The sequence below is a fragment of the Helianthus annuus genome, chromosome 11 (assembly GCF_002127325.2).
Source record: "Helianthus annuus cultivar XRQ/B chromosome 11, HanXRQr2.0-SUNRISE, whole genome shotgun sequence".
Lineage (NCBI taxonomy): Eukaryota > Viridiplantae > Streptophyta > Magnoliopsida > Asterales > Asteraceae > Helianthus > Helianthus annuus.
In genome coordinates, this window is record NC_035443.2 from 97,751,752 (window position 1) to 97,823,840 (window position 72,089).

At 37.8% G+C, this 72,089-nt stretch overlaps 1 protein-coding gene and 1 long non-coding RNA gene across 2 annotated transcripts; both read right to left on the reverse strand.

The window, feature by feature from the left end:
• Positions 1–22,164: 22,164 nt before the first annotated feature.
• On the reverse strand, positions 22,165–32,364 carry LOC110890366 (sister chromatid cohesion protein SCC4). Its single transcript, XM_022137965.2, has 13 exons — positions 32,007–32,364; positions 31,386–31,537; positions 31,159–31,300; positions 30,193–30,309; positions 27,643–28,144; positions 26,756–26,794; positions 26,495–26,616; positions 26,199–26,345; positions 26,040–26,129; positions 25,846–25,970; positions 24,329–24,534; positions 22,972–23,096; positions 22,165–22,577 (listed from the first exon to the last, which is right to left on the reverse strand). Exons 1-13 carry the CDS (start codon positions 32,217–32,219, stop codon positions 22,392–22,394), a joined length of 2,166 nt encoding a protein of 721 aa, XP_021993657.1. The 5' UTR covers positions 32,220–32,364; the 3' UTR covers positions 22,165–22,391.
• Positions 32,365–47,712: 15,348 nt separating this feature from the next.
• On the reverse strand, positions 47,713–48,497 carry LOC118483821. The gene is made up of 3 exons (XR_004871773.1): positions 48,386–48,497; positions 48,088–48,214; positions 47,713–47,811 (listed from the first exon to the last, which is right to left on the reverse strand). It is a non-coding gene; the product is annotated as an uncharacterized LOC118483821 (long non-coding RNA).
• Between the last annotated feature and the right edge of the window lie 23,592 nt (positions 48,498–72,089).

The following is a 72,089-nucleotide window of genomic DNA, read 5'->3' on the forward strand; positions in this document are numbered from 1 at the left end:
ATTTTGAAAACTCGAAAGGCACAAAGCCAAAGATGAATCAGACTGGAAGGGTTCAAAACCTTATAATAGAAGGTTCAAAACCTAGTAATCAATCATCTAAGGATAGATGATTAATTTTCGAAGCGGATTCGTTATTGTGTTCTTGTTGTGGTTATCACCTAAGGATAGGTGACGGTATTGTTTTAAAATTTCTAAACACAAGTAAACTTGTGTTAGGGTCCTAAAGTTATAGTCTAGGTCAAAGCAATGCTAATAACCTAATTCCCTATAACCATTGGCTCTGATACCAACTCTTCTGTCACACCCCGACCACGTTAAAACAACAAACCGTGGCGGAAACGTCGGGGAGTGTTGCAACAGAATTATTGTTTCACAACCATGGTAACCAAATGTTTTGTTTTATTGAATTATTATGTAATGTACATTGTCTTTAAATCAAAACAAACAAACTACATATTGTTATGACTGTTTTTAAGTCACTAAGGCCTCGTCCAGGTCCTATGTGACACAAACTTCCTAGCAAGCATCATCAAGCAATATCACCTGAAACATATGTAAAAAGTAAAGTCAGCAAAGAAATTGCTGGCGAGTACATAGGTTTTGTGGGAGTATTGGATTCATGGCTCGTTTATATGTTGCAGTACCTCGTTAGACTACAAAAGTCAAAAATACAAACCTCGTTTTGAAAAGTGTATTGCAACATAATTAACCAACTCAAATCAAATTGGTTATAGTTTATAAAATCTCGTAGCCATGAGTCTTAACCCAAAAACATTTGTTTTAGTAAAATAATTTGGAAACACCTCGTAAAAGCTCGTTAATAAAACTCGTATGGTTTATATCGTTTCGAAAACCTCGTTGTGTGATATCGTTTCAAATCGTTTTCCCAAGTGCACTAAATAATGACACGCAATGTAATATGATAGAATCACTTATATATAAGAAGTACCAGCGGCGTATCTACCATGATTCTATCATACTACACCCATCCCATTATTTAATCACTACCCAAAGCCAATCGTTTAATTCGTTTATCTCGTTTCAAATCGTGTATCTCGTTTCAAATCGTTTAACTCGACCCAAAATCGTATTCGTTTTAATAGTGAAAAATACTTTTGGTCGTCTCGTTAACAACATTCAAACCTTCGTGACTCGTTTAACTCGTTTCTCGTTTCGTATTAACAAACCACCAAAGGGTAAGTTAACAATCATCAGGTTCGGTCGTTACCTACATAACCCCCACACATAACCATGGGTGTAGTCTGATAACGGGATTTGTCAGATCCTATGGTACCATAACCTAATACTGGTCGGCTTGATCAGAGCTAATGAATGTCATTCGTTATGTAATTACAACCAACAAGTCTTGTTCACCTTATTGAAATCGTTCTTAGTTTTGTATAACCCATCTTAATCGTTTTTGAAATCATCGTTTAAACCTTGAAAATCGTTTTGTACATATGATTCACCCCAAAATAATTGAAAACAGTAAAATAGGGGGACTATGTACTCACTTGAGATTGTAGGGTATCCTTGATTTTGTGAACTATCGATGCACGGGCAATCAAGGAATCAAGTGGTACCTAGTATCGGATTGCTAGATAAATAAATCGACACCTAAATCGGGAGATAGGGTGGAATGAGGTTCTATAAATCAAATGAGTAATTAAACTCTTGTGGTATGATTTAATAGTCCCATCATTCTGATTTGGAAGTCTACCTAAGTGCTTTTGACCCGTTTCGACACATTATGGTAACATAACCTACCATAAGGCGTCGTTAGCGTATAACTATGTTCGGATGGTAATCTATGTGCTATGCCAAGTCTTACATGCCCATTTATCCCTAAACATGTTACTAAATCAGATTACAAGTCAAAAATATGTTCACATAGTCAATTTACGGATTTTAGCTTCAAAAGGGCATTTTGGTCATTTCCTATGGGCATACAAGCTAACTAGCAAATGACTAACCGATCCTACGTGATCATAAGGTATAACCTCAGTGGTTATTCCCTATGCAATTATCATCACTAACTAAGCTTGGTCGGATCCAAAGATCGACCAGACGGGTCGGGTTCGGAAGTATAAGCGGTTGTTTAGACCGCTTATCTTACGACCCTAAACAAGCACAAACTAATAGTGTCGAGTTAGACATGTCAAAACATGTCTAACCTACTGATTTGGTATCAAAACAAAGTGTTTTGATACCCTAAAGTAGTTCCGTTGCAAAATGCGTGCTAAAACGCATTTTGACCGAAACTTTGACTCGACACTACAACTAGATAACGTGGTAATCAGCGGTTATAATCACGAAGGATTATAACTATCGTGATTACAATCACGTGTCAAAGTTCAATTGAACTTTGACTTGACCAATTGATGGTCAAAACCGAAAGTCAAACACTGTTTGACTTTCTGCACTACATAAGGAAAAAGCAACTAAAAGAATGAAAGAAGGCTCACCCAAGTCCTTGCTATCTTTTCTACAAAGAAGACAAGTCCCAAATGCTTGAGAGAGAGCTCCAAAGCAGATGTGAAGAGAGGAATGAGAGAATGAGCAAAGAAATGAGAAGTTTGGATGGCTATTTATACTTGTGGTGAGTTAATAGGATCATCACAAGTGTTTTGCTTGGTCATTAAGCATTAATCCTAGCCATACATGTGTTACAAGCTGATTAGAAGCCTTGGTGAACACATAAACTTGCCCACCACAGAAAGAAATTGCACAAACAGCCCCTGAATTTGCAAACTGTTGCTGAAAATGAACATTCTGTCCAGATGAGGCACTCGCGTAGCGCGACGGCATAGGCCATAGGGCTCGCGCTACGCTAGCATGTATCAGGTTCAGCAGAGTTTTAAAATTGACAGAAATGGTCCCTGCACGTGTTTAAAGCCTTTTTCGATGCGTTTAAACCCCGTTAACCTCATTTCAAGGCTCTAAAATGAAGTTAAAGCATAGGGGACTCAAAACATGTTCAAAAATATCTCGGATGTCGGTTCGTTTGATCGTACAATCGCGTTGTTCGGTTAATTACGACGGAAGTCGTAACGAACGCAAAATCGATCCAAATTAAGCGACGAATGGAATTTTTGCATGGCGATCACTAAAATAAAAATATTTTAGTGTGTACAAAAATTTTGGATGTCCAGATGTGTCCAGAACGTAAGATACGCGCGAAAATGCAAACTTACGCCGTTTTTGACACTTTTAGTCCCTGAAAGATCATATAAGCATGTTTTCGCACACCGAACCTATCAAAGCTTATTTCTAAGCCATTTTTAGGTTATATATGGTATGTTTAACTTATGATCAAGTTCTGGACTGTTCGACACCATACGAATCGGTATAGTTTCGCAGTTTGACACAAATAGTCCCTGCGATCGAATAAACTTGTTTTCGACACACCAAACCATCCAAAACTTATTTCTAAGTTATTTGAAGGTTATTTAAGGTATGTTAAGCCTATTTCACTATTCCGGAGTGTTTGTCGCATTAAACTGACTGCGTTTACACACCAGTTTGCGTATAACTTTCCAGAAAGCGATTTAGAGCTTGAAATCGAACAAGAATTTGATATGTGCAAACGATACACATATTTTCACAAATCCCAACTATGAAACACAAAAATTTCATTCATATTTTCACAAATCCCAACTATGAAACACAAAAATTTCATTGGTTTGGTATTTGTTCGATGGTCTTGGAGGCACAGATGTCACATCATGAACAACATCTTCGTCTTACGTTGGAACTCTTAAAGAAAGAGCAGCTTTTCGCCAAATTCTCCAAGTGTGAATTCTGGCTTAAAGAGGTTCAATTCTTGGGACACATTGTCAACGAACAAGGTATTCATGTAGATCCCTCCAAGATCAGTGCGATTAAGGATTGGGATACACCTAGTACTCCTACTGAAGTTCGTTCTTTTCTTGGTCTGGCGGGTTATTACCGCCGCTTCATAGAGAATTTCTCAAAGATTGCAGTTCCACTAACTGCTCTAACTCAGAAGAACAAACCCTTTGATTGGGGAGTCAAACAAGAGGAAGCGTTTCTGACTTTGAAACAAAAACTATGCGACGCGCCTGTCCTAACATTGCCTGAGGGCAATGATGATTTCGTCGTTTATTGCGACGCATCTAAATTGGGTCTTGGCTGCGTCCTGATGCAAAGAAACAAAGTCATAGCATACGCATCAAGACAGTTGAAGATACATGAGAAGAACTACACCACTCATGATCTTGAGTTGGGTGCAGTTGTCTTCGCTCTTAAGATCTGGAGACACTATTTGTACGGAACAAAATGTGTGGTTTTCACGGACCACAAAAGTCTTCAACATATCTTTAATCAAAAGGAACTCAACATGAGGCAAAGACATTGGGTTGAACTTCTAAACGACTACGACTGCGAAATTCGCTACCATCCTGGTAAGGCGAATGTCGTAGCCGATGCATTGAGTCGCAAGGAACGTACTAAGCTTCATTGTGTTCGTGTCCAATCTGTTATTCAAACCGATATCCAAGCCCGTATTTCTCAGGCTCAACAATCTTGTGTTTCACAAGGTTTGATGGATAAGGAATTTCCTTATCACATAACTCCTGCTCTAGAACTGAAGGACAATGGATCGTATTACTTCATGGACCGTTTTTGGGTCCCGAGCCAAGATAATCTTCGTACCTTGCTTATGGATGAAACCCATAAGTCTCGTTATTCTATTCATCCTGGCTCAGATAAGATGTATAAGGATCTTCGTATTCAGTATTGGTGGCTTGGTATGAAGAAAGACATTGCCTTATACGTATCAAAATGCCTTACTTGTCTTAAGGTTAAGGCTGAACATTAGCGTCCTTCAGGTTTATTGGAGCAACCAGAGATCCCAGTTTGGAAATGGGAAAACATTACTATGGATCTCATTACTAAACTCCCGCGCACAAAGAAAGGTCACGATGCCATCTGGGTAGTCGTTGATCGTCTTACAAAGTCAGCGCATTTCTTGCCAATCCGTGAGGATTTTTCGGCTGACAAACTTGCTCAAATCTACGTGGATGAAATTGTAGCACGACATGGTGTTCCTTTGAACATCATTTCTGACAGAGATGCTCGTTTCACTTCTCATTTTTGGAGAACCATGCAATCTGCTATGGGATCTCAACTTAATCTGAGCACAGCTTATCATCCGCAAACGAATGGTCAATCTGAAAGAACAATCCAGACACTGGAGGATATGCTTAGAGCGTGTGTGATCGATTTTGGTGGTAGTTGGGATTCACATCTTCCATTGATTGAATTCTCCTACAACAACAGTTATCACTCCAGCATCAACATGGCTCCTTTCGAGGCTCTCTATGGTCGAAAATGTCGTTCACCAGTCTGCTGGAATGAGATTGGCGAGGCTCAACTTACTGGACCTGCCCTCATTTTAGAGACAACAGATAAGGTAAAGAAAGTTCGTGATAACCTTCAGACAGCTAGAAGCCGTCAAAAGAGTTACGCGGACCTAAAACGCAAGCCCTTGGATTTTCAAGTTGGTGATCGTGTATTACTTAAGGTCTCACCTTGGAAAGGTGTGATCAGATTTGGAAAGAAAGGAAAACTTGCACCTAGATACGTTGGACCATTCAAGATCGTCGAAAGAATCGGTAAGGTAGCCTACAGACTTGAGTTACCTCCTGAACTTGGAAATGTTCATCCAACTTTTCACGTGTCCAATCTCAAGAGGTGTTTAGCTGATGAGAACCTCCACATACCGCTTGACGAAATTCGTGTTGATAAAACACTAAAATTTGTTGAGAAACCGGTGGAAATCATGGAGCGTGAAGTCAAGCGGCTTAAGCGCAAGCGCATTCCTTTGGTCAAGGTTCGATGGGAATCTAAACGTGTACCTGAGTTTACTTGGGAGCGCGAAGATCAAATGAAGGCAAAATATCCGCATCTTTTTCCACGAGTTTCCTCTAATTAAATTTCGGGACGAAATTTCCACAAGTAGGGGAGACTGTAACATTTGTGCTTGTAATCATTATCAATAAAACAATGTTATTTTATCCCAATGTTTGCTTGGTTGTGTTTTACATTTTTCATATTTTGACTTTTGCTCAATTTCAAACTCTACATCGCTTTCTGGAGAGTTATACGCAAACTGGTGCGTAAACGTACTCAGTTTAATGCGACAAATACTCCGGAACATCAACATATACTCAACATACCTTAAATAACCTTTACATAACTTAGAAATAAGTTTTGAAGGCTTTGGTATGGCAAAAACAAGTTAATTCGCTTACAGGGACTAAAGTTGACAAACTGCGAAAGTATGCCAATTTGAACTGTAACAAACATTCCGGAACATGTCCATAAGTTAAACATACCATAAATATCCTTTACATAGCTTAGAAATAGGCTTTGAGGGGTTTTGGTATGCTAAAACAAACTTTTGGATCATTCAGGGGCTAAAAGTGTCAAAAAGTGCACAAGTTTGCACTTTTGCGCATAACTTACGTTCCGAATACATCCGGACATCCAAAAATTTATGTAAGCATCCTTATATTATGCCCAAGTGTATGGCATGAGAAAAATCCGTTCGTCGCGCAATTTGGATCGTCTTTCGCGCTTATGCGCATTCCGTCGTAATTAACCGAACATCACGACCGTACGGCCAAACGAACCGACATCCGACATATTTTTGAGCACATTTTAAGTTCCCTATACTTTAACTTCATTTTAGAGCTTCGAAATGGGGTTAACGGGGCTTAAACGTGCCAAAAACGCATCAAATACCAAGTTTTGGTGCTACAGGGACCAAAATGGTAAATCTGCCAAACTAGGGGCTTACGGACCGTAAGCCAAAGCCCATACGGTCCGTAAGGGGTCCCCAGTACAGCAGAACCCACATTTAATGCTGATTGGCTCTTCAAATGGCGAAAGGTCCAATTGCCTTTTCACCCAATCAAAGGCCAAGGGCCATATTCAGTGAACCTAACAATTTGACACATGTACGCACAAGATCGTGGCACGTTATTCGAGAAACAATCCTAACGGTTTCACTTTTCCTATAAATACCCCCCCCCATTTTGCTCAAAACCCACACAATCTGATCTTAAGGCTCTAAGTTGGAACCATTGTTTCATACCTGAGCTATTTTGATCTAGATTAGCATTCGGGGACCCTCCGTAAGTGTTCTTTCGTTCTTTTATTCGCTTTTCGAGTCCGAAAGTCGACGTTATGTTGACTTTCTGCATTGACCAGCTTATGGTCGATGCGAAGCTCATGGAACTTCATAACGTGAGCGTGATCACGATGGTTATAGTCCGTAGTGACTATACCTACTGATCACCATGTTATCTAGGCTCAGTGACGAGTCGTAGTTTCGGCCAAAATGTGCATTCTTGCATATTTTGTAACCAAACTACTCGTGGGCATCAAAGCCGTTTGTTTTGATGTCAAACCTGTTTTCAAACTTAGTTAAGCATGTTCTAACATGTTTAGCTCGTCACTTTTAGTTTAGTGCTTATATAGGGTCGTAAGGTAAGCGATCTAAACCATCGCTTATACTTTCGAACCCGACCCATTTGGTCGATCATTAGGATCCGACCAAACACATTAGGTGACCATAGCTATAACCTTCCAAGGTTATACCTTGTGGTCACGATGTTAGGCGTTCCAGACGCGTTCTACGCGAACGACGCGTAAGGTAGCATAAGCTACCTAAACGGGTCGTGATGGGTCGCAAGCACCTAGGTTAGGTTTCATTTTAGTATGTAGGCTTTGTTAAACCATATTACACGAGTCTCTATACTCATTTGGTTTACGAACCCGCATACTATCCGATCCTTCCGATTTGGTCCGGTATATTGACATAGCTACCTATTAGGTGCCGTTTGATATTCCGTGATCTCTAGCATTATTTGGTTATTATACAAGAACTACAAAGCAATCTCAGGTGAGTACATAGAACCCCATCTTTTACTGTTTTCCAAACTGTTTTGGGGTGAAACACATGTGCCTATCTGTTACTTTCATGCTTTCCATGTTTTCACGTCATATGCCTGCTATGTTGTTAGTACATTATAGTACACGATTTCATTACATTTCATGCTATGTATGCCCATTGTGTGCGTACTTAGTACATTGATTTACATTACATTTCTGTTGCATATGTTTACTCAGCATATGGACACATTGATTTACATTACATTTCTGTTGCATATGTTTACTCAGCATATGGACACATTGATTTACATGAACATTTCTGTTGCATATGTTTACTCAGCATATGGACACATTGATTTACATGAACATTTCTGTTGCATATGTTTACTCAGCATATGGACACATTGATTTACATGAACATTTCTGCTGCATATGTTTACTCAGCATATGGGCACATTGATTTACATGAACATTTCTGCTTCGTATGTTTACTTAGCATACTTAGTACAATTGTTTACATCACATGCCTTCATTTTGTTATGACATTTGGTTTGTTTAACATGGGACAATACATTCATTAACATTAGCTACGCCGTTCGTTAGTAGGTAGTGGTACCATAGGAATTGACAACTCCCGTTTCTGAAATCCTGGGTTTGATAGGATTGGAAGGAATGACCGAATTCGATATACATAACTTAGATAAGCCTTTAATTTGTTTAAGGGTTTATCGCCACAGTCTCAAGGCTTGGATGTATGCATAGTTTACAATACCGCATAAATGTTAATATCAATAGAGCATGCACTTTTCCACAGAACATAACGTTGATTTAAACCACGTTTTACTTCAACGACTTGTTTTGTGCATTTTACATATGGTTTAAGTTGATACATTTCGCTTACCATACATGATACATCTGGGATGCACATTACATGATTTACTTTGAACATAAACACGTTGACATTGACATACACATTTGGTGTTTTACATTGAACATAAACATTTGACATGGTTTACACAATAACGCTTGACATTTGGTTTATACATGAACAATTTACATGGTGGATTGGTTTGGGTAAATGGTTTGAGTAACGAGGAGTATGTAATATGATGCAAACATGGTGGATACGTCGCTGGTACTTCCTATATATAAATGTTTGTATAATATTACATATCTTAGCGTTATCTAAATCATTTTAGTTTAGACATATAACATTTTATACAAATAACACACTTTTCATAAAACATTGTCTTACAAAACAACTTATTATATTCAACTCATTTTACTTGGTTACTCGTTTAACCTTGCACTTATCTATACATATTATCTGATGTTATCGTTTTTCAAATGGTTTACAAAGCAAGACAAATTACAAGGTTCATGACTGACTGTTAATAAACATTCTTTAAACTCAAGTCATGAATCCCATTTTCACAAAACCTATGTATCTCACAGGCATTTTTATGCTGACGTACCTACTTTCACATGTGTTTTCAGGAGCTGTTCCATAGGATGTTGATCACGATACTAGGGCGGACCTGTGCCTTAGAGACTAAAACTGAAGATAGACTTAGTTAACTATGTTATAAACTCTTTGTTTTCCTGTTTAAGACAATGTACTACCCTTGTTTAATAAATAAAATGTAACTTTAATTTCCATGGTTGTATAACAATTAATTCTGTCCACAACACTCCCCGACGTTTTCCGCCGCGGTTGCATGTTATACGCGGTCGGGGTGTGACAATTCGAACCTTTGATGTTGAATTCATGTTCATTGGTCAAAGTAGTAGGACATCATCTAAGACCTAAACCTTGTTATGATTCTTATGAGTGTTCAACTCATGAAAACATTATTATAACCCTCGTGGTTACCAAGTGTCATAGAAGTATAATGTGTTGAAGATGATTAAGTTGATATAATACTTTCATGTTGTTTTATTCCGAATCTCGACTCTAAGCATACTTGAACTTTAACCCTTATACATTCGGACTCTAAATCTCTACTCGTCAACAATTGGATAATCGGGAAGCATATGCAAATTTTGTGAGTATACTCGCAACCCCTTTTTATATTTACCACTTTTTGGGGTGTAACATGTTACCATATTTAAAACACACTTAAACTTATTCTTTATGCAATGCACAAAACAATCCTTATACATGAATACTATGTTGTGATACTTGATGCTTACGTGGACCATACTTATGTGATTTGTTTTAGTCATTAGCTTTCACGAGCCTCCATTTGACATGTATAGCGCTATAGGAGTAACGCACCGCCCCCCTTAAACTTGGGTCATGTTGAATTAATTAAACTTTCTTGCGTAAACAGAGGTTGGCTAGAAATATTGCATGCCATGTTAGGTTGATCTCGTATAGACTAAGTTGTCATGTGGATTCGTTTTAAACTTTTATACTTATACTTATACTTATGCCTAAACTTATATACTCGCCTTTGCTTTTGCATTGAACTTTTTCAGGTTGAGGATGATGATGCTATGAAATGAAGTAGCGTTGATGCCTAGATACACATATAGACGTTTAGGTTTAATCGTTGTCTCAATTTTGATTATGTTGTATTGTATTTCCTTTGAACTTGACGTTATTTGATTTCTTTGTAATGTTAACATATGAAATATGAAATGAAATCGGTTTATTAAATATTGTCACAAATAGCGTTATGATGTCTCTAGCAATCTTCACACTTCGTCTCATCCCGATGTTTCCGCCATTGGTTGGGGTGTGACATCTCACCTTGCTCCTTCTCCAACCAAAAAACACCGACGGCTCCACTACCCCACATACCGACTATCCCGCCTGGTACCGCCAAGATCGACTCCTATTCAGTGCCATTGTCAGCAGCCTCTCTGCCGAGATTGTCCCCCTCATCACCAATGCCAAAACCTCTCTTGATGCCTGTAAGATTTTGGCATCCACCTATGCCTCCCCTTCTCGAGGACACATCAAACAACTTCAGCATCGTCTAAAAAAATCTACAAAATCTCCCGACCAATCCATCACCAATTTTATGCAATCTATAAAAATACTAGTCGATGAATTAGCCATTCTTGGGAAACCCATGGACCCTGAGGATGTCACTGATATTATCCTTCAAGGATTAGATCCTAAAACCTATAAACTTGTGATTGAATCTGTCCATGCTCGTGACAATCCAATCTCTTTCCATGAACTTCAGGAAAAACTCATTAATCATGAGCTTTCTATCTCCCAAAACCCACCTGATTCCACCTCCATTCACCAGCCAGCCACCGCCTTTGCAGCCCATAGCCGTCAGTCCCCCAAACCATGGTCCTCACGACCACCCAACAACAACCCCAGCCTGCTTCCCATTCCCAATTCCTCCCCAAATCAACGTCCCTTTCTCGGTAAATGCCAATGGTGTTTTACCAAAGGCCACTCCTTAACCTCCTGCCCACTTTTTAAGAAAACCCACCCCTCAATCACACCTCCTACCTACAACCGAACCAATACCCAACCAAAACCACAAGCACACATGATGGCAACACACCCTACTATGGACTCCGAACTATCGTGGCTGAAGGATAGTGGTGTTTCTCATCACATTACAAATGATCTTAGTGCACTTTCTATGCATAGCCCATATGATGGTACCGAGGATCTTATCATCGGTGATGGTTCGTCTCTTAAAATTACTCACGTTGGCACTATAACTCTTTATTTTTCTAATGTTCCTATCATTCTAAAAAATGTTCTTTGCGTCCCTTCTATCTCTCGAAACATTATATCTATCTCTCGTTTATGTCTTGACAACAATATACTAATCTTATTTTTCTCTTCTTATTTTGTCATTAAGGACTTTCACACTCGCCGAACCATTCTTCAAGGAATCACTAGTCATGGTCTTTATGAGCTATCCTCAACCAAGTCCCCACAAGCGTTCTACTTGCAAACAAACAAGGCGTCTTCATGGCATCACCGCCTAGGACATCCACATTTGCGAGTTTTACACCATTTAGCTTCTTTCGTTCCGTTTATTTCTAGCAAGCATGAATCTTGTAATTCTTGTTGTATTAATAAAAGTCATAAACTTCCTTTTCATTCATCCTCTATGCATTCTAACACACCTCTAGAATTACTATTTTCCGATGTTTGGTCATCTCCAATCACATCCTTTGATGGTTACAAATATTACATAATTTTTGTAGATCATTTCACAAAATACATTTGGATTTGGCCATTAAAACGTAAATCAGACTCTCTTGATACATTCATTCGATTTCAAAACCTCGTTGAGAACTTTTTCAAAACAAAAATTAAGCAATTATTTTCGGACAATGGTGGAGAATATATCAAACTATCCTCTCACCTACTTTCTTGTGGCATTTCTCATCTCACCTCTCCTCCTCACACACCTGAACATAATGGCTACGCTGAACGGCGCCATCGTCACATTGTCGAAACCGGTCTATCCCTACTTTCTCATGCCAAGATGCCCCTAAAATTTTGGCCATTTGCCTTCACTACCGTTACTTATCTCATAAATAGACTACCTACTGCCACCTAAACAATGATTCTCCTTACTTTCGTCTCTTTCGCATCCATCCAAACTATGAAAAACTTCATGGTTTTGGTTGCCTATCTTATCCTTGGTTACGCCCATACTCGAAACATAAACTCGAGTCTCGGTCAAAACCGTGTATCTTCATCGGCTACTCCTCCTCTCAAAGTGCTTTCCATCTTCTTGACCCTCTCACTAATAAAATCTACACATCTCGTCATGTTCATTTTCTTGATCACATTTTTCCTTATGAATCTCTTTCTCAAACCTCTACCCCCTCCACACCCTCACCTGACACATGGTTACCTCTCACTACCCTATCTATTCCTCTTTTAACATCCCATTCCCCTACTTCTCAATCGTCATCCCCCTGCCCCAACTATCGACGCCACTACACCATCCCCTTCTAACCCACCTATTCTTACCTATCAACGATGTCTACCACCTACACAAACCCCTACCAATGGCCCTCCACCTCCACCTCCACCAACCAACCCACCACCTCCACCCTCCAATACTGCCAACCCTACACCTTCATTGCCCTCCCCTACAAATATCTCATCTAACTCCTCCACCTCTTCTACTTCATTACCCACTGACCATATTTCTTCCCAACAACCCGAACCCACTACCACCGCCTCTTATCAAACTAGACCTTCTCGCAAACCAAACCTAAAATACCACAACTCCGACTACGTCTTATATCACTCTACACCTCACTCTCTCCCCGAGCCCACTAGTATTACCCAAGCCCTCAAACAACCGTTATGGCGAGAGGCCATGCAATCCGAGTTTGACGCCCTCAAACGAAACTAAACTTGGACACTTGTTCCTCCCGATAACGCTCCTAACCTTGTGGGTCTACCAAACTAAATTCAAACCCGATGGCTCGGTTGACCGCCTTAAAGCGAGACTTGTCGCTAAAGGTTTTCACCAACGTCCCGGCTTAGACTATGTTGAAACCTTTAGTCCCGTGGTTAAACCCGCTACCTTACGCCTCATTCTTGCCATTGCCACTTCCTTCCATTGGCCTCTACGCCAACTCGACATCAACAATGCCTTCCTACAAGGCACTTTAACCGAATCGGTTTACATGTCTCAACCACACGGGTTTGTGGACTCTTCCTATCCCACCCATGTTTGCAAGCTCAACAAGGCCATCTATGGTATTCGTCAAGCCTCTCGTGCTTGGTATGATGAACCCAAACACTATCTACTATTGGTTCATTTTAAACCCTCCATATCAGATGCTTCTCTATTCATCAACAAAATCACCTCTTCCCCTATCTTCATCTTAGTCTACGTTGATGATATCATCATCACCGGTGCTAATTCATCTCTTATAAACTCATTCATCCAATCTCTTGCCACTAGATTCTCACTAAAAGATCTTGGCGATCTTTCCTACTTTCTTGGTATTGAGGTTATTCCTCATAACCATGGACTATTCTTATCCCAATCCAAATATATCCTTGGCATTCTCACAAAAGCCAACATGAGTAATTGCAAGCCGTCACCCACACCTATGTCGAGTTCCTCTTCCATTACCATATTGGATGGTGACCCTTTACCCTCACCAACCAAATACCATGCATTTGTAGGAGCTTTACAATATTTATCTTTAACACATCCGGATATTGCATTTACCGTTAACAAACTTTCACAGTTTATGCATAAACCAACTACTACACATTGGGAAGCCTTAAAGAGATTGTTTCAATATTTGCATGGCACTCTACATCATGGGATTTTTTTAGGCTCAAATCACCTCTACAACTTCATGCTTTTACTAATGCGGATTGGGCCGGTGATCGCCCTTCTTATCGAAGCACGACAGGCTACATTGTTTACCTCGGTCAAAATCCGATCTCATGGAGCTCTAAACAACAACCGACACTGGCTCGATCATCCACTAAAGCTGAGTTTCGGGTTGTAGCTACCACGACAACCGAAGTGCAATGGCTAATATCCTTAATGGTTGAACTTGGATACAAATCAATGGTTACCCCTGCCATTTACTTTGACAATCTAAGTGCAACTCACTATTCAGCAAATCCGGTTTTTTACTCGCGTATGAAGCACCTTGCCTTAGACTTTCACTTCGTCCGTGAAAAGGTTCAAGACGGTACCATCCGCGTAACTCATATTTCAGGAGATGATCAACTTGCGGATGCTTTAACTAAGCCCTTACTATGACAACGGTTCCAGCTTCTCACTACCAAGATTGGTCTCCTCTCACGATCGTCCATCTTGCGAGGGCATATTAGAACCACCTCGGTCAAAACAGAATTTCCCACCAAAGAAAATTGAATTTCAAAATTAATTACTTGTTGTAACTTACTATGTAATTAGTCCCTAGTTTTTAGCACTCTTTAATTCCTAGTCTTTAGCACCCTTTAATTCCTAGTCTTTAGCACTCTTTAGTTCCTAGTCTTTAGCACTCTTTTTTGTATAAATGTAAATCTTGTATCAATGAGAATTCATCAGTTTTGATACTCTTATATTTGCAAGTCCGTAATGCCTTATGTCTGTTGAACATGTTGTGTATTTGATTTAGATCCACCTGTGGATTTAATATTACAAGTTCGTATGTAATTATCATTTCAGTATCTTTTGACTATTGGGTTTTTATAATAATATTTTATATTCCAAGACTTCCACTGTGCTATTCTGTGTATGTTTGACTATGACGATATCAATCTTACGTCACGATACTCCCCACCGGGCTGAGATGTAAATATCGGGGTGTGATAGAACATGTGCTTAAAAGCTACTCAGTAATATAATTGTGACAATTTGTATGCATGTTATTTGCTAGATACATGTAGGATTTGCGTGAATTACATAAACGACCCCCCTAATATTCTTGGTAACCATAATAGGACGTGGTTGACCATTCTAGCTCACATAACTTAATCTGTTGAGCTAATCTAAGGTGAGTTCACACATTTACTAAAGCATGCAAACGGGTATTGGGAACCACACTATCCCTGGATTGGGGCCGCCTAGGATTCCTGGATTGGAATACTACTAAACAAATACTGCAATTTTTATTTCATATCTGTAGCAGACTAAATAAACTCTATCTGAAAGTCCCCACACATTCTACCGATTAGTCGTCGGGTTTGGTGAACGGGGTATTAGTTGATAGCACTATTAGGTTTGACAAACCTCACACCGTGCTGGGAGTCGGGCGTGAACTTTTGACCTTGACACCTGATCAATGATGATAGACATTGATATGGGGCACAAACAACTACAACAGTCATGTTAGGAAACTTTTTATGTAAGTATTGAAGAAAAACTTATTCATCCTGATCTAAAGAAGAAGATAATGTCCTAAAGATCAAACAACAAGAAGAAACTAGATAGGACGCTTGAAAAGAACAACACATCTTCTTCAAAGAATCAGAAGCTGATCAAGAACAAGAGAAGATTATCAGAAAAGACCATTCTGATGGATCTGGTGATATTTTTGATGAAATATCATCAGTTTCTGGCAAATCTGATCATCGGACTTTCTGATGATTTGTTGATCAGAATTTCTGATGAAGTGGTTATTATAAATTCTGATAAACCCCACTTGTCTGAACAAGTTCTACCCTGCCACAATAACTGAAGCAACTTGACATTATTGGATCTCATGATGACCAAAGCAACTTGATAATTGGATACAATGAATATGTTAAGAAGCTACTTTTTACAGGACATATGCATGAACAAACAAATGTTTATTCATGCCACTGGGCTTTCTATAAACAGAAAGCTCTTCAAGCAAAGGACGATAAGTTAAGCCAAGCATTCAATACATACAACAAAAACTCCATTATCCTTTCACCTCAGAATTACACAAGTATTCATTTGTAATAGATAATAGCCTCATAATCACCTTGTAAACCATTTTGTTTCAAAGTGATATAAACTTGAAAAATTCTTTAGGTCTTGTTTCTTGAAAGTCTGATTTCTATTTCCGCACACTATTTTCATATTTTTGTTGAAATCACTTTCCATATTACGTGAAAAGAAAGTTTTTAAGTCCAATTGGGACCAACAAGTCAAGTTTCGGTACCACACAGTTTAGTAGGTTAACGATGGGTTTGCTACCCATGACATGTTTTTATAAACTAAGTATTTAAACAAACATGTTTTGTAACAACACTGAAAACTGTGAACTCGCCAACTTTATGTTGACACATTTGTGCATGTTTTGCAGGTTGTTAGGTACAACTCAGGAGCTTGCACTGTGGGAGTGTCGTGATTGCGATGAACTATTTGTTTGGAATTTATTATACATTTATGGTTTTAACTATTGTCTGGATTTTTAAACCTTTTACTTCCGCTGTTGACTTAGACTTTAATTTGAACGTTTAGAAACTTAATCACTAATCGTGTTGATGGTGATGGACTTTATTATATTATTTAATTGTTCAACATGATTAGTGGCTTGATCCTGGTCAGTCACACACCTCGCGGTAAAACTCTGCATGTGGATTTTGAGGTGTGACAGACTTGGATTAGCTTATATATTACATTGTGAGCATAATTGGATTAAGCTAACAAGTGAGTTTTCACTAACCCATTTTCAGACGGTTTTAGTGTTTTACAAGGGGTGAATGGCATGTTACATACGTACATACTTGCATATAAAAATGTGATCTGATGTGAATTATCCGAGTTGCACCAACACACGAAAAGTCCCCACAAACACAAGTGATCAATTATAGGTCGGTGGATGTGTGAATAGTACTATTGCTCTGACAAACCCAATTGAACTGGCACGGATGCCATGGGTTCTACTGCAATTGCACATGTCCATGCATATACTGTGAACACGCTATGTAGTGTTAGACATAGCTACTTGGAGTGGGAAAATGCTGAGGTGGCGGATGTGGGCCACGACACTAGTGCGCAGTCAAGGTTTCACTTGTGGGCTTGGTATACTTACATCATATGTGCAAAACAATTTTGTTAAAACTTATTTTTGGAACAAGCAATAACCGTGAAATTCACCAACTATTTGTAGTTGACCTTTCAAAACTTTATCATGCTTTTCAGGAAAGGCAAAGGAAGAATAAAATGTGCGTGTGCTATATGAATTCAGTTTTGTTGTTCAGATACTACTGAAGATAGACGCAATCCTAGTAAAGACAAGATGCTTTTGGAAGTTATGCATGTACATTATACTTTAGTGTGTGATCGAATGATGTAACCGATTCTCAGAGTGTGTAATACAATATCTTTATGAATAATATGTTTGTACCATGTGTCTGTTGCACCCCGCGTGCGCTTTCGCTACGAGTCAGGGTGTGACAACAACATCCTTTATCGGTCAATAGGTGTGGGTTTCCAAGCCTTCGTTGATTAAAAAAAGAGGTCCTGGGATTTTATAAAAAGGCTTTTGAGGAAAAGGTTAACACAAGACCTAATTTAAGGTGTCATAATATCATAAAACTCTCGGATGTTGACACAAGTTCCCTCACAGTTCCTTTTTCTAACGAGGAAATTAAGTTGCCGGTTTTTATTGTGGCGCGGAGAGGGTGCCGGTCCCAGACGGTTTAAATTTTTAGATTCATAATTCATAAAGAGGTTTTGGTATTTATTTGAGCATGATTTTAACAATCTTTTGTCTTTATATTACAGCAATGGAGTTCTCTCCAACGAGTGTAGTTCTTGCTTCATCACCCTTATTCCGAAGAACAAGGATCCCCTAGGGCTCAAAGATTATAGACCTATCAATCTTAGTGGGGTGATTAGTAAAACGATTACCAGAATTCTTGTTAATCGCCTTAAGAAGGTGATCAGTTTGGTGATTACGAAGAATTAAACAACATTCCTTAAAGGCAGGTATATTCTTGATAGTCCTCTTATGCTTAATGAAGTGCTATCGTGTTTAAAGAAAAGTAAAAAAAAAAAGGCTTTCCTTTTAAAAACCAATTTTGAAAGGCATATGACAACCTTAGTTGGGTTTTCTAATTGACATCATGGTTCAAATGTGTTTCCCTGCTTTATGGTGTAAATGGATTAGAGGGTTCTAGCTTCGGCTAGGTCATCGGTTTTGGTAAACGGGACGCCCACATTCGAATTCTAGTGCACTAAAGGTATATGTCAAGGGGATCCTCTTTCGCCTTTTCTCTTCCTAATTGTAATGGAGGTGTTTCATGCATCTTTTTTAAAGCGAGGAAAGCGGTTGTTTTTTAGGGCATTAACACCCCCAATGAAGGTCCGATCTTATCCCCACCTTCTATATGTGGATGATGCCTTAATCCTTGGAAAATGGTCTAGAGATATTATGGTAAGTGTCTCTAGATTTCGCAGAGTCTTCTATGTGTGTTCGGGTCTAAAATTATTTTAAAAAATTCAAATATTTACGGCATTTGGGTGGATTAGGGGGAGGTTATCTCGGTGAAGGAGGTTTTAGGGTGTAATAAGGAGGAAATTCCTTTAACTTATTTGGGGAGAACGGTCTACACTAATATGAACAGGCATAATAACTAGAAACATGTTATCCAAGTTTTTGAAAAAAGACTATCTTTGTGGAAAAGTAAAACGCTTTCGATTGGGGAAAGGCTTATTTTAATAAGGGCGGTCTTAGAAAGTTTGCCTATTTATTTTTTTTCTTTATATAAAGCTCCCAAAGGTATTACAGATATTTTAGAATCGAAAATTAGAAAGTTTCTTTGGGTCGGGTCTAGTGAGGTTAAAAAATTCATTGGGTGGCTTGGCAACGGGTCGCGATGCCTAAAAAGAAAGGGGGTTTGGGTATTAATGACCTTAAAGATGTCAATGAAGCCCTCTTGTCTAAATGGGTTGGAGGCATAGGGTGGAGGATTAAAGTCTTTGGAGGAAAATTATGGAAGCTTGTCATTAAAAAAAAAGGTAAAGTTCTTGTACAAATAATCTTAACATACTAAACATACAAATTGAAGGAAAACTCAAAAAGACAAGGTGACATTTTTGTAATTATCAATAACTATCAAAGTTACTCTACAAATATACCTAAAAAAACCTAACCACTCCCCCCACCCCCAAAAAAAAACCTAACCCCCACCCCCCCCCACCCCCAAAAACCTAAAAAAACCTACCCCCACCCCCACCCCCCAAAAACCTAAAAAAAAACCTAACCCCCCTCCCCCCCACCCCCAAAAACCTAAAAAAACCTAACCCCCCCCCCCTGCAACCCCCCACCCCCAAAAACCTAAAAAAAACCTAAACCCCCCCCCCCCCCACCCAAGCTAAAATGCTAAAAACTAAACCCCCAAAAAACCTAAAAAAATAAAAAAAAAAAACACACACACAAATTATTTTATTTTATTTTTTTAACATTTTTTATTAAAAAATTGCTACTTTTAGTAGCAGCAAAAAAAAAATATATTTTTTTTTGCTAACGAAATGTAACGATTTTTTAATAAAAAATGTTAAAAAAAAATTGTGTTTTTTTAAGTATTTTTGGTTGTAACTTTGATAGTTGGTGGTAATTACAAAAATGTCACCTTGTCTTTTTGGGTTTTCCTTCAATTTGTATGTTTAGTATGTTAAGATTATTTGTATTTGATCTTTTGCCTAAAAAAAAAGGTTGGGGTTTTCTACCTTCAAATAACACCATAACTGATAACTGGTTGCTGGAATAATATAGCAAAAATGAAAAATAATTTGAAAATAAAGGGAAAATATATTCCCAATTTTATCAAAGGTGAGGTGGGGAATGGAGGCTACCTTCGCTTCTGGATAGATATTTGGGTGGGAAACCATTCGCTTAAAGATAAATGACCACATCTCTTAGGTTAGAGGTTGAAAAAAACATGTAAAACGGTTGATAGGTTGGGTTTGGGTCAAAGTGGAGAAGGGGGTTTATGGTAGTGGTCTAGGTAGTCGGAAACGACTGAAGAAGTGGTCGAGTGGCAAGAACGTGAGGAAATTATGGAGTTGGGAGTTCTAAATGAAAATAAGGATTCGTGAAATGGTTAGGTAATGAGACGGGTTGTTTTTCGGTTAAATTTGTTAAAAATTTGCCGGAAGAGAAGGGGGGATGGTACTGCTCCGACTTTCAAATTGTGTAAGTGGGTTCCTCTGAAGTGCAATATAATGGTGTGGAGGGCAAACTTGGAGAAACTAGCTACCCGAATGAATGTGGGGAAAAGAAACGTTAACATCCCGTCGGTTTCTTGCCCTTTCTACGAGGAGCAGGAAGAATCGGTTGAACGCTTATTCACGGCATGTTTGTTCACGAATAGAGTTTGGATGAGTTTTAGTGAGTGGTGTAATATTCTTCCGCTTTATGTTTCAGCCTTCAAAGATTTAATGGAAGCTCACAAATATCTTCAAATGGGGGAGAAAGCGTATTCATGGCCTCATTTTAGTCAAATGTTGGTGCATATGGAGAGGGAGGAATGAGATGGTATTTTGAAATAAAAATATAGTTTGTAAGACATTATAAGGGAAGTTAAGTCTAGAGCTTTTGTTTGGTTGAAAAATAGGTCTTCTTATAAATCCATCTGTTAGGTGGATTGGTGTAAATTCTCTTTGTATATGTGTAATTGTGGCCTATTGCCCGTTTGGGTCGGAGGCGTGTATTTGTTGGCCTTTAGCCCGTTTGGGTCGGGGATGTGTTTTAATAAAGTTTGCTTTTCAAAGAAAAAAAAAATGTGTATGAGACTAGGAGTAAGCTACACAATCTAAAAAATGATGAAAGAATCTAAGGTGTTGTTTGTTTTTAAGAGGTAAAATGACTGCAGTTTGCGGACCACATCTGCAAACATCTATAGAAGAAAAGGTGGACCAAACCTTTGCAGTCTACAAGAAGAAGGTTGTTTGTTTTTTAACGTACGCAGACTTCTATAATAAACTGGTGTTGATGTAGAGACGGTGGTGGTGGGTGGTGGTGATGGACGGTAGTGGGTGGTGGCCAGTGGTGGTGATGGACGGTGGTGGGTGGTGGACGGTGGTGGTAGTGGTGGTGGACGATGGTGGTGAACTGTGGTGGTGGTGGTGGTGATGGGTGGTGGTGGTGTTTAACCCTCTGCAGACCTTAGAAGATCTTAGAAGTGGTTGGGCCAAGTCTGCACCAAGAAGAGCTCGCGCAGACGTTTTTTAATGAAACGTCTTCGGAAAAACAAACAGTCTGCGCGTGACAATGTCTATGCGTGGTTTGTGCGGCGCATACAGAAGAGCCTGCGCAGAGCTTTTCAGAGAAAACAAACAGCACCCAAGAGTTCATAGCCCTTGCTCTTGAGATCTCAAATATCTAGGAAAAGATTTGTTTTTTCTACTTTCTCAACAGGCTACTACTATGGGTGAGATCGAGGAGCTAAGAAGGGAGTTGCAAAGCCTTGTCATTGTGAAAGAGGAAAAGATGGCTCTCATCGATCTTGGTTGTGAAAACCCAAGAACGAGGTGAGAAAGGTGGAGGAGAGAAACAAGGTATATCTAAATTGTTATGAATTATCGTTAGGACCCCTCCCAACCAGTCACATGGAGGAAAAATACTAAGATCAAGTGTTCCACCCGAGGACAAGTGTGGCTCCGATGCTGAACTAAGACTTCAAAGACCTTGGAAGATCGACAAGATCATAGAGTTTGAGGAAGTCTCTTAGCACTTAAGACTTAATCTTCTTAACCAATCAAAGAACAATAGCCGCATGACTGACAAAATACTTGTACAGGAGGATACAAGTATAATGCTTCAATATAACATAGTATAAGATGCTTTTTGAGAGAGCTTGAGTAGATAATATATGATATTGTACGTCCCTTTTTCCACACAAATCATTATCGGAATTTGAATTTTACATCTGACATAACAGTACATGGTCCCTAAAATCATATACAAATTAGCATATGCTCTAAACCTTAATTAATTAGTAGAGACAAATCTACAAGATTAGCATACGCTTCTTCTACAACATAACAGATGATACGTGAACAAGACAGGAACTACCCTCTCCGGGTCACCCGTCTGCCAATATCTACATCCATGAGCCTTGATGAAGGTCTGGGTGCAGATGATGATAATCCAACTGATTCTGGAATGTCGAGATCGACTTTCATTGATGGCCCGGCTATTGCTCGCTTGATATCAGTTTCATTTAGTCTTCTGACTTGAAATTTTGTTTTTTCAATCTGTTCATGAGATTACAAGGTGTTAACAACTTTTTGTTTTAGTGTGGCCCGGGTTGATCTGCAAACACTTTTTTCATATTTTGAAAAAATAATATTAAAAGTAAGTAGTGATTATTATTATTTTAAATAATTCTTTACCTGTTTCCCTTTTAGCTAAAATTTTTAGTTTACTGATTTACCCAGTTAAAGAGGTGAAACATAACCAAAGTCAAACCATCCGCATATTTAGATGCCATTAGATGGATAATTGCTTCTTTGGTTGCTGACGGGTATTTTCCACATTTAACAAACGTTCAACTTATTAATTTATATGCAGAATCAAACACTGCAATTTTTATGTAACAGGGTAAACAAAAAATAATAAGAAATTACTGAAACAAATAAATAAACTTACTAGTTCAAGATGATGAGCGGATGCACGTGCTTTTGAAAGTCGTCTTTGCAATTCATCCGCCTTTTTCTTCTCATATTCCCGATTTGTCGTTTCATTATCCTTTTCATCTACTTGCTCATACAATGCTGCAAAGAACAATAATATATATAAACCTCTTAATTGCAAAACTGTAGGTTTTATTAAACATTTCCATTTTTGCAATAATTTGTAAATTAATCCAAACACGCTAAAGGTGGCAATTTTTCCCAGTTGGGTTGTAATTTTATCTAGATTGCAAATGAGCCAGATAAAATAATTTAGCTAAAAGAGAAACGGGTCAACTGGATCTCATATTTCAATACATGCAACCTCCTAAAACGTTGTAATTTAAAGATGAGTAAATTACTATTTTGGCCCCTCAGTTTAATCCTTTCAGCCCAAAAAGGAATCTTTTGACATATCAGACCCTAAGGTTGCATTTTGTAATGGTTTTGGGCTCTAACACCAACTAGAAGAAAAAAATAATAGAGTTAGCGTAGGGGCCAAAACCATTATAAAATGCAACCATAGGGTCTGATATGTTAAAAGCATAGTTATCAAAAGCGGTCGATTTTGGCGCCTAGCCGATTTTTCTGGGTGAAGCGCATTGAATACGCTTCTGCGTCCCAGGTATTTAGAGCGTAGCATACTGATAAATGCTAATTAATCTCTCTTTTTTTTTAAATTCGTTAATTCCTCATTATCTGCAGTATTTATAGAGCTATTGGCAACTGGTTATATCACTAAATATCAGCCTTCCAAAAAAAATATATATATCACTAAAATATCAAGATCTCAGTTCGTATTATGAGGTTTGAATTCTGCAGTATTCATGGTTTTTTGTTCTCTGATTTAATTCTGCAGTATTTATTTATTTCTTTATGACCATTTTGGTTTTAGAGTATTTTGGTATTTGAGACGAGTATTATTTCTTCATAAACATTTGGTTTTAGAGTATTTTGGTATTTGAGGCGATTTTGTTACTTTATGTTGAAGATTATATATTTTGGTATTTGAAGAAAGCGCTATTTTCCATTACAAAATATAATTCATTTTTATTTTTTAATAATGCGCTTTAATTTTCTGAGGCCCACGCTTTTTTGCGCCTTTCGCCTAGGCCCTAGGCGGAGCCTTAGCGCCTTGAGTGCACTTCACGCCTTTGATAACTATGGTTAAGAGAATCCTTTTTAGGCTAAAAGGGTTAAACTGACTAAAAAAGGATGAATGAATTAGTTATAAGAACTTGTTAAAATGAACAAAAAGTATGCCCACACGTTTCGAGGCGAACTAGAACTCATGCCCCCATAAAACAAGCACATTACTCAAATGCAAGACGTACCGGTGAGGTTTGATAGGACCCAAATCTGAGTTGGAATATCATAAAGCTTCTTTGCCAATGTAAGGGAAGACCTCAAGATCTCTCGGGCTTGACCAGTATCATGAAGGGCTAGTGCCAGATTTCCAAGAACTGTTAGATATTGTGACACTAGTTGAAGATTTCCTATAGTCGTATGTGTTGTCTGCAACCCACTTGCCAATTTAATCCTGCACAGTAGAGTTGGTTATAAACAATTAAAGCTTAAAGTACGATTGTTGCAATAATAACGATATTCAAACTTTTTAACTTTATGCATTTAAATACACTTCGCCTGACTTTCAAGTTTCAACCCGTTTTGACATGTATCTTCTTACTTAAATCCTATTAGCGTAACCTGTTTGATCCATTAGGAATCAAATATAACCCAAATCACCACATTTTAGACATGATTGTTTTGGGCCAACCAGCCTAACTCAACCTGTTTAAACTTATACCACAAAACCCATTATAATTATAATATATTTTAAAAACCAACTCACTATGTCTCACTATTCATCCTAGCCAATCACACGCTGCCATGTGGCACTCTTTTTTATTACTTTAGTCCCTCAACTTTACTACTAACAATTTTAGCCCCTCTATTTTAATAAAGTTTTGAAATTTCTTCGTTTTTCTTTTTAACTCAATTAATCCCTCAACTTTGCTAATAACATGTTTGGCCCCTCTACATCAATTAAGTTTTCAAATTCCTTTGTTTCCACTTTTAACTTTATCAATAATGTTTAGTCCCTTTACTTTAATAAAGTTTAATCAACGCAACTTTAGCCCCTCAACTTTGCTAATAGCATGTTTAACCCCTCTACTTTAATAAAATTCTATGTAATTAATATCGGTGAAATATCATGGAAATATCGGTGTCAAATATCGGTACCGATATTATCAGCGATATTGACCGATATTTGATCGAAATATCACAGATTTTCCTGATATCAGTACCTTTCTTTTTAGTCGTCTGTCTACTTATTACTGCTATTAGTGTTTTAAGTCTTAATTGTTAATTGTTAGTGTTTTAAGTCTTAATCAGTTCCTACCGGCTACAATTGTTAGTGTTTTACAAGTTACAAAAGGTTAATTTGTTAATGGTAGGAGAGTATACTGAATTGTTAGTGTTAAATTGCTATATATATAAATTCTACAACATATTAAAATTACCAATATCCCACTGCGATAACCTGTATCTCAAATATTGTTCCTTGACTGATATCCGATTTTTTATCACATTAACTGCTTAGATAAAGTTTTCAAATTTCTTTGTTTTTCTTTTTTCACTTAATAACTAACATACACTTTATTTTTATTTTTATTTTTTGTTCTACGTTTTGATATAATTTTTGTAACGTCATTTTAAAACTGAAAGGTTCATTTCCCCATGACTTGCCGCAACGCACGGGGTTAAATTACAAGTCATGACCCACCCATTTTGCCACCTGGCCAAGGGCAAGAGATATAGACATGTGATCTTAATGGGGGATAGTTACCGTGCTTCTTGTAGATTCTCCTGCCTCATTAAAAGAAAACCATATGCTAAAAGAGCAGAAGTTTTCTCACGTACACCAACAAAAGAATCAATTGTTCGGTAAATTGGTCCAACCAACTCCAAAACCTGCATTTACGTTGGTAAACGGCATGAAGAATATAATATAATCTAACAATAATAGAACAGCATGTTCACCTTTGCATAGGAATCTGCATCACCAATGCATATGTAAGACACAGCTGCATAAATTTCACACATAGCTTGTGCTGATTTGCTCTCAGTCAGCTGCATGAATGACGTTGGTTGAGTTATGAGTTATGCTGACCAAGATTAGAAAACGATAACAAATGATACCTTTGCTGCCTCAACAAAATGAAAAGCAGCTTCACTGTAACAAGCAACACAATGAGCGTATTGCCCTCTGAGCATCTCTATAATGCTTTCACAAGCTTGTAAAATTGTGGGAAAACGATTAAACCAACTCTTCATCTCCAATAACCCCTGTAAACATTAAATGTTATTGTTTCAGTTTCATGGCCCAACATGGAACTGGCAATTATTTAATAAATAAGTAAGCCACCATCGGTAGGGCTGTAAACGAACAGCAAACAGTTCATGGAATTGGCAATATGTTAAGTTCAAAAACAAACCTCTTGCGCTTCAACAAATTCTGAACGAGTGAGTTCTATGGCTACTTTATTCTCAAGAAACTGCATCAAGATCATTAGATACACTCCAGCCATCCAAATCGCAGAGTGCTGCAAATCCACTTCTGCTTGTATCAAAATGACATTTAGAATCAACATTATAATACTTGGAATTTATGTTGTTAAAATAAATAAAAAATAATCGAAATGATGGTATCTTGCTCGATACTTTACATTAAGACTCATGAACAAAAAAAGGCTTACCAGCTGTACCATCAGTTATTCCGTATTTCACCAGCTCCGCTGCACGTAACAAATAACTTATTTAGTTTCTATAGCCACAGAAGGGCAAAACTGTAAAAAAGATACATGAAACCAAAGACACCTTTTTTTCTCAATGGATATTACATATAAAGCATAAATATAAAACAGATAAGAAAATAATAGCATGAGTATAACAATTTATCACCTTTAGGTAAAGGTAAGCAACTTGACCCCAGTTATATACAAATTGGTCATTTCAAGTAATGTCTTATCTCTTAATGGGTCAAATCGGGTTAAGCTAAGCAAACAGATAGAGTGAGTTAATTACAACATTCTAAAAGTCACTTTACTGAAAAACTTAGATTATTATAAAAGAAAGAACAAAAAAGTGGTTGCGAGTCTAGGGGTGAGCATTAATCGAACCGTTAACCAGGTCCAAAACCAAACCGAAAGCTGATGAAACCAAACCAAAACTAACCAAATTAACCGACAATCGGTTATCGGTTTCTTTTGTACCATCAGATACCTCCATTTCATGTATTTGTACATCAGTTTCTAAGAAAAAAATTTAGCCCAAGTTTGGTTTCGGTTATTAACCAAAATTAACCAAACTGAATAAACGAATCAATTAACCGAAAACCAAATGGTTAATAAAATAGATTAACCGATGACTTCGGTTCGGTTTCGGTTAATGCTAATAACCGATCCGATCCGAACCGCGCACACCCCTAGTTGTGACCCATTTTTATATGTACTATAAAATATATTTTTCGACCCATTATCCAATTTTCTTGACCCCGTCCAATTTTCCACATCTACTTTTACCAGAAAAAAAAAAAAAAAAAAAAACAGTAATCTGCAGTGATAACATGAGCAAAAAGAACCACCTTTGATAGTATTTAGCCCGGATTGAATTCTCTTTGCACAATCCTTAAAAAGTCCCTTCGGGCGGCCAAAAATGACAACCATAAGATCAACCAACGCATAAACCGCACTTTTCGGTAGCCACTCACCATCAATGGGATGAGGTGCTAACTCAAGCTTATCCCCCAAATCCCGTTTCACATTACCAAAATACGCAGGTTCCAACACGTCTTGGCCCATGGACCCAGGCCCAATCAAATTACTGATTTCGACTTCAAGTTGAATTCGCCTCGAACTTAACGTAGCCCGATCTCTATGGGGTAGATCGGATTGTGAGACAGCTTCGTTGACGATATTGAGTTCTTCTATGAGCTCACGCGCATGTTGCACTTTTTCTAAATCGGTCTTCATTGCAGCGTCTAATTTGTCAACGTGTTGACCGGCGTTCTTGTAGTCGCATATACGGAGTAGATAGAAGATGTGCAGCAATTCATTGTAGAAGAATAGGCCAACACATTGTTCTCTCTACAGTTCCACACAAGTACGAGTTACAAAAGTGGAATAAGCTAGAATTGTGATAAGAATCCTTAAGAGAATATATGAATACAGATATAAATAGCAAGCAATACACCACCGCATAAGACCAAATGCTAGAGGTGGCATTATAGTCGGGCTGGTAAATAGCACGTTTAGGCCAGACATTTAGAGAAAAAGATAAAAAAACAAGAGTAAAGTACATGGATAGTCCCTGTGGTTTTCCAAAATTTTGGTTTTGGTCCCTAGCTTTTCAAAAGTACACGGATGGTCCATGTAGTGTGTACTATGTAACGCATTTAATCCCTAGCCAACAAGTCTAAAGGTTTTAAGAGGTCTAAGTTATGGACTAAATACGTTACAAAGTGCAAACCACATGACCATCTATGTACTTTTGACAAAATTCGTGACAAAGTACTTTTGGAAAGCTCGGGACCAAATCCAAAATTTTGGAAAATCATAGGGACTTCCATGTACTTTACTCAAAAAGCAATTAGTGTATGACTACCGAAAAGAGAAAAATGCCCGGATAGTCCTTGTGGTTTGCTCTATTTTCATCTATAGTCCCTAACTTTCTAAAATTGCAGCTATAATCCCAAAACTTTTGCAATTTCGTTCCCGGATAGTCCATGGCACGGATGGGGGTTAGTTTTGGTGTTAAGTGGATGTGAAATTACAGAAATACCCTTATTATTAAAATATAACAAGTAAAACATTAAAGCCTGTTAGAGAATAAAGTTAGCAGAGATTAGTTTCTTGTTTACCAAGTTTATGTGATTGATTGTGTTTCCATATATATGTCTTGTAATGTCCTAAAATAATACAATACAATCTTTCTCTTTTACTATTTGATTTGGTATCAGAGCCAAATCAACAACCACAACTTACGGCTGCCAAACCTGCAGGAAACCCTAAACAGAGCCAAATATTTCAATTGTTATATTTTAATAGTAAGGGTATTTCTGTAACTTCACATCTATTTAACACCAATAACTAACCCCCATTCGCGCCAGGGACTATCCGGGAACGAACATGCAAAAGTTAGGGACTATAGCTGTAATTTTAGAAAGTTAGGGGCTATAGGTGAAAATGGAGCAAACCACAGGGACTATCTGGGCATTTTTCTCTACAGAAAATATGTAACTTCAATAGAAATCTAAATCTTTTAAATAAAATGAATTATATGCATTATTAAAACACTTGATTAACTTCAAAAACGACGGATGAAATTAAAATGTTTATTTTTAGCTAAAATTTTGGATTTTGGTTGTTTGACCCCATAGTTATCGATAGCGAATAGCGACAAATAGCGATAACATACCTATATGTTACGTAGCGATAGCAATGAAATAGCGTCCGCTATTTCGTGTTTAGCGATAAGGTAGTTAAAAATTTAAGGAAAAAATAGCTATCTATATAATTTTTTATATATATATAATGTTAATTTATACCTTTTTTATGCATAAATTTATAGGTTTAAGGATCAAATGTAAGCTCGTGAAAATACGGGGGTTAAATGTTAAACTACACAAACTAATTTTACACTTTTATGTAGATTTTACAAGTTTTAGGGACTAAATGTAACCTAATGAAAGACAGAGAGGTTAAATGTTAAAATCCATACACTTATTTAACCCTAAAAAGGCTCAAACGCAACAAAAACAAAGCCGCTCTTCTTCCTATTTTCCAGCAAGTTTCCGGCAGAAATTGCAGGTTTCCAACCGGAATTCGTCGTCGGAATCCGTAATCATGCTACGGAGTAGCTACTCAATAGATTGTGAGGCATGGGCGCTTCGCTACGAAGCGTGTGATAACGAGCGCTATTTCGCTATCGATGGCTATGTTTGACCCATTATCAAGCCCGTGAAAGTTTATAATGGAAATATATTTGACATATAGTCAACCAAATGCAAATTATTTTGACTTCCAAGAAAGCGTGAAACTGGCATACTTGAGGAATGGTTATTTCGTTACAATCACAGTATGGGACTTGAGGCAAAATCAAACGTATACTTGCAGTAAGATACGAATACACTTACCCTGTCTGAGTCAATAGATTCCCAAACATCATTGCATCGACTTACAGCACCTTCAACTAAGCTTCCATCATCCCATTGCATGAGGTGTACATGCAGAACAGAAGTTGCAAAAAACATCTGTCCACAACACAACAACCACAAACAATTACACAAATGCCACAAGAATGACAGTCACCCCAAACACTATAATAATCCATTAAAACAATAAGGCAAATAGCATAGAATTGCAATACATTTGTGCCTTCGATTACACCTGTTTTCAGTTTGTTTAGGTAGTTATAAGCTTTAAAAGGCCTAATTTGATAATCTTAGAATAAAAAGGTTATAACCAGATAGGAGCAAAAAACTTGAGTAAAGCACACGAATAGTCCATGTGGTTAACCATAATTTTGAATTTGGTCCCTAGCTTTTCAAAAGTACAATGATGGTCCCTGTGGTTTGCACTTTGTAACGCATTTAGTCCACAGCTAACATATCTAAAGGTTTCAGTAGCTCGAAGTTAGGGACTAAATGCGTTATAAAGTACATAGGGACCATCCGTGTACTTTTGGAAAAAGTTGGGGACTAAATGCATTACTAAGTGTAAACCATAGGGACCATCCGTATACTTTTGGACAGCTAGGGACCAAATCCAAAATTTTGGTCAACCACAGGGACATCCGTGTACTTTACTCGAAAAAACTTTTACCAGACACGGACAAAAAATAACTTTAATTGCCAAATTAGTACGCTCCAAAACTGATAATTACCAAAACGAATTAAAAATATTATAATAACCAAAATGGACCAAAGGGGCCGAAAAGTAATTGCCATTCTATAATACTTTCCCATTAGAACTTCATAACGGATGCAATCGTATATGGTAGAACAATGTAATGTGAAATCAAAACAAAAAGATAAACAAAATCTAAAACATCGTGATTTCATATTCATCAGTTAAAAGATGCACTTATTAGTTCACACAACCTGTAACTCCGGATAGTACATCTCGCTTGCAGAAACATAACCTTGCTCCAGAGCAGAAACTGAAGCCTGATAATCGCCTTCTATGATGAGAGCATTAGCAAGCTGTGAATTGAAGTTGCATGACCATAACTTCCCAGAAAACCTTCAAAAATTTAACAACAGCAGCAATTAATTCAATTCTAGTTGTAAAAACTCAGGCAGCATTAGCTAGAAAAAGACAAGCATACCCATCCCCAAAGGATGCAGTAAGTTCTATTCCCTTGTTTAATAGCTGTTTTTGAGAAGAAACAGCTCCAACAAGATGGTAACATTGGCTTAGTAAGCTATAAGCTCTGCACTTCAACTCAAAGCATGAGGGGATCGACTTTAAGAGTAGTTGCTGCACACACAAAAATAGAAGAAGAAGAATTAAAAAAAAAAAAAAATATAGTAAACCAAATTTATATAAGCCCCTCTTTAACTTTATAACCTCAACCTGCAAGCACAACTTTTCACATAGCATCATATATAGAATAGAATACTACATGCTAGTTAATTAAGTTTGATTTTGTGAATCATATATTAGCTTAGAGATGAGGAATTAAACTGTGAACACCAGCCAAACTACTTTAACAAACAAACAAAGACAGTTGGTGTTGGTTTAAGGCATTCTGTCCTAACTTAACTTTGCTTCTTCTTCGTATGGTCCTGCTGATTACAAACTAACAAAATTCCACCACTCCAGAGACCTTAATTTAATTAATAAGAAACATAATATATCCTTGTCTAAATCGAATACAGCAAATAGTTGAAAACCCTAAGTAAGTAGAGCAGCATACGAAGCAGCAACCTATGAATCAACAACTTACGGAGCGTTCAAGGTGAGATTTAGCATGATTGACATTATTCGAATGCTTGAGAAGCAGAGTAGCGATTTTGAGACGAGTTTTCACTTCAACAACTGGAAGAAACGATACGGTGCTTTGACAAATGGCTTCCAGACACTTCACTGATTTCGCAATTTCGCCATTTTTTTCGTGTAAATCTGCTAGTTCCCATAGTCCTTCAGCTACTCCGTCCATTTTACTTCAACTTTCAGATCCCTTTGCTTGCTTGCTTCTTCATCTCTCTCTCTCTCCTCTCTCTTGGTTTCCGGTGGTCTAGTTGAGTCAATGGCTATTGTCTCGTTTCGTTTCTTTCTAAGCCCATGGGCCTCGCCGCCTGTCATTGTATCGGATACCATATCCAATCCATTTAAATCACCTATTCAATAATAAAAAAAATATCCACTAATCCATTAATTAATCTAATGGATCGATTCATTTATCTAATTAATTATATGAGATTGATCCATTAGTAATTAAAAAAGAGTAGAGAAAGGAAAATGGGTTATAAAAATGGATAGTTCAGTCATGTTGTTTTTCTACATCTTGATGATTACTTTTTTTTTTGGAAGGCTAATATCATTAAAACACACGGCCCGGACCGTTAATCTCCAAGACAGAGACTAACGGAAAACGGGAAAATTACATCACCGGCAAAACAAAATTACACCAATTTCGCCAATCTATACAACCCTCTTTATGCCTACACTTAAACCAAAGAAACGCCAAAGACTTCACATCCGCGACCAAAAGAGTAACGCTTGAAACCAAGCCATTAAAAATCTTATCGTTCCTAGCCTTCCAAATCCGCCAGCACGCAATAATAATTATACCATACATGATATCTTTCTTCTTCGCAGTGTAAGGCAGATCGTTCAAAACAAGCAGCAAATCGGATAAAGAAAAAACGAAAAACCTCGGAATATTACACCATGAAGCGATAGCGTCCCACATACCACTCGCAAATCTACACCCGGAGAACAGATGGTCCACCGTCTCTTCAACTTCACCGCACAGCCCACATAAACCATTTTCCACGTAAATATTACGATGAAGAAGCGCATCTTTGGTAGGAATTCGGTTTAGACTAGCCCGCCACATAAAAATATTACACTTGTTCGGAATCCACTTACACCATTGATAGACCGAGTTATTGACAGAAAGAACCTCCCCTTTTATCCAATTTCGCGCGTCTTTAACTGAGTATCCGTCTCCGTCTTCTTGCCTCCAAACCCATCGGTCTACCTGATTGCTTAATGAAACATTCGAAAGGAGCCGATGGCATTGAATTAACTCCTCTATTTCCCTCTCAGTGGCTGGATAGTGTTTCCAATTCCAACAGACGGCATGCGACCCATTACAATGTTGAATTCTATCAGCCACGTTGCAGCGTTTATCTTGTTCCAGACAAAACAAGCTCGGAAACGTATATTTCAGCGGTTCTGTTGAAAGCCAAGGATCGATCCAAAACTTTAGCTGTTTACCGTCGCCCACCACCCCTTTTATCAAGTTCAGAAAACCGATTCCATTCAATTTAAAATTGTAACCAGCTTTAACCAACCTGTACCATGCTCCTGTAAAGCGAGAATTGCAATGAATGGTCTCCCATCTTCTAGTTGACCCGTGAATGGCATCGACTACTTTCCTCCAAAGCGCGTCTTTTGCTATGCGGTATCGCCATAGCCATTTCAACAACAACGCATAATTGTTATCTTCCAACCTGGATAAGCCCAAACCACCTTGTTTTACACTCCTAGTAACCCTATCCCAAGCCACCCAATGGATTTTGTTTTTGTCATCACACCCGCTCCATAAAAACTTTTTCAAAACAATGGATCTTGATGATTACTTGTAAACTGAATTTCAATCCAATTGACATTTTTAAATAAAAAGTGGTTTGGTTTTTGTAAAAACAACTGGTTATTAATTATGGAATTTTCATATATTCTGTTTCTGCCTCTTCATGTTTAAATTGTAAACCGAACTTGAATCCAGTTTGCCTTTTTTGAAATGAAAATTGGTTTAGTTTTCGTCAAAAATTTGGTAATTAATTATGGAGTTTTAATATGCATCTTCATAATTAATTGTAAACCAGATTTCAGTTTAGTTTGTCATTTTAAAATGAAAAGTGGTTCAGTTTTTGTTAAAATAACTACTAATTAATAATAAAATCTTCATGAATGTATATTCACTTGCAATTTTTAAATGAATAGTAGTTCGGTTTTTTAAAAAGAACTAATAGTTAATCCTGGAATCTTCATAGTTAATTGTAAACCAAATTTCAATCCATTTCGCCATATTCAAATAAAAAGTGGTTCGCTTTTTTTAAAACGATGATTAGTTGTGGAATAAATATGTTTTGTAATGGATCGGTCCACACAAAAAGACAAATAAAATCCAAAAATCAATCGTCTTTAACGCCTCAAACACCATATGTTCTTCTCTGATCACGGGCTGCATCAACATTTCCTTCTCCGCCTCCCTAACCATTATTTCCTCTTTTTGTACAAGTAACGGCGCCCTTATGGTTGCTTCTACGTCTAGGGTCTTATTATAGTCTGATCGATTTAAGTTTTGAATCGCGAGGTACATCGGAACTGATAGGATAAGCTAACAAGATGAGCAATACGGTGCAAAATATTCGAGAAAGTTTGGTGTTGTGGTCTCTTGTGACGTCGAATGTTAGTAAATAAACAGCAACGATGACAGCCACGGATGGTGAAGTAACATGCAGATATACAATTGTAAAGTTTATTTTTTAGAATTTTTTTTGTTTATTTTTACAATTTTTCTTATTTTTTATTTTTTTATTTTTTTTATTTTTTTTTGTTTTTTTTTTATTTTTTTAGAGTTTTTTGAGTTTTTTAATATAGATCAATATGGATAGTGATCCATCCATTTAGAATTATTTGGATATGGATCGGGTCATTATCCATTTAAGAATTTGTGACTAAGAATTGTTAGTATGAATATGTACGAGACTTGTATGTATAGTAATTTGTGACTAAGAATTGTCAGTATGAATACGTGAGAATGTAAGTTGTATGTAAGAGTTGGGATTAGATAATATGTATGTGTGTTATTAAACCATATGTATTCGAATGAGTGAGACTTGTATGTATGTATGTATATAGGGTGTAAATATACACGAGTATTAACGATACTAACTGGGTTGCCTTTGAGAATGAAATGAAATGCATGTACATTACTGTTGACTCGTTGAAGGTTAAACATCGAGATGAAATGCTTGAATTCAGAAAGACAACCAAATGGAATGTATATGAGGATAGAACGCGATGTGATCCTATAATTAAGAATCTTAGATTATGTATATAATGTCACCAAGTACTAACGATATGAATGTGTCACACCCTAGCTTTTGCGGAAGCGTGATTTGGTGTGACTTGCTTAATATCATTGCATTCAACCATAACAAACAACTATATGATAAATCCAAGATGTTCATCCATTGATTAAGTTTTGAAACATTACAACAACATTGATTTAATCCCAAAAACACAGATTTTTCATTCAGATTACAACACCAACAGGTTCTAAGTTCCATCAGGACTTTTCAAAAGACACTAATGATAACCAAGCTTTGAAACATGTATCCTATCCAAGATAGGATACACACTCTAAATCATTCGACACCGGATGACATGTTTTATTCCAGACAACACTTGAAACTTTAACGCCCGCCAGATCCATACTTAGTTTCCTAAAATACATGTAGTTTGAAAACATCAACAAAAGTTGAGCGAGTTCATGTGTGTGTTTGTGAATAAACCTTTAAAACCTTTGTAAGTATGTTTGTATGTAATTGAAATCCGGCATGAAAGCAACAAGGAAACAGATCAATTAATGTATAGCTAATACATTAATAAACGTGACATGGGGCAGGAAGACTCAAACCTAGCAAATTTCGCACCGGGCTTTCGGTTGTAAGACATAGTCACCACATGGCTCATTCGGCGGGCGCATGGATGGGGCTCGCTACACCCGAATAGATCTATCACTCCTGTCCCTCGGTCCTACAAAGAGGATTAATGGCCTTAAGAGTGCGCCTACCCATTCACATGATCTACTGTACTTTCCAAAGCTAACCATACCAATTGTAATTGTATGTAAACATTTTGTAACATGTACTTCACCCCCGAAGTTTTAAAACAAAACATTTAAGAGAATAGGGGGACATGAACTCACAGTTTTGCGTTCTTCGAATCCGCCTGTAACTCAAAATTTCCTCTGGCGTACACGACTACCTACAATATACTATGGTCTTATTAGACGAGCGGGTCGTGCCTTGACTTAGTATTAATTAGTGCCTTTGACTTACGTTTCCAAGTGTCTTCATCATTATTCCAAGTCATATAATTATTTGTTAAAATAAATATTTTAACTTAAATTATATTTATTGAATTTTTGGAATAATAGTTATAACGATGTATATTATCTTAATGCTTCCTAAGTATTTATACTTGTATTTCCTTCCCAAGGATGGGGTATCTTTCACTTGTATAGTCTTGCCACGTATTAGGGTCGTATTCTGGCGTGTGTTTATACGTACGAGGATACGTATCTTTATTGTATTCATTAAGTTTATACTTAATTTCATATTAATTATTTCGGAATATTATCTTCAATAAAAGTCCATCAATATATATTTCCAAACTATATATTGTAATAAATATTATTTAGAAAAATTATTTATAATTTTTCTTTTGGCAAAAACATTTGTATTTTCTCATAAGTTTCAAAAATTGATATATTTTCATGCTTATCTTAGAAAATATAAAAACTCATTTTCTCCAAAAATGACATACTTCATATTTATTTGAGAGAATATATCTTCCACCTCAAAATATTGTATTTTGTGTGTGTTTAAGAAAATATATATTTCTTAAAAATAATATATCTTCCAAAAATTTCAAGAAAAATATATATTCATACATGCCAAAAGTAATATATTTTTCCCTTGTCAAAATATGATATATTCTTGTAGTAATCATGAAAATCCCATTTTCATTCCCTTGATATCCAAAATATTATTTACCAAAATATACACATGAATAATATTTCCGGAATATTTTGTGAGCTATATTCCTTTGTTCGGTTCCACCGGTATCTTGGGTATTCTTTGTATATTTATTCCTTGGAATTTTGGTAATATTTCGGATTGTAATTTTTGGTATTTTGATGAGATATATTATTTCAAGCACCAAAATAATATAACTAATACACATGATATACAAGTAATCACACATGTGTGTCTTCAATGTATATATATATTCTAAATATATATATTTAGCCACTTTTATTTATAAAACCCAACCTCCAACACTTATATTTTTATAACAAAAATTATGGCAAAGTTTATATGGAAAACTCATGGTTAAAATACACTTGTAAATATTTGTTTAAAATGTTTTTCTAAGTGTTAATATTTTTAGAAAATTTTGCCATAGTTTCCCCTAAAAATGGAGGTTTCCATGCTTTCTAGCATATCATTTTCTTTTGTAGTAACTTGGTAGTGTGTTTAGTAAGTTTAGTTACCCTTTAAAGTGTGGTTGTTTATATAAAAACATCATTCTTGAATGATTTAGATGTTTACAATTTGTAATCATATTTTTCAAAAATATTTCTGTATGTATTCTTCTTGTTACACAAGTGTTTCTACACTTATTTAACCACTAAAAATAAGATTTGTTTATGTAAGAACCAAGTTTTAGCAAAACTTATATTTTTAACTTGGTTTCTTTGGAAAACCATTCATAAATCGCTAGATCTATATGATTAACAACTTAGTTTGATCATTATTTTTCAAAAAATCAAAGTATTCTTTCAAGTTCATGACCTTTATGTGGATGATCTATCATCCTTCATCATTTCTACTTCCTCATCTTGCTAGATTATGTTTTTAATCATGATCTAACAAGATCATATGATGCTCTACATCATTTACACAAACTATCAATCATCAAGCATCGTAACAACACTAAACAACATGATGTCTTTAAGATTTCTTATAGTTTTATGCTTATGTTCATGTTTCATCTTCAAGTTTCTTAGTGTTCTTTAAGATTAATATTATGAATCATCTTTTAACCACTTGAAATAGAAGTAAAATGGAAGGATTTGTGTTCTTACCACTAGCTCAAGGCTAGGGATGATCAAGAGGATAGATGAAGTGGATAAAAGCAAATGGTGAAGGTCCTTCAACTTCCAAAAGCTCAAAGCTTCCTAACTTAGCTCCTTACACCTTTGTACATGTATGGAATGAATGAAATTTGAAAGATGAAGATGTATGTGGGTGTGCTCTTCTTGGTCGTAGGCATGCAAGGGGAGAGGAAGAAAGAAGTGTGTTGAATGTATGAATGTTATGAAGAGTCATGTCTTAGTGTGTATACTTATAATCCAAATTCAAGTGATTTCCAATGGTCCTTATGTTCTCTAAAGCACAACATAATCAAATTAAATAAGCAAAGAAAATCACATGTGGGGGCCACATGTGATCCGCCAATAGGTGGGGGGGGGGTATAGGCTAGGGTTGTAACCATATAGTTTGTTAATAGTTGAAATTCAAGTATCTAGTTAGGTGATTATTTATTGGATATTTATATGATGTGTTATGTTGTTCGGGAACCATAACTAGCTTGGTAATGTTAAAACAGTGCTTCTAGTGCAAATTTGTTGTTTCGGGTAATGTCCGGTTGTTCGGTTGGTTACCGGTTCGTTAAAGTGCTAAACTATGCAGTTTAGTGTGCTTTATGTTACCTTTTGTGACAGTTTCGATTCCCGACACTTAGGAAAGTATTTAGGACCATTTAATCATATTTATGCATGATATTAGATTGTTTAAATGTTGTATTTTGCTGAATTTTGCAGAATTCTGCAGTTTACGTGAGTTTTAGGCACTTTCCGGCACTTAAACTATCTCTAGGAAGGCAGTTTTATGATCCTTACTTTCCTACGCACTGTACTAGTGTAATACTTGGTTTCTGGCTCATTCTGTGTCTCAATACAATGTCTGTCTATCTACTGAACTCTGTCAGCATTTTTCTGATTTGTCGGCTAACTGTGCTTACTGTATTTTGTGCATCTTTTGAGTCAATAAAGTTCTCATGCAATAATGACATGACTTTGAGCAATATATGATGCACATGTATGTATATGATAATAATCAGAAGCAATTCAAGTAAATAAATTGTAATTTAGCACAATCATTATGCACTAATAATTTTACGGATGTATGCAAATTTGACAGTTGTCACATTCTCCCCCTGTTAAGAAAATTTCGTCCTCGAAATTTGTACTACCTTATCTCCTTATGGTTACATTATGCGTGTATGTATATGAATAATACTGAGGTAGATAACCACAAAACCGAATCAACTCTTATTCACATCAGGTGAATCCAAGCATATATTACAACATAAGGAACCCAATGGTTAAAAGGTATGTGTTCTAGCATTTGATGTCAAAGGACACGATATGTATAGATGTATAATCTAGTGTAACTTGGTTAACAGGGGTGCAACAAAGGAGTTTTGACCAATGGATTTTCAAACAATCGATCACAATATGCTAATGAGTTTTCATAAATAATAGCATCCATTTTATGAACTCAATATGCTAATGAGTTCTCAGAAATAACAACTCGAATGTAATAGTGATATGAAAATGATTTGCCAACTTTTGAACAAATAATTGAATAGAATTAGTGTGTTGACAGCACTGAATCACGAAACTACACCGAAATGAAATGCAAACTAATCTAGTGTATCGTTGTCCCAATCCGTAGTGGCATTAAGAGCGTTTAAATGACAAGTCAATTAAAAGTATGTGTAGTTTTGTGTAAACGGTTGACCATGATTAGCACAAGCTACAAGTTTGTAATGACACCACAAGGTGTCGTAATTGACATAATTCAATAATAGTGGTGACCAAACAAGTTCACCGTGCTTGATATCAAATGAAAGTGTAATGAAGCAATCCTGAGGATTTGATTCAAATGGCGTAGTAGGACCTTTCAATTGAATATAGAACATCAAAGACCCGTTGTTTCCGATCGAAGATGAAAAGGTAATAAGTACCGCAAGGCATTCGATCGACAATGGAGGAATCGTTAGGAGGTACACCGTGATATGAAATGAATCTATGTACCATTGTCTTAACACACAACTGTGTTGAGACCGTTTTAATCGTGATAAACAAAATGGATTTAGAGCAAGTCAATAAATAAACAATTAAATCCGTGTATGAGGTGTGTAACCAAATTAGCGCAAGCTTCAATCTTAGCGAACGCATCACCACAAGGTGATGCAACCAACAAACGATTTAGTGGAGTCGTAGACCAAACAAGTCTACTACGACTCGAAACAAAAGAACCTTTGCAAGAGTAGATTTGAATATGATGCCCTCAATACATCATATGGCGTCTTGAATTGAATATGTGAAATGGACAAGTTCAAGCAATTGAACTTGGTTTCAGCATAACCTGACAATAAACGTATGTATCGACAAAGGAATCTCGGCATGGTTACAAAGATAAACCATGAATGGAACTTGAAAGTAAAGAAGTTTCAAGAAAGTGTGTTGACTCGATAGCAAAGGAGCCAAAAATTACAACAATGTAGGTCATTCGAATCAGAAATCGATAATTAGCTTTAGCAATTAATATTTGAACTTTGACGAAACGCTTTTTCCGAAACGAAACCACATGCGTATCAAATGGTGCATGCATGACATATGAATTCCAAGGAATGACATGTTCGCTATAATGAAGGAATGATCAAGTATCGAGGCAAAGAAGTGTTTGCTTTAAGGAAGAAAACTGTTATGATGGAACCATCATTAGGAGAAGTAGAGATGCAAAATTCTACTTGTTAGAAGCAAAAGTGGGAATTTCAATAGGAATTTGAGTGCTTTATCTGTTTGGTTAACTAAAATAGTATATATGTCAGAAATATGGGGTTTGCTCTAGTTAATAGACGTAGTTTCCATGTGATAACCTTTAATGAGTTTTGACCTGAGTTCCCAAAGGTCCTAAGTACATGTTTTCTAGGTTCTCAAAGTTTTGCACTCTGTGTATAACTGTTTCGTGCACCGTGTAGAAAACACATAATATTAGTGTAGGTTTAAAACAAGTTGTCGGCTCACTATATTTCAATATACTTTCTTTATGAATTCACAGCTAATGATACTCGATCAACGATCAATCTTAGAATAGTAGTGGAATCCTCATAGTTAGTTAAATAAATAATTCGTTAATCCTCAGCAAGAGTTACCGACTCTTGTTGGTTAGCTTGTTCGGCTTCTGGTAGTTGATGCTCATTTGAGAATCATCGTCCTTCTCCTTGACGAACAGTACTAAAACTCCTTAGGGCAAAAAGCTTGCCTTATAATTCCCCAAACTGGCAACTTCTGAAGTTGCGTTGACAAATCTTGTATCTCAGGAAGTGCAAGTCAATAGGGTGTCTTAGCTACAGGCGCAATGCCTGGAACCTAATTAATGTGGAACTCGACTTGTCATTGAGGAGGTAATCCTGACAAGTCTTTGGGGAAGGCTTCAGGATGTTCCCTTATCACAGGGGTATCTTTGGGCTTAGGTTCTTCGGCTTCTTGTCCACGACATGAGCCAAGAAGGCGTTGCATCCTTTACGCAAAAACCTCCGTGCCTTTAAACAATTGATAATCCGTAGGGGCGTATCCTGCTTCATGAATCACGATCGTTTCTTCGTTCGCCAACGGGATGCGGATAACAATCTCCGCTCGATTGCCCGACAACCAATCCATCCCAATTTCCACGTCGAAGCTTCCCCTTAACTAGTTCTATCGAGTACAGGCTATCTAATTTACTTACTACTAAACCAAGTATACTTTTAAACTCTAGAGATGCGAAGCTAAAATTGGCAACAGTATCTAGTAGCACAGATGCATAACGTTGACTTAATATGGGACGTACCGATGTCTGTGCTTGGATCCTTGCGTGCTCCCCTAGCTCCGGTGTTGAGCTTTCAACCACGCGCCTGAAAGTTTTTAGGGCAGTAATTTCTGAAATGCTTCTTGCTTCCACAGTTAAAACAACCTTCAGCGCGTTTTTGCTCGCTACTCTTCCTGCCTGGGTAGTTGTTGTTGTCGTTGTTTCCTTCATGATTCTCGCTACCATCTTGGCCTCCATTAATATGTCCAGTACCTTGTTTACAAGTTTCCTTGACATGCCCCACTTTGCCACAATTTTCACATTTTCCATATCTGCATCGCCCAATATGATAGCGTCGACAATTGTCGCACTTAGGTAGGATACCAATGTACTCGTTTCCCTTTTGGGCCCTGTTCTTGCTATTCGCTCGAGTACTCTTCTTGAAGTTTACTTACTTTCTCTTGTTGTCCCAAGATGACTCTACAGGAGTCTCCTTTTTCTCTTCCGAAGTGGAAAATTTTCCTAGTCTAACTGCTTCTTCAGTGAGCGCCACACTTAAGTCAATAGCATCGGTGATCGTTGGAGGTTTAGATGTTGTCACCAGGCTTAGAATCTGAGGTGCCAATCCACCGATGAAGTGTTCGATCCTCTTAAACTCTGGTTCCACCAGACGCGAAGCAACTTGTGATAAATCGTGAAATCTCTGCACATACTCAGCTATCTTTAAACCTTCCATTTTCAAGTTCCACAGTTCAGTCTCCAACTTCTGGACTTCTGCCCTCGAGCAATATCTCTTATGCATCAGTTCTTTCAGTTCGTCCCACGTCAATGCATACGCAGCAGTCTTACCCAATGTCCGAGCCTGAAGGTTCCACCATAACAGAGCCCCATCTAGAAACAATCCAGATATGTACATGACTTGTTGCTCTGGAGTACATTTGCTCAAACTCAAAACAGAATCCGTCTTCTCACCCCACGCACAAAAGCTACGGCACCCCCAGTGCCGTCGAAATCTCGGGGCTTGCAGCTCAAGAACTGCTTGTAGGTGCAGCTCAAGAACTGCTTGTAGGTGCAGCCTGCGACATACGCAACATCATTCATAAGGCACTAGCAAAGCACCCTTGGAAATGTCCAAACGTTTTGTAATGCGTCTTAAGTGACTAAACATTACCGTTATGTGGGTTATTTCCTGAGGTACCTCCACTGCGTTCGGAGCGAAGGGCCTCGTGCTGTGCGATGGCCTGTGAGATGCGTCCTTATAATTCCGCCTCTGTCGTTGGCAGAGGGTGGGGCTCGCTACACCCGAATAGATCTATCACTCCTGTCCATCGGTCCTACAACGAGGATTAATGGCCTTAAGAGTGCGCCTACCGATTCACATGATCTACTGTACTTTCTAAAGCTAACCATACCAATAACATTTAAAACAAAACATTTTGTTTTGTACAAAACATTTTGTTTTGTACTTCACCCCCGAAGCTAACCATACCAATTGTATGTAAACATTTTGTAACATGTACTTCACCCTCGAAGTTTTAAAACAAAACATTTAATAGAATAGGGGGACATGAACTCACAGTTTTGCGTTCTTTGAATCCGCCTGTAACTCAAAGTTTCCTCTGGCGTACACGACTACCTACAATGTACTATGGTCTTATTAGACGAGAGGGTCGTGCCTTGACTTAGTATTAATTAGTGCCTTTGAGTTACGTTTCCAAGTGTCTTCATCATTATTCCAAGTCATATAATTATTTGTTAAAATAAATATTTTAAATTAAATTATATTTATTAAATTTTTGGAATAATAGTTATAACGATGTATATTATCTTAATGTTTCCCAAGTATTTATACTTGTATTTCCTTCCCAAGGATGGGGTATCTTTCTCTTGTATAGTCTTGCCACGTATTAGGGTCGTATTCCGGTGTGTGTTTATACGTATGAGGATACGCATCTTTATTGTATTCATTAAGTATTCTTTATACTTAATTTCATATTAATTATTCTGGAATATTATCTTTAATAAAAGTCCATCAATATATATTTCCAAAATATATATTGTAATAAATATTATTTAGAAAAATTATTTATAATTTTTCTTTTGGCAAAAACATTTGTATTTTCTCATAAGTTTCAAAAATTGATATATTTTCATGCTTATCTTAGAAAATATATAAACTCATTTTCTCCAAAAATGACATACTTCATATTTATTTGAGAGAATATATCTTCCACCTCAAATTATTGTATTTTGTGTGTGTTTAAGAAAATATATATTTCTTAAAAGTAATATATCTTCCAAAAATTTCAAGAAAAATATATATTCATACATGCCAAAAGTAATATATTTTTCCCTTGTCAAAATATGATATATTCTTGTAGTAATCATGAAAATCCCATTTTCATTCCCTTGATGTCCAAAATATTATTTACCAAAATATACACATGAATAATATTTCCGGAATATTTTGTGAGCTATATTCCTTTGTTCGGTTCTACCGGTATCTTAGGTATTCTTTGTATATTTATTCCTTGGAATTTTGGTAATATTTCAGATTGTAATTTTTGGTATTTTGATGAGATATATTATTTCAAGCACCAAAATAATATAACTAATACACATGATATACAAGTAATCACACATGTGTGTCTTCAATGTATATATATTCTAAATATATATATTTAGCCACTTTTATTTATAAAAACCAACCTCCAACACTTATATTTTAACAAAAATTATGGCAAAGTTTATATGGAAACTCATGGTTAAATACACTTGTAAATATTTGTGTAAAATATTTTTCTAAGTGTTAATATTTTTAGAAAATTTTGCCATAGTTTCCCCTAAAAATGGAGGTTTCCATGATTTCTAGCATATCATTTTCTTTTGTAAAAATCATCACACTCAATTTACAATTATCAACAAACAACCTTTACTTACCAATCTTGCCTAAATCATGCATATTTCACTACTTCATGAACTTGAATATTTGTAAAAACTAGTGGGAAGCCCGCGCGTTACAGCGAAAGTAACAATGTAGGCCGAAAACATAATTCAAACCTAAAAAACGTTAAAAATATATTAAACACACTGTTCTTGTTCGTTTAGCCTTATAATTTAGCAAGACCAAAAGTTAAAAAAAAAAGCTAAAAGTTCCTAGGATTGGAAGACAAGCTGATTAACATTTTCATAACTCAAAATATAATAGTACAAATCATGAACATACACATGAGTAGGTGCACCAGTTAGTAACATACACCTTTCTTGACTTATCTAGAGATCCTATGAGAAATATGTGAAGGATCACTTAGAATAGTAGAGGATTTTTGACCTTCTGCTAGTAGAGGATGCTGGTTAATCCCTCATTGACCCTAACTATGTATCAATTACTCATATAACTATATTGTGTTTTACTTCTCCAAACTACGCATCAATTACCAATATTAACTCTGTTTTGACGCCTACACCCATAATGACTATGACTCCACTTGGCTCCACACGTATAACAGAACTCATAATTAGACCTACAAGTTATATGCACACACCCTTCCGCCTTTTCCACAAAGAAGTTATAGTTCGGGCATTTCCTCCACTTTTTCTTCTTCGCAAGCGCCACTGCCATCTCAACCGCCTTATAAGCTGCATCAACCGGTCCTGTTCCAGTAGAACAGGCGATTTGTTATGTCCCGACATCTGCTATTAACTTAACTGTTGCGGTTGAAAGACCTAAAGTCCCGCATGTCACCTGTAGATTATAATTAGTTTCAACACGTTTAAAAAATAAAAACTATACGTATGCAAACGCGGCCGTATACATACCTGTACATCTCCAAACTTCCAAATAACGGTGGGCTGGAAAACCTCATCGGATACCAGTGCTATTAAATCATCATCGGTAATAACCTTTTTCATTTCGGCAACCGATTTAAACCACCAAAAGACATCATTAAGTTCCCTCCCATCAATGTCATAAACCAAGCTGAACATAAAAAATACATAACGAAGGTGTTGGTTTCTTCATATTTAGAGATCAATGTGTTCATAAATCATAACTACACTCTACCTCAAATAGTGTAGCTTTCAAAGCATGCCGTCCACTAATCAATAATATTTGAAAATTGTTAGACTACTATATTTCAATAACTCAAAAGAAAGAGTAAAATGCCATTTTCGTCCATTTTTATAACTTTAGTTCAAAGGTTTGGTTTTCCGCATCTGGATCCAAAGGTTTTAAATGTTGCCATATTCACCCGACTCGTTAACTCCATCTATTTTTCTCCATTAAATGATGGGCATTTCCGTTAACTCCATCTATTTTTCTCCGTTAAAGGATGTATGTATCACAAAAATGACTAAGATGTTCAACCCATTTACCCACTTGTGATAGAAAACAACCCAAATGAACAAATTTTGAGTAAATGGGTAAAAACTACCACCTCATTAATAGGACTGATTGCATATTTCAGGCCTAACTGGGCTTAAAGGGACCAGAACTTTTGGGCACTGATCAGGCCTATGACTTTGGGGCAAGCCCAAATGTGTGTTTATAGGACCAACTCAAATGCTGATGTCTCCACTATCGTTTGTAACACTGCTAAAATCTTTCGACTATAACTCACGTTTATTAATAACGAACTCATTAACCCTTTTGTGACAAGCCAAAATAAGTTAGGCTGGGTTGGGTTGACCCGTTAGCAAACTCGACGGTTATTTTGACATACATGTACCTACATGTATGAAAGAGATAGAAACAAGATGAAATCATTGTACCCTTCCAAGACAATAACTAATTCAAAATTCAAAAAGTAACTAAGATTTTTTTTAAAAAAAAAAACCATGTGAGTCTGTCGACTTATTCCTGTATTCTAACATTATCAATATCGGTTCCAGTTACAAAAGCAAGGCCTGCTGTAAAAGGAGTTCTAGTATAGATCTACATAAAAAAGGTTAAAATTTAAGTACTTACTGAATGAATATGACATTTTTTTTAAGGAAAACCTATAAAAACAATACTAATAGGCTGATAGCGATGCATGTGATCATGAAAATGCAATTTGATTCAACTAAATGTTTAATAGTCATAATTATTACTTGAATACACAGTCAAGTTTGCAAAATTTTAAATCGGAACCAAAAAACTATATCATACCACCATAGACGGCTTGACATAAGATTATTCTTTTCTTATCCGTGTCCATAAACCATAATCTTGTTGGAAACAATCATCGATCTTGTTAAGTTCGTTAAGTTTAGTTAATAAACTTTGCTACTGTAGTTAGTGCCCTAAATGTAGATATATAAAACATTGGGCTAGTATTGTAAATAGTTAAATATGTAAATGGTGTGCCGCGTTCATTACTGTAACGATGCGACGATTCACCGGTGGTATTCCGGCGTGTATAAATAGCGATGATAGGGATCAGTTGTATTCATTCGTTCATACAGAAAATAATAATACGAATCAATTGTTTATTGTCAATATGATCGTGTGTATCTTGATTTCGTTTATTTATGTTAATTACTCCGTTTAAAGGGCCATAAAATCTAACCAATGAACTGAACCTATTAGCCTAAAAAGGACGGTAGGTACTACGGTATGAGAAAAACTCAGAATTTTTAAATTTAAAGGGGAATTACCTCAAGGGGTACAAGAGCTTTTGGGATGATCCTGCATGTGAGTAAACAACAATGATTTACATTGATCAGCAAGCAGTAACAAAAATTACACAAAGAAGAAGAATTGTTATTAGTGTATTGTGTATATTACCCAAGAACTCGGCAACCTCCATCGAAAACTCTCTGAGCTATCATTCCCGTTAGACCAATACTTCCACCACCATACACCAAACTTATCTTCCTATTAACCTGCAATCAACAAAAGAATCAAAATAATCACAAACTTTAATCAACAAAACAATACATCAAGACTTAATAATACAATAAGCAAACACCAACAACTTATGTACCAACAAGAAAGCAAGAAATAATCACAACACCCATCAGAAAAGCAATCAAGATCCAATTTCATAAGAAACCATGTTCTAAGAGGCATTTTATCAAACAGTAGGTGTGCAACAAAAAGAGATATATATCCAATACAAAAATCAGCCAAAATAAGATAATAAACGAAAACAAATTAACCAATTCATCTCCCAATTGAGTAGCAGCAACACTGAAGACTTCTCGATGACTAAAATGACTTCCACAGAACACACAAATCTTCTTGAACTTGCTGCTTGAACCCTCTTCCATTATCAAACCTTCAAGACTTTATGACAAAAAACTATATCATACCACCAAAAATTAACAGATTCTCAAAGGCAAATCATAATTAAAACAGTTCAATCTTTCGAGAAAAAGAAACCTGTTCAACAATATCCAATCAATCTGTACTTTAAAATATCTAAGAAATAACGATAACAAATTAAAGGTACATCACCTTTTGCAATATGCCAAAAGTAATTATTGGAACTACATTCAGAAGGATTTTCGAAGTTGATTGTTAAGAAGGATTTTGGAAGATGATGAATACCGAATGATAAAGATGATGATTATCCAGAAGGATTTTTGGTCAGATGATAATGGTGATGAAAACTGAACTAAGAAGATGATGAATCGCAAGGTGAAGAGCCACTCATCCAGATCCATTCAATTTTGCCATAAAGAAACAAATTGAAGAGGCGCATTCAATCCCACTATAAAATCCCAAGTTTAACCCTCATGCGTCTTAAAAATAAAGCCAGATCCTTATTATGTTGGCTTCCACTCCCTTGTAAATGTTTCTTTATAACTTGTACTTGATGTAAAATTACATTCTTGTACATCACTTCTCCTTTTTATAATAGTATAGATTTGTAGTAACTTGGTAGTGTGTTTAGTAAGTTTAGTTATCCTTTAAAGTGTGGTTGTTTATATAAAAACATCATTCTTGAATGATTTAGATGTTTACAGCTTGTGATCATATTTTTCAAAAATATTCTTTATGTATATTTCTTGTTACACAAGTGTTTCTACACTTGTTTAACCACTAAAAATAAGATTTGTTTATGTAAGAACCAAGTTTTAGCAAAACTTATATTTTTAACTTGGTTTCTTTGGAAAACCATTCATAAATCTCTAGATCTATATGATTAACAACTTACTTTGATCATTATTTTTCAAGAAATCAAAGTATTCTTTCAAGTTCATGACCTTTATGTGGATGATCTATCATCCTTCATCATTTCTACTTCCTCATCTTGCTAGATTATCTTTTTAATCATGATCTAGCAAGATCATATGATGATCTACATCATTTACACAAACTATCAATCATCAAGCATCATAACAACACTAAACAACATGATTTCTTTAAGATTTCTTATAGTTTTATGCTTATGTTCATGTTTCATCTTCAAGTTTCTTAGTGTTCTTTAAGATTAATATTATGAATCATCTTTTATCCACTTGAAATAGAAGTAAAATGGAAAGATTTGTGTTCTTACCACTAGCTCAAGGCTAGGGATGATCAAGAGGATAGATGAAGTGGATAAAAGCAAATGGTGAAGGTCCTTCAACTTCCGAAAGCTCCAAGCTTCCTAACTTAGCTCCTTACACCTTTGTACATGTATGGAATGAATGAAATTTGAAAGATGAAGATGGATGTGGGTGTGCTCTTCTTGGCCGTAGGTATGCAAAGGGAGAGGAAGAAAGAAGTGTGTTGAATGTGTGAATGTTATGAAGAGTCATGTCTTAGTGTGTATACTTATAATCCAAATTCAATTGATTTCCAATGGTCCTTATGTTCTCTAAAGCACAACATAATCAAATTAAATAAGCAAAGAAAATCACATGTGGGGGCCACATGTGATCCGCAATAGGTGGGGGGGGGGGCTATAGGCTAAGGTTGTAACCATATAGTTTGTTAATAGTTGAAATTCAAGTATCTAGTTAGGTGATTATGTATTGGATATTTATATGATGTGTTATGTTGTTCGGGAACCATAACTAGCTTGGTAATGTTAAAACAATGTTTCTAGTGCAAATTTGTTGTTTCGGGTAATGTCCGGTTGTTCGGTTGGTTACCGGTTCGTTAAAGTGCTAAACTATGCAGTTTAGTGTGCTTTATGTTACCTTTTGTGACAGTTTCGATTCCCGACACTTAGGAAAGTATTTAGGACCATTTAATCATATTTATGCATGATATTAGATTGTTTAAATGTTGTATTTTGCTGAATTTTGCAGAATTCTGCAGTTTACGTGAGTTTTAGGCACTTTCCGGCACTCAAACTATCTCTAGGAAGGCAGTTTTATGATCCTTACTTTCCTACGGACTGTACTAGTGTAATACTTGGTTTCTGACTCATTCTGTGTCTCAATACAATGTCTGTCTATCTACTGAACTCTGTCAGCATTTTTCTGATTTGTCGGATAACTGTGCTTACTGTATTTCGTGCATCTTTTGAGTCAATAAAGTTCTCATGCAATAATGACATGACTTTGAGCAATATATGATGCACATGTATGTATATGATAATAATCAGAAGCAATTCAAGTAAATAAATTGTAATTTAGCACAGTCATTAAGCACTAATCATTGTCTAATAATTGTACGGATGTATGCAAATTTGACAGTTGTCACAGAATGTATGTGGTGAATGCAGGATGTACGGAATCACGGATCATCATCACGAGGTGTAAGAGGTCAAAGATCGAGGCACAAGATAGATTGTACGCGAATGCTTGATTATGTAATTTAGTAAACAAAAGTTATGTTTTTATTTAATAAATGAGAACGAAGGATGTATTTATTGTGAAAAAGTCATTTTAAAATAGACTTTCAAGTAAGTCAAGATGTTTATAAAGAAAGAAATTTTAAGGCTCGTATTTTGAATTAATTGATAATTGTCCTACATTTGAACTACATTTGTGAATTGTTGAATGATTCTAAAATTTGACTTTGTGAAATAAGTTTGTGTATTCATGCTTTATATTTCAAAAGTATTTACTTGTCCGAAGTAACGAAGTGCATTGCGGTCCGTTGTACGCGTTGATAGCAATTGGTACCTAAGCTTTGTGATAGAAAACCGTTAATGACAAATTCATTGAATCAATCTAAAATCGTTTAGCAACCCTAGGCTTTACAATTGTTGAACCGGGCGTGAACCTAGTTTCTCCATCATTGTTTCAAAATATGAAACCAAGTTTCTTGCAATCGATCTAGTTTTTAGTAGTCAATTAGTTTAAACAAATCGTCGGTACGTTCCGACACCTTTTCAACCAAATAATTAATCAAATTAAAACCATTAGCAAGCTTCATAAAGTGACAACACCTAAAATCAATCAAGTCCGCACACAAACCACAAACTTCTTCGTGGTTCGACCCCGTACTACCACTAACTCATAGTTAAGGGTAAATCGGGTTTACAAATATTATTTTTTACCGGGGCGTGACACTCCGATCACATAGGTCTGCCACATGTCTAGGTAGGTTGGACATGTGTCGGGCCGTGGTAACACTTATCCTCGGCTGCCTTTTGCCCAATCATGTGTTTTTCTCGATTTTCGTGTCGATACTTATCGCATATGCTCTTTGATCCCAGTTGGTTCGGTTTTTAATTGTGAGTCTAATAAGGGTACTTTTTTCGTGTTCTGACCCGATTGAGTCGCTCAGAGGCGTTCAACTACGTTTCAAGTGCGGAATAACAAGAAATGTAGGTAGAAATAGCTGAATCTTCACTAAAACTGCTAATTGTATTGATTAACACTTGATTACATGCAGTTCTTCACACCGGCAGCACCTCGGCGTGGAATACAAGACTTCACTTCTGATAGTTTCGCTCAAATGACTTGTATATATAGGCCTAAAGGTTTCGCTCATATGGACATGTCCATATGAGTGGAACTATTCTTTGACCAAATAAGCGAAACTATATCCTAGGGCCATAAAAGCGAAACTAACTTTCTAACCACATATACTCTCCAGTTTTCTCGTAAACGATCCCTAATCTATACAATACAATGTTTGACTCGATCCAAGACGAAATCAACAGATGTAGTGCACCAACAAACTCCCCCTCAGATGTTGATGGAGTCGTTCATCGAATCACGACAATGCTGTGTCTTCACATCTTCATTCTTGATCAGTCTCTGGGCTATTCTCTCTTTCTGTCTTCAGACTCCCCCTCTCGATTTGCTGGCATTCCTTTGTCCTTCAGCAATATCTGATACAGGATCGTTGTCCGGCTTTCCAAGATTGATTTCCAGGATCGAAACATGGCTTTCTTCAATCAGAATCCTCAGGTATCGTAACCTGGCACTCTATCTTCAGATCCAAGAATTTAAACCTAGCTATTTCTGCACAATCTTAACCCAGAAGTAAATTTTCTAAATTTAACACTTCGTAGTGCACCAACTCTTGACATAGTCAGATAACTTCCTATCATAACATATTCACCAACAACTACTCTTTCTCAGATTATATACACATGATGAACCACTTGTTGATTTAAAACATATTTTGACTATTAAGATATACTCCCCCTCACAACAATGTCATCATGTTTAGCTCTCGGAACTTTGAAAATCAGCTTTCCAACATCAGTTGTCGAAAATCTTTTTGATTTTTTCAAAAGTTTATGCTAAACCACACACAAAATCTTTTTGGACTTTTCTGAAAGAAAGTAAACACTATTTGTTGAAACAGAATAAAGCAGAATCTAAAATATTTACAGACAATATTTTTGTGAGTTCGTGTAAGAGGATCATATCAGTTTATGATACATGTCACTAACACCGTTAAGCTGTATTACATTTTAAGTTCTAAACAATTCACCTAGATTGTCAGTATATTTGTCCACTTAAATTTTCACACAAACTTCAACTTCTTTGAGATACGATGTTAATGTTTTAAGTGACTTAAACTTATTCGTGCGTCCTACTTCTTGAATATACTCCCGTATCCAGATCCCAATATTCAGTCTTACAGGTGAGTATACCACAGATGATATCTGTTAGGGGTTAGATGCGAGGGCCGTGAGAGCTCAGGTCGATACTTCCGTATACGCAGAGAGATGACGGCTTCGACTTTTTGGTATGTCCCCTTTAGAGGATCTTTTGATTACAACAGCAGCGACTATCAATTTTATTGTTTCATCAGCTTGCTGAGGGTGATGCTATGTTTCAAGCATATGCAGAAAGCATTATCCGGGGACTAGGTCAGTACTTCCATACAGCAGAAGTCCCGGGATAATACCCCAGATATCACTGAGCATAAAGACCTAGTATCTCAGAATAAGGGACCTTTCAAACAAGATTTCAGGGGTTACCTATATATTCAAGTCGTTGTTAAACCACAGAACAAGCAAGTTTGATATTTTTATGTTTATATCTCGTCACAATTTACTAAATGTGCAAAAACCTACTGGCACATCATCAGTGAGATTGTTTATCACATTTTAACACTCCAATTCTTTAGCATGTTGTGACAGTCTACTGATGTACTATCATTTCCTCTTTTTCACAACAAAACTCATTTTTGATTTTATCATGTTTTTGGCTTTTTCAAATTTTCTAATGTTTTTGGATTTTCTGAAAATATTCTACTCCCCCTAAAATGCAAACACATTAAAGAAAAATTGAAAGCCAACTAAACTCTAGACCCACTTGAACACAAAACAAACTGTACAAAAACTTGACAACTGACATCAAATCACATCAATTCGCCATTCACTAGCGCATAAACAATCAGAACTCCCCCTTTCACAAACCATTTTCTCATTTAGATCTCAAAACACTTAAGTTTGTTTTAATCAAAATGATTTTTCCGGAAAATGAGTTTGTTTTTACCACTTGTAGATTACACATGGATTAAAATTGGGGTTATGGTTCATCATCTTGTCAGTTTTTATATTAGTAAATCAAGTACAAGTTAATGTCCCTGATTTACCGTGGCGCATTCAAGAAATCTTTGAATCACTTGTAAAAATGACCACTTGTAAAATCATCAATCAATACCACTTGCAGGTATGACCAACAAATACCACTTGTAGGAATGAGTCATCTACATTAACCTCTTTACCACTTGTAAAATTATCCACAAAGATGACGATTCCTGTGTGACATCTGTGCTTGTAATCATTGTAAACAATTCAGTTATCAATGAAATAAAGTTATTTGATCCCAATGTTTGTTTGTTTGTTTGTGTTTGATGTTTTTCATGTTTTGACTATGTTTTGGGAAAAGGATTTGGGTTCCTTTGTTTGATGGTTTAAGAGAGGTTATCTTTGATGAAGCTCACAAGTCGCGGTACTCTATCCACCCGGGAGCGGATAAGATGTACCAGGATCTTAAAAATTATTACTGGTGGCCTAGGATGAAAGGCGATGTTGCCATTTACGTGAGCAAATGTTTAACTTGTGCCAAAGTTAAGGCGGAATACCAGAAGCCTTCGGGACTTCTGCAGCAACCGAAAATTCCCCAGTGAAAGTGGGAAGAAATCTCCATGGATTTTATTACGAAGTTGCCAAGGACGCCAAGAGGCCATGACACTATCTGGGTGATAGTGGATCGCTTAACAAAGTCAGCACACTTCTTGCCTATCCGCGAGAAGGATAATACAAGCAAATTGGCTGAAATCTACATGAGAGAGATTGTTACACGCCATGGAGTACCTCTCTCGATTATTTCTGATAGAGATGGGAGGTTCGTATTGAGGATATGGCAGTCCTTCCAGGAAGCTTTTGGCTCAAAGCTGAATATGAGCACTGCCTTTCACCCGCAGACCGACGGCCAAAGTGAGCGGACGATTCAGACGTTGGAGGACATGCTGAGAGCATGTGTGATGGATTTAGGCGGTAGCTGGGATAAGCATTTACCCCTGGTTGAGTTTTCCTACAACAACAGCTACCACACCAGTATTGGTGCCGCGCCATTCGAAGCTTTATATGGACGCAAGTGCAGATCACCGCTTTGTTGGGCAGACGCAGGTGATAGACAATTGGTAGGTCCCGATGCAGTTCAGGAAACTACAGATAAGATTGCGCAAATCCGAGATCGCATTAGTGCGGCTCGTGACCGTCAGAAGACCAACGCAGATCTGAAAAGGAAACCTCAGGAGTTTGAGGTTGGGGATATGGTTTTGTTGAAGGTATCACCCTGGAAGGGTGTGGCACGATTTGGGAAACGTGGGAAGTTGAATCCACGCTACATTGGTCCTTTCAAGGTTTTGGAAAGAATTGGGACCGTAGCATACAAGTTGGAACTACCTGCCGAACTGAATAATGTTCACGATACATTTCATGTATCCAATTTGAAGAGAAGTCCAACTCAAGTTAACGTTGCCATTCCTACCGACGAAATTCATGTTGATGACACGCTCCACTTCGTTGAAGAACCTGTCGAGGTCACGGATTGGAAAGTTAACAAGACCCGCCGGAGCAGTGTCAAGCTCGTCAAAGTTCGCTGGAATGCTAGACATGGTCCTGAGTTCACCTGGGAGCGTGAAGACCGAATGAAGGAGAAATACCCCCACTTATTTCCTGAGAACCCTGCTTCTACAAGCAGAATTTAAAATTTCGGGACGAAATTTTTTTAACGGGGGGAGAATGTGACAACCCTCACAAAACCAGGTATCCGTACGACCTAATTAACTATTAATTATTGCTTAATTACTGTGCTTTACTGAGTTTGCTGATAAACTGCTACTTGATTTCTGATAACTGTACGTGTCTGCATCATACTTTGATTTCCGTCACTACACTACTTAATTACCGAACTTTAGTGACAAACATGATGCATAAAAGCACAGTAGCATTTGAACGGATAACCTATTGAACATGCTGATATAGCCAGCATCAGGCAAACACTGCCTCTAAAGGCCTGTATGAGCCAGAATTATTTTACTACACCCATAGTGTGTGTAGGTATACAAGGGTTGTATGATTACGTCTCTAGGAATAAGATATAGAGATTTGGATGTGCCTAAAACATACTTTAAGCACGGAACATAGCACTTTTATCAACGTACTAGCTTCTAGCTAATTAATAAAGTGCCAAGACATGAAAAATTATTCCTGACACTTTGCAGAATAAATTGTGTCGCTAAAGATATTATTTACGACGCTTAAAGGATTACTTAAGCACTTTAACGGATTACTATCCAACCGAACAACCGGACTATACCCGGAACATAAAAATATTGCCAGAAATATTATTGGTATTTTTCTGAGCCAGTTAGGGTCCCTGATTACCCTAACACCCGCTTTATAACGCATTAAACAACTAACGGGGTTAAACCCTAAAAGTAACCGACTTAACCAAACTAAACTCTAACTGTACGATCAAGATCCAACCGGGCGACCCCACACCCCTTTAGGCCGGTTCCATTCCAATGGAACTAAGGGTACACACTTTTGAATATTATAATAGATTACGTGGATATCTAGAGAACATGGAGATCCGTTGGACGATAAACCTAGCTTTGTCTATAAAATCACCACTATACACACAAGATTACACTCCACAACTCACCAACTCTCTCCTCTCTCTCCCTCACCAAAAGCCACGGCCGAACACCCCCTTGGAGCACCCACCCATTTTCGGTTTTGCTTCATCCATTCAAAGTCCATACAAGTCTTAAGGGTCACCTACAACGGAGCTTGGAGCAAACGGAAGTGGAAGGACCTCGCTCACTTGCTTTTATCCACGTCATTTTCGCCAAAGATCTTCCCTAGCCCCGAGCTAGAGGTATAACATTTAAAACTTGTTCTTGAACGTATCTAAAGTGGTTAAAATGATTTTTAACGGTTAAAAGTCGGAAACCCATCTTTTGAATCTACAAAGTCTACTAAAACTCGAATATCGTTGGATAAAGAGTCATGTCTTGTGTAAAAGATGTAGTAATTAAATATGTTGGTTATTGAGGCCCGATCTACGATGTGGTGGCTCTTATCATCGTTTAACCCGACTTTGTTAAGATCGTGTATCTTAACATAAGCTTGTTTCTATCGGTCCGAGGGTTAAAAGGTGAAACTCCACCACACGGGAAACATGAACTTGTGTAAAAGTATTTTGACTAGTAAAATAGTATTTAAAACGAGCCGATCTACGTATGTACAAGTGGTATATTCGTAGAACCAAGTGTCGAGAAAATCATGTTTTATATAAGTTGGATGACATGTTAACAAATATGATTTTTACAAACTACAAGTGTATAAACACTTGTGAAACGAAAGATCCGACAAAATAACCATTTTTACAAAAGTTGTCGGGAAGTTGTAAAGGAAGATTTGTTATAAAAAAACTGGGTTTTTACAAGACTAAATCATATTATACATAGATCCACTAAAAATAAGGTGATCTACATTATGACTTTCGGAAAAATTACAAGTTCATGTAATAATGCGATTTTACATACTAGTCTACAAGTTTGAAGTGTCGAAACTTGCTTATTGTGTTGGAAATTGATTTGGTTGATTTGAAGAAATTGTTGAAATGATTTTGTAAAAGAAAATGATACGCTTGAAAGCGTGGCCACCTCCAGTTACAGGGGAAACTCTGGCGAAATTTTTCTAAAATCTAACACTTAGAATTATTCACAAGTGTTAGAGTTATTTTTGGAAATATTTACAAAACTTAATTCGCCATGACTTTATTTATTAAATAATCGGAGGTGGGATTTTCACAAAACTAAACGTGATAAATATATATTCGGTAAATATATTTTGTCACCACACTGTTTATGATTATTTTGTGAGAATGTATAAATATTATTTTTAGAGTAAAAATAATATTTACAAACTTTGTCGAAACCAAAATGATACAAACGCTTATACGACAAACATATAAGTTACAACGGTAATTACTATTACCACTTAATCGTTAACACGTAACTTACGCATTACGCGCAAATATTTGTAAACGCGTATGTCGACAATGTATTATTTTGGAAAGTATTATGTAAAAAGAAAATATATTATTTTTGAGAAAAATAATTATATTTTGGAATGAGAAATAAAAATATATTAAGTGGGACTTAATGAGATATTGTAAATACACATGTATTTAAATCCCCCATCCTTGGGAAGGAAAGAAAATTATCAAGTATATACACGGAGCGGTTGTCTAACCGTTTCCCAAAAATATAAACTATGAAGCTAAAGCACGGCCATCCGTCTAATAGAATTAGCACATGTAGGTCGTTGCGCAGCACTTGGATATTTGGATTACTTGATATTGTGACGCATTCACTGTGAGTTCATGTCCCCCTTTTCTCTTAACTGTTTTCAGTTTTCTAAACTGTGGGGGTGAAATACATGTTACTATGATTACAAGTACTTTTACATGGTATGGATAGCGTAAGGAGGGTTATTACCTAGATCATGTGAATGGGTAGGCTATTATCGTAAGACCATTAATCCTTGTATAAGGACCGAGAGGCATGAGTGATAGATCTATCGGGTGTTGCGAGCCCCACGCATGAGCCAGCGTGTGGCTGCATGTGGTGACTATGTCGTTCCGCCGGAAGGACCGGTATGAAATACGCGTTACAGGTTTGAGTGCTTCCTAGGCCATTTCACTTATTAATGTATTAGCTACACATTAATTGATCTCTTTTTCCTTATGGCTACATACCAGGAATTTTCATACTTACAAACATATTACAAAGGTTTTACTTACTCACTACACATGAACTCGCTCAACATTATTGTTGATTTTTCAACTTACATGTATTTCAGGGAATTAAAAGGTCTGGCACGGTATGGCACGTTTTCCCGCTGCACTAGTTTCCAAGATCATCCGGGGTTTAGGGGATGTGACTCTTTCCTGGACAAGTCACAGTCCTTAAACTGTGTTCATGTTATGTTTAGGTTCGTAATGTTCGTTGAATAAGGATATGGTTGTTAGGGCGTGTTTCCCGTTAAAACAATGGTACTGTATTTTGGTTTTTAAAACTTAATGGATGATTCTTGCATGTTTTTAATTCATATAGCTTTGTTATGATTAAGCTATGGTATTAAGAAGTCACACCAAATTAACCACGCTTCCGCAAAGCGAGGGTGTGACAGCTTGGTATCAGAGCTCTGATCATAGCGAACTAGGATTCCTTCTCGAGTCTAGACTATGATCACTAGGGCTCTCACGAAAACATTTTTACTGCATACCACTTAAGTCCAGACCCAAATCGTTTTTACAAACAAATGTTGAGCACATTTCACTTATTCATTATTAGGCTCAGTCCTGAAGACTGAGGCTCGGTCTTGGAGGCCGAGGCTCGATCTTAGAGATCGAGGTAGATGTTTGTTGTTTTAGGCTCAGTCTTGGAGGCTGAGGCTCGGTCTTGGAGGCCGAGGCTCGATCTAAGAGATCGAGGTAGAGGGCTAGTGAGACTAGGGAGAATAGGCTCAGTCATGAAGGCTGAGGCTCGGTTTTGGAGGCCGAGGCTCGATCTAAGAGGTCGAGGTGGATGATAGAGCAGTCTTAGAGACTGGAAGGAATTTGGCTAATGGGACTAGGAATGTCAGTCTTAGAGACTGGGAATAATTTGGCTAGTGGGACTAGGAGTGTCAGTCTGGGAGGCTAGGAGGCTAGTGGGACTAGGAGAATTATTTGATTGCTTATTGACTAACATGTTTATATGATAATATGATTGATTATTATACGTATATGTGTTTGTAAAACGTCATGCTTTCATCATGTATTAGAAGGATGGGCACTACGAATCCCATGGCCATAGTATCAGACGACATAATTTCATCGGAGCACGAGGTGTACCTTTCCGATACTACCGGCACAGACAATGACGACTTTCAACCCTTTTGCGCTGCCTGAAGTCGTAGCAGAGCCTACTGATGGCCATCTTGTTGGGAATTTGCCACTCGTGGTGATCCCTGCTCCTGTGCCCCTTGCCGCGTATCCTGTTGTTGATATGCCCCCCCCCCCCGACGTGGCCTCTGACGACGATAACGATCTACCAGAAAAGGACCCATTCGAGGGCGAGGCCCTATTGCTGCTGGTATTAGCCTACTGCTTGCGGACGCACCTGCAGGGGAAACTCATGCCCATTCCCCTGTCCCAGACTCATTTGAGTTGCTGAATCCATCTTTCGCATATACAGGGAGTGCAGCACCATTCACACGACGCCGACCCTGATACGGCATCATCAGCTGCACCGTTTCCCGCACACAGCTTTGAGTTGGATCACAGTACTGAGGGTGATCTTGTTCTTCCACCCAGTTTTGATCCAGACCATGACTTTGAGTCCATACACTTAAACCAGCCCTTGGAGGATCCTGTAACCCTCCATGATGGTTGATCCAGCTGATTTTGAGATGGAGTTTGTTGATCCGGAGCCAGCCGTGGCCCCTGAGCCAGGCGTTGCTCCTAACACCGCATTGGAGCATGACCTTGTTCATGCCGATGCACCTGCTGTTGCTCCTTGATTAATCATCTGCTTGGACGAGAGAAAATTTGGGGTAACTGTGCAAGACAATTTATTATTACGGGGGCCCACGTAATAACGACTGGTAGTGCACAGAAATCCTGGTTGACTCTGCGGGTCAAGCTAATGACAACCAATGTAGCAGGAAATAACTCAAACACGAATGACCAAGGCGATGAAGCCTCGAGTTCATTCTATTTCAAGCAACAAGCCAAATTGGCAAGCCTATGTGAAGGCTCAGAAAATTTATTTCCCCACCCATACATTGAGTATATTTATGTGTAAAATTGGGTGAGTACATGATGGCTTACGGTGCTATGTATCTCATAGACAATTGGAAATTTGTCTAACCCACTTCATGCCATTCCGGCGGAAGAGAATGCCACCCAGGCGTGACACAAACACCAGTATGTTGCCAAGGATAGGAGCCGAGCTGCAAAAATGCAACTCACAGGCAATTGCACGACATGAAGCTCTTCGCCTCTAGCACAGCAATGGCACTAATCCCCAGCTGACCGCACCTATAAGCAGTTCCTAAACTGCAAGCCTTTGAACTTCGACGAAACAGAAAGCGCCATTGCATTTGTTCGTTGGTCCGAAAAGATTGACTCCATTCTAAGAAAGACAAAATGTTCGCCCCAAATGGAGTGATACCTTTACCTCAAGGTCATTACTAGACGGCACACTCTCATGGTGGGACCATCATGTTCAGGCCCTTAGCACGGATGCTACTTATGCACTGAGCTGGGACGAGCTCAAGGAAATGATTGAGAAGAAATGTTGTTCTAGGACTGGAATTCAGAAGCTTAAGGTGGAGTTCTGGAATTTGAAAATGGACAGACCAGAGATTCCTTAACATGTCCAGCAATCGCACGACTTGCCTAGGGTCGTCCCCTACTAAGTCATTATTGTTGTACGATACAGTTATGTACGTGTAAGCTTTACATTGTGGTCTCGATTTGTGGCAATGCAATCGCAGTGATCTATTGTTTATGCTCTATGACATGAGATGTTATGTGGCTGATTTATTGATAGCATGAGATGGTATGTGCTAATATTGTTGAATACATACGTACATTTTACCTGCTACGACCTAACCTACATGAAACGTCCTTTAGAAGATGCCACCAAGACGCGAAATGCGCATGCCCACCTCAGAGGCGGAATTTCAAGAACGTCTCTTACAGTTCATCGCACAGTACGAGGCCTCTCACCCCGGAAACAAACCACCCAACGGCTGCACCTACAAGCAGTTCTTAGGCTGCCAGCCCCTACATTTCGACGGCACTGGGGGTGCCGTAGCCTTCGTGTGCTGGGTTGAGAAGACGGACACTGTTTTGCGTGCGAGCAAATGCGCCCCAGAGGATCAGGTCACGTACATTTCCAGGCTGTTCCGAGATGGGGCTCTGTCATGGTGGAAATTACAGGTTCAGACAATGGGCGAGGCTGTTGCGTATGCTTTATCATGGGACGAGCTAAAAGAGCTAATGTATAAAAAGTACTGTTCGAGAACAGAAAGCCAGAAGGTGGAGACTGAGTTCTGGAACTTGAAGATGGAAGGTCCAAAGATAGCTGAGTATGTGGAGAAGTTCCAAGTCCTGTCGCGTATTGTTCCTTACATGGTAGATCCGGAGTTTAAGAGGATTGAGCGTTTCATTTGGGGATTAGCACCCCAAATCATGAGCATGGTGACGACATCTAAGCCTGCAACGATCACTGAGGCCATCAATCTAAGTGTAGCCTTGACTGAAGAGGCAATCAGGATGAACAAATTTTCAACCTCTGAGGAGAAGAAGGAGACTCATGTGGAGTCATCTGGGGACAACAAGGGAAAGTTGGCGAATTTCAAACAGGGTACCCAGTCGAGTAGCAACAACAAAAAGAGAAAAGAGTACATGGGTAAGCTACCTAAATGCGACAGGTGCCGACGTCATCATACCGGGCGATGTAAAAATGGGAAGTGTGACAACTGTGGCAAAGTGGGACACAACAGGGAAACGTGTTGGCGTGAGACGAAGCGTGGAAAGAAAGGAAAAGGAAAAGATAGGGGATGTTACAACTGCGGGGATATGAGGCACTATAGGAAAGATTGCCCAATGGAGATTAGACAAAATTATGGGAAAGATGTCTAACACCGGGCTAAGGAAGCACGCCAGGAATCCAAGCATGGATATCGGTACGTCCCATATTACTCAACACTATGCATCCATTCTATTTGATACTGGTGCCGATTATAGCTTCGTATCGTTAGAATTTAAGAATATGCTTGGTTTAGCCGCTAGTAAGCTAGATATTCCATACTCGATTGAATTAGCGAATGGAAAGTTAGTAGAAGCTAACGAGGTGATTCGAGATTGCGTAATCGAGTTGGGAAAGCGCGAGTTCGCTCTAGATCTACTACCAGTCCAGTTGGGAAGCTTCGACGTGGTAGTAGGGATGGATTGGTTATCTGGCAACAAGACAGAGATAGTCTGCCACGAGAAGATGATTCGTATCCCAACCGATGATGGTGAGACCATTGTTGTTCATGGAGAGAAGCGTGAGACGCCGTTGAGGATTATTAGCTGCCTAAAGGCAAGGAAGTGTTTGCAGAAAGGATGTGTTGCGTTTCTGGCACACATTGTGGATAAAAAGGGCTGCTGAGCCAAGGATCGAAGACATCCCTGTCATGAGGGAATATCCGGAAGTCTTTCCAGAAGACTTGCCTAGCTTGCCGCCTCAAAGGCAAGTGGAGTTTCGCATCGACTTAGTTCCGGGCGCTGCGCCTGTGGCTAAGGCACCTTACAGACTTGCTCCATCTGAGATGCAAGAACTGTCGACACAACTTCAAGAGTTGTTAGACAAGGGTTTTATCCGACCAAGCTTCTCGCCTTGGGGAGCTCCAGTTTTGTTTGTCAAGAAGAAGGATGGTAGTTTCCGTATGTGCATCGACTACAGAGAGTTGAACAAGCTGACGATCAAGAATAGGTATCCTTTGCCAAGGATTGATGATCTGTTCGACCAACTTCAAGGTTCAAGCTTTTACTCCAAGATCGATCTTCGATCTGGATACCATCAGCTACGGATACAAGAGGAGAGTATTCCGAAGACAGCCTTCAGAACTCGTTATGGGCACTACGAGTTTCTGGTTATGCCGTTTGGTTTAACAAACGCACCTGCAGTGTTCATGGATTTGATGAACCGAGTTTGTAAGCCGTACTTGGATAAGTTCGTGATCGTATTCATCGATGACATCCTGATTTATTCGAAGACGAAGGCTGAGCACGAGCAGCACCTTAGAGCTATTCTGGAGCTGCTGAAGAAGGAACAATTGTACGCCAAGTTCTCTAAGTGTGAGTTTTGGCTACGTGAGGTGCAATTCCTTGGGCACGTGGTGAATGGAAATGGAATTCATGTGGACCCGACCAAAATCGAGGCGATCAGAGATTGGGAAACGCCAAAGACGCCAACCGAGATTCGGCAATTCTTGGGTTTGGCTGGCTATTATCGAAGGTTCATCGAGAACTTTTCAAAGATCGCTCAACCGTTGACACTCCTCACGCAGAAAGATAAGAAGTTTGATTGGGGAATCAAACAGGATGAGGCGTTTCAGATATTAAAGGATAAGCTTTGCAACGCGCCGATCTTAGCTCTACCGGAAGGTACCGACGATTTTGTGGTATACTGCGACGCATCGCGTCAAGGATTGGGTTGTGTGTTGATGCAACGTCAAAAGGTTATTGCCTACGCATCACGCCAACTGAAGGTGCATGAAAAGAACTATACCACACATGATTTGGAGCTAGGCGCAGTGGTTTTTGCCTTAAAGATTTGGAGACACTACCTTTACGGTACAAAGTGCACGATCTTTACCGATCACAAGAGCCTCCAGCATATATTCAACCAGAAGGAGTTGAATATGAGGCAAAGGCGATGGGTCGAGCTGCTAAACGACTACGACTGCGAAATCAAGTATCATCCAGGGAAGGCGAATGTGGTCGCCGATGCCCTAAGTCGTAAAGAGAGAATCAAGCCCATAAGGGTTAGGGCTATGGAAATGATTATTCAAACCGACCTCTCCTCACGCGTTCGTGCAGCACAGAAGGAAGCTCTCAAGGAGGGAAACCTTGAGGGAGAATATCTCCGTGGGATGGAGAAGATTTTGGTGCCAAACAGGGAAGGAACGTTATGTTTTGGGAAAAGGATTTGGGTTCCTTTGTTTGATGGTTTAAGAGAGGTTATCTTTGATGAAGCTCACAAGTCGCGGTACTCTATCCACCCGGGAGCGGATAAGATGTACCAGGATCTTAAAAATTATTACTGGTGGCCTAGGATGAAAGGCGATGTTGCCATTTACGTGAGCAAATGTTTAACTTGTGCCAAAGTTAAGGCGGAATACCAGAAGCCTTCGGGACTTCTGCAGCAACCGAAAATTCCCCAGTGAAAGTGGGAAGAAATCTCCATGGATTTTATTACGAAGTTGCCAAGGACGCCAAGAGGCCATGACACTATCTGGGTGATAGTGGATCGCTTAACAAAGTCAGCACACTTCTTGCCTATCCGCGAGAAGGATAATACAAGCAAATTGGCTGAAATCTACATGAGAGAGATTGTTACACGCCATGGAGTACCTCTCTCGATTATTTCTGATAGAGATGGGAGGTTCGTATTGAGGATATGGCAGTCCTTCCAGGAAGCTTTTGGCTCAAAGCTGAATATGAGCACTGCCTTTCACCCGCAGACCGACGGCCAAAGTGAGCGGACGATTCAGACGTTGGAGGACATGCTGAGAGCATGTGTGATGGATTTAGGCGGTAGCTGGGATAAGCATTTACCCCTGGTTGAGTTTTCCTACAACAACAGCTACCACACCAGTATTGGTGCCGCGTCATTCGAAGCTTTATATGGACGCAAGTGCAGATCACCGCTTTGTTGGGCAGACGCAGGTGATAGACAATTGGTAGGTCCCGATGCAGTTCAGGAAACTACAGATAAGATTGCGCAAATCCGAGATCGCATTAGTGCGGCTCGTGACCGTCAGAAGACCAACGCAGATCTGAAAAGGAAACCTCAGGAGTTTGAGGTTGGGGATATGGTTTTGTTGAAGGTATCACCCTGGAAGGGTGTGGCACGATTTGGGAAACGTGGGAAGTTGAATCCACGCTACATTGGTCCTTTCAAGGTTTTGGAAAGAATTGGGACCGTAGCATACAAGTTGGAACTACCTGCCGAACTGAATAATGTTCACGATACATTTCATGTATCCAATTTGAAGAGAAGTCCAACTCAAGTTAACGTTGCCATTCCTACCGACGAAATTCATGTTGATGACACGCTCCACTTCGTTGAAGAACCTGTCGAGGTCACGGATTGGAAAGTTAACAAGACCCGCCGGAGCAGTGTCAAGCTCGTCAAAGTTCGCTGGAATGCTAGACATGGTCCTGAGTTCACCTGGGAGCGTGAAGACCGAATGAAGGAGAAATACCCCCACTTATTTCCTGAGAACCCTGCTTCTACAAGCAGAATTTAAAATTTCGGGACGAAATTTTTTTAACGGGGGGAGAATGTGACAACCCTCACAAAACCAGGTATCCGTACGACCTAATTAACTATTAATTATTGCTTAATTACTGTGCTTTACTGAGTTTGCTGATAAACTGCTACTTGATTTCTGATAACTGTACGTGTCTGCATCATACTTTGATTTCCGTCACTACACTACTTAATTACCGAACTTTAGTGACAAACATGATGCATAAAAGCACAGTAGCATTTGAACGGATAACCTATTGAACATGCTGATATAGCCAGCATCAGGCAAACACTGCCTCTAAAGGCCTGTATGAGCCAGAATTATTTTACTACACCCATAGTGTGTGTAGGTATACAAGGGTTGTATGATTACGTCTCTAGGAATAAGATATAGAGATTTGGATGTGCCTAAAACATACTTTAAGCACGGAACATAGCACTTTTATCAACGTACTAGCTTCTAGCTAATTAATAAAGTGCCAAGACATGAAAAATTATTCCTGACACTTTGCAGAATAAATTGTGTCGCTAAAGATATTATTTACGACGCTTAAAGGATTACTTAAGCACTTTAACGGATTACTATCCAACCGAACAACCGGACTATACCCGGAACATAAAAATATTGCCAGAAATATTATTGGTATTTTTCTGAGCCAGTTAGGGTCCCTGATTACCCTAACACCCGCTTTATAACGCATTAAACAACTAACGGGGTTAAACCCTAAAAGTAACCGACTTAACCAAACTAAACTCTAACTGTACGATCAAGATCCAACCGGGCGACCCCACACCCCTTTAGGCCGGTTCCATTCCAATGGAACTAAGGGTACACACTTTTGAATATTATAATAGATTACGTGGATATCTAGAGAACATGGAGATCCGTTGGACGATAAACCTAGCTTTGTCTATAAAATCACCACTATACACACAAGATTACACTCCACAACTCACCAACTCTCTCCTCTCTCTCCCTCACCAAAAGCCACGGCCGAACACCCCCTTGGAGCACCCACCCATTTTCGGTTTTGCTTCATCCATTCAAAGTCCATACAAGTCTTAAGGGTCACCTACAACGGAGCTTGGAGCAAACGGAAGTGGAAGGACCTCGCTCACTTGCTTTTATCCACGTCATTTTCGCCAAAGATCTTCCCTAGCCCCGAGCTAGAGGTATAACATTTAAAACTTGTTCTTGAACGTATCTAAAGTGGTTAAAATGATTTTTAACGGTTAAAAGTCGGAAACCCATCTTTTGAATCTACAAAGTCTACTAAAACTCGAATATCGTTGGATAAAGAGTCATGTCTTGTGTAAAAGATGTAGTAATTGAATATGTTGGTTATTGAGGCCCGATCTACGATGTGGTGGCTCTTATCATCGTTTAACCCGACTTTGTTAAGATCGTGTATCTTAACATAAGCTTGTTTCTATCGGTCCGAGGGTTAAAAGGTGAAACTCCACCACACGGGAAACATGAACTTGTGTAAAAGTATTTTGACTAGTAAAATAGTATTTAAAACGAGCCGATCTACGTATGTACAAGTGGTATATTCGTAGAACCAAGTGTCGAGAAAATCATGTTTTATATAAGTTGGATGACATGTTAACAAATATGATTTTTACAAACTACAAGTGTATAAACACTTGTGAAACGAAAGATCCGACAAAATAACCATTTTTACAAAAGTTGTCGGGAAGTTGTAAAGGAAGATTTGTTATAAAAAAACTGGGTTTTTACAAGACTAAATCATATTATACATAGATCCACTAAAAATAAGGTGATCTACATTATGACTTTCGGAAAAATTACAAGTTCATGTAATAATGCGATTTTACATACTAGTCTACAAGTTTGAAGTGTCGAAACTTACTTATTGTGTTGGAAATTGATTTGGTTGATTTGAAGAAATTGTTGAAATGATTTTGTAAAAGAAAATGATACGCTTGAAAGCGTGGCCACCTCCAGTTACAGGGGAAACTCTGGCGAAATTTTTCTAAAATCTAACACTTAGAATTATTCACAAGTGTTAGAGTTATTTTTGGAAATATTTACAAAACTTAATTCGCCATGACTTTATTTATTAAATAATCGGAGGTAGGATTTTCACAAAACTAAACGTGATAAATATATATTCGGTAAATATATTTTGTCACCACACTGTTTATGATTATTTTGTGAGAATGTATAAATATTATTTTTAGAGTAAAAATAATATTTACAAACTTTGTCGAAACCAAAATGATACAAACGCTTATACGACAAACATATAAGTTACAACGGTAATTACTATTACCACTTAATCGTTAACACGTAACTTACGCATTACGCGCAAATATTTGTAAACGCGTATGTCGACAATGTATTATTTTGGAAAGTATTATGTAAAAAGAAAATATATTATTTTTGAGAAAAATAATTATATTTTGGAATGAGAAATAAAAATATATTAAGTGGGACTTAATGAGATATTGTAAATACACATGTATTTAAATCCCCCATCCTTGGGAAGGAAAGAAAATTATCAAGTATATACACGGAGCGGTTGTCTAACCGTTTCCCAAAAATATAAACTATGAAGCTAAAGCACGGCCATCCGTCTAATAGAATTAGCACATGTAGGTCGTTGCGCAGCACTTGGATATTTGGATTACTTGATATTGTGACGCATTCACTGTGAGTTCATGTCCCCCTTTTCTCTTAACTGTTTTCAGTTTTCTAAACTGTGGGGGTGAAATACATGTTACTATGATTACAAGTACTTTTACATGGTATGGATAGCGTAAGGAGGGTTATTACCTAGATCATGTGAATGGGTAGGCTATTATCGTAAGACCATTAATCCTTGTATAAGGACCGAGAGGCATGAGTGATAGATCTATCGGGTGTTGCGAGCCCCACGCATGAGCCAGCGTGTGGCTGCATGTGGTGACTATGTCGTTCCGCCGGAAGGACCCGCGTTACAGGTTTGAGTGCTTCCTAGGCCATTTCACTTATTAATGTATTAGCTACACATTAATTGATCTCTTTTTCCTTATGGCTACATACCAGGAATTTTCATACTTACAAACATATTACAAAGGTTTTACTTACTCACTACACATGAACTCGCTCAACATTATTGTTGATTTTTCAACTTACATGTATTTCAGGGAATTAAAAGGTCTGGCACGGTATGGCACGTTTTCCCGCTGCACTAGTTTCCAAGATCATCCGGGGTTTAGGGGATGTGACTCTTTCCTGGACAAGTCACAGTCCTTAAACTGTGTTCATGTTATGTTTAGGTTCGTAATGTTCGTTGAATAAGGATATGGTTGTTAGGGCGTGTTTCCCGTTAAAACAATGGTACTGTATTTTGGTTTTTAAAACTTAATGGATGATTCTTGCATGTTTTTAATTCATATAGCTTTGTTATGATTAAGCTATGGTATTAAGAAGTCACACCAAATTAACCACGCTTCCGCAAAGCGAGGGTGTGACAGAAATAGGCTTTGAGGGGTTCGGTGTGCTAAAATAAACTTTTGGATCATTCAGGGACTAAAAGCGTCAAAAAGTGCATAAGTTTGCATTTTCAAGCATAACTTACGTTCTGAATACATCCGGACATCCAAAAATTTATGTAAGCATTAAAATATTATGTTTTAATGTTTGGCATGAGAAAAATCCATTCGTCGCGCAATTTGGATCGTTTTTCGCGCTTATGCGCATTCCGTCGTAATTAAGCGAACATCGCGATCGTACGACCAAACGAACCGACATCCGAGATATTTTTGAGCATGTTTTGAGTTCCCTATACTTTAACTTCATTTTAGAGGCTTGAAATGAGGTTAACGGGGCTTAAACGTGCCAAAAATGGGCCAAAATACATGTTTCTGAAGTGCAGGGGCTAAACTGTCATTTCTGAATACTTAGCCATGCGGCCCGCGTGAGCCCATGTACATTCCTGAAGCGGGCCGCCTGAGGTGCCCAGTAACAGAAAACCATTTTTCAAAACAGCAGCTTGTATTCGTTGAACTTGGACATGTTTTTGATCAATCTAGGGGCTGATTTTGATGGTTTTTAGTCACCCCTTGTATTGTAAAACAATGGGCACAAGTGGAGGGCCAAGATTGAAGCTCGATTATCGAGAAACGATCCTAACGGTTGTGCCTTTCCTATAAATACCCAACCCCACTTCATTCTTTTCCCACATTTGATCTGAGTTTTCTCTAAGTGGTTGTGTTTGTGCACTTCCTACCTGAGATTACTTGGAATCAAACCTTGCGGGGACCTTCTGTAAGTATTCTTTCGCGTTTTTCGCTCGTTTTAGCGTTTAAGTCAAACTGCGTTTGACTTTCTGCATTGACCAGTTTTTGGTCAACGCGAAGTTCGTTTGAACTTCATAACGTGAGCGTAATCACGATGGTTATAGTCCCTAGTAACTATACCTACTGATTACCACGTTATCTAGGCTCAGTGACGAGTCGTAGTTTCGGCCAAAATGTGTTTTCTCGCGTATTTTGTAACCAAACTACTCTAGGGTATTAAAACCGTTTGTTTTAATACCAAACCTGTTTTCTAACATTACTAAACATGTTCTAGCATGTTTAGCTCGTCGCTTTTAGATTTGTGCTTGTTTAGGGTCGTAAAGGTAAGCGATCTAATCAATCGTCATGCTTACGAACCCGACCCATTTGGTCGATCTTTAGGATCCGACCAAACATTTTAGGTGACCATAGTTGTATAGGGAATAACCTTCCGAGGTTATACCTTATGGTCACGACGTTTAAGTAGTTGTATGATAAGTAGTTCTTATGCCTTAGGTAAATTACCAAAATACCCTTTTCGTGCCAAAATTCATTTTAAGCCTATGTAACATAATTTTTGACATCTAAACTGATTTAGCAACTATATTAAGCATGTTAAGGCATATCTTACTTGTCATGGGACTAGTTAAGCTTTCCGAACGCGTTTTACGCAAACGACGCGTTAAAGTAGCATAAGCTACCTAAACGAGTCGTAACGGGTCAAAAGCACTTAGGATAGGTTTCGTTTTAGTACGTAGGCTTTGTTAAACCATGTTACATAAGTTCCCCTACTTATTTGGTTTACGAACCCTCGTACTACCCGATCCTCCGATAGGTCCGTTTATTAATGTAGATACCTATATAGGTTCCGTTTGATTCCATGATCTTCTAACATTGCTTGGTGGTTATCCTACGACTTCTAAGCAATCTCAAGTGAGTACATAGTACCCCTCTTTTACTGTTTTCCAAACGTTTTGGGGTGAAACACATGTGCCTACTTGTTACTTTCGTGCTTTCTTGTTTTCACATCATATGCTTGCTATGTTCTTTAGTACACTTATAGTACATGATTTCATTACATTGTTTTGCTATGTATGTTAACTTAGCATGCTAGCACATTGATTTACATTACATTGTTTTGCTACATATGTTTACTTGGCATATTAGCACATTGATTTACATGACTTTTCTACTTTGTATGTTAACTTAGCATACTTAGTACATTGTTTTCATATAACATGTTTACATTTGGTATGACATTTGGTTTGCATAAACGGGACTTATATACATTCATTAACATTAGCTACGCCGCTCGGTAGTAAGTAATGGTACCATAGGACTTGACAAATCCCGTTCCTAACATCCTGGGTTGGTTTGGATGAAAGGAATGACTGAATCCGAAAACATTTCTTTTGATAACCTTTACTTAAGGTTATCCGTCTGTCTCAAGGCTTGAATGTATGCGTTAACTTACCACATAAATGTTTGTATCATTTAAAACATGCTTTTACCTTGCAAAACATAACTTTTTGATATACTCAAAATACTTTGTTTTGTACATTTGGTTTAAGTGAACACATTTTACTTAACATACATGACATTTGTTACACATACATGACTACATTTTGGACTTTTAAACATATGAGAATGGTTTAGACAAGAACATTTGAAGGTTGGTTTAAACATGGACTTTATACATTGGTGGTTTGTTTAATGACTTAAGTAACGATATGTGTGTAGTATGATACAAGCATGGTGGATACGCCGCTGGTACTCCCTATATATAAGTGCTTGTATTGTATTACATGTCATAGCGTTATTTAAATCATTTAGTTTGGACTTATACATTTTTACACAAATAACATATTTTCACAGGACTCCGTTTTACAAAAACAACTTGCTTTATACAACTTATTTTTACTTGGTT

Excerpts from the sequence above, each read along its gene's own strand:
- LOC110890366 (XM_022137965.2), bottom strand. The coding sequence starts at position 32,219 with ATGGACGGAGTAGCTGAAGGACTATGGGAACTAGCAGATTTACACGAA. Across the intron at positions 26,617-26,755 it reads AATAACTGATGGTACAGCTG|AAGTGGATTTGCAGCACTCT; the intron begins GTAAGCCTTTTT and ends TGATACAAGCAG. Across the intron at positions 23,097-24,328 it reads GGTCCTATCAAACCTCACCG|CATTGTATGAGCAAGTAGAT; the intron begins GTACGTCTTGCA and ends TGTTCTTTGCAG.